The 68,632-nt window shown below is 42.3% G+C and overlaps 1 protein-coding gene across 2 annotated transcripts; it reads left to right on the forward strand.

The window, feature by feature from the left end:
• Positions 1-24,052: 24,052 nt before the first annotated feature.
• On the forward strand, positions 24,053-48,651 carry LOC147620796 (DNA-directed RNA polymerase III subunit). Of its 2 annotated transcripts, XM_086825066.1 has the most exons (9): positions 24,053-24,340; positions 24,794-24,923; positions 25,107-25,238; positions 25,354-25,431; positions 47,479-47,537; positions 47,642-47,752; positions 47,909-47,966; positions 48,078-48,142; positions 48,223-48,281. In XM_086825066.1, the coding sequence occupies exons 1-8, from the start codon at positions 24,197-24,199 to the stop codon at positions 48,092-48,094; spliced, it is 729 nt and encodes a 242-aa protein (XP_086681192.1). In that variant the 5' UTR covers positions 24,053-24,196; the 3' UTR covers positions 48,095-48,142; positions 48,223-48,281. The 2 variants fall into 2 exon arrangements, with proteins under 2 accessions (XP_086681192.1, XP_086681191.1); XM_086825065.1 differs by having other exon boundaries at positions 48,078-48,651.
• The last annotated feature ends 19,981 nt before the right edge of the window (positions 48,652-68,632 follow it).

Raw genomic sequence — 68,632 nt, forward strand, 5'->3', positions numbered from 1 at the left:
TGACATATGATGCCTCTATGACACCTCCCCCAAACAACCAAGAGCTCATTTCTTGCCAATTATGCACGCCGCATCCATGGGCGTGCTACCACCAACACCGACACCTCGGATCTAGGAGCACCACCCATGAACACCCCGGACAATGCCTGCCATCCTCCTCCCAGGGCATGCCTCCCTACACATACCCCCTACCACCTTCCCCCCCTCTAGAACCTTCCTCTTGGGGATAGGTGGTGCACATACCCCCCCTTGCCACCTCTCCCCCCCCACACGTACACCCCTTCGAGACCCCTTTTGGATAGGTGATGCTCCCTCCACTGTCGACACACCTACCATCCAACTTGCCTAGATGGCACCCCCCAACCGGATGCACTTGCCCCCTTGCTAGCACTCTCTCCAAATGGTGCCCCCACCTAGACGTACTTTCCCCCTTGCTACTAGCATTGTCTCCATGCACAGGTATCACCTCCCTGCACCTATATAAAACCCCCTCCGTCCCCCTCTGGGAGGTACCCCCTCACTCAGAGACTAGGCTCTCCCTGCACCTATATAAAACCCCCTACCTCCCCCTCTGGGAGGTACCCCCTCACTCAGAGACTAGGCTCTGGTTTGGGACATGTCCTACAACTCTTCTCCCCCCATGTGAACAGACTTTAAGTCACCCTCTTAGCCTCTTCCCACCAAGGCTAGCCATACCCAAGTCTCACTCTCTCTTCTCTACAACTCTTCTCCCCCCATGTGAATAGACTTTTAAGTCACCCTCTTAGCCTCTCCCCACCAAGGCTAGCCATGCCCAAGTCTCGCTCTCTCTTCTCTGAAAGCCCTTTAGCTAAGGACACCCTCTCCAAAATCCCAACCCCATGTGAAGAGACTTAAAGGTGACCTTAGGCTTTGTTCTCAGTAAAGCTTTAGGATTTCAGGCAAGCTTTTGGAAGCAACGATATCTATTTCTAAATCTATTTGATCCACTAGCATCCTCTCTCTCCCCCTCCTAGTGATCCCTAGCATTTCACACCCACCCCACTCTCTTTCTATTTTCTACAAATAAAGGCACTACTATGGTGCCAAAATGCCACCGAATTGAAGAACCGTGCGACATTCAAAGTAGAAATGAGGAAACACGCATTCATGCAAATGACTTCGCTCCTTCCAAAACAAATCGTCATGCTAACAATAACCAAGTTAGCCATATTTTTTATTCTTTTAAAGCAACTTCTTCCTTTTGACTCATAAAGTTAAGATTCTTAGGCTTAGCTAGATTATGTTCCTATTAGATAAACCTGTAACGATTATGACTAGCATTGTAGAAGCATCGCACCTCTCTTTTAAGTTAAGTAGCCTAAAAGATTAAGGCTGTAACGATTATGACTAGCATTGTAGAAGCATCGCACCTCTCTTTTAAGTAGCCTAAAAGATTAAGGCTCTAATATGCCAAATTGCTACTTTTGTCCTAGCATATGCCCTTAAGTATCATGAAGTAAGGCTAGTAAGCAAAATTGTGAGCGAGTAATCTTACTCCGGAGGAATACTTTATGGTTCTTTTACTTGTTGACAATGATTGTAGCTAAGAATATCATCGTTGTCCCCGATGTTGTTTTCTTATTACCCACCAATGAATTATTGAAAAAGAAGAGAATGTTTTCTCGGTGTTAATATATATGTTTGCTGGCTTCATTGCTAATTTGTAGTACATCTTCTACCCCCCTTAGCTAACTCGACTCTTGCTTGTGTAGTCGGGCGGAGGTAGTAGAAAGGCCGAGGTAGCCCCCCCTATGCCATTGGAAACTGGATTTCCACCCCACAAGGGTGGGACATGTAATTATTATGATGCTACCTAGTTCTATGAGCCCAAGCTAGTGTGGTGAGTTAACCCACCTCATGATGAGTAGACGTCCTCTCTAGGGAGCGAGAGGGTTTGGTAAAAGTGACAATGTCAAAGGGGGTGACAAGCCAGCCTAGTCCTCTCCGACTAGCCCAATGATGAGGGAGTATGGTCCGTGGGGTATGCTAAAAGACCAAATTCTAGATCATCAATGGCTTAGTTTGCTTTGATTTTGGTTTGGATAAATCTATAGGCATGGATATGGAAGCCTAGATCTAGTTGCTAACCTGGTTTCAACGTCTCTTGTAAATATTTTTTTTGTATGTACTATTTTAATGTAAATATTGTTGCTTTCAATTTTGTGCACTAAGGGTTGCTTAAAGAACATTGTGGAACTCCTTTAATCAAAGAACCTACTTTTTATGTGTTTCACACACTGTGGTAGGGCCAAATTAGATAACAAAAATAAATTGGATGTGAGTGTGGATGGATGCTCCGATGGCTTATGGATAACAAAAAAATGAATTGGGTATGAGTGGGTGGAAGTGGGTGGATGGATGCCTCGATGGCCTATGGATGGGTGGACTCGATGATTCCGATAACTTTCCAACAAACTTATTTATTAGAATCCATAGTAAGAATAGCGCCCCAAACAAGTTTCATTTTAGGGGAACGAGCTAGTGATGGCCGTGCCTTGTAAAGAAAAGAGGAAAAAAGCGTCGGCTTCTATGAACCAACTGCAGACTTGTTTCATCCTCGATCATGCACATTAAGTGCCGTTCGATTGGAGGAATAGATTTCTGTTAGAATGACTACGTTTTTTCCTACGAGATAGAGTTAGTTTCCTCCATTTGCTCATATCCTCGTATTTTTGAGAGATTGAGGTGTCGTTAATTAGAGACTAGGGGACTTAGCCACCTATCAAAAGGATCCCTGGGCCTAGCTAGGACAGGGACCTTACACATGATGTCAGAGCGCGGTTTAGGTTTAGGAAATTATATGTTGTATTCTTTTGATTGCTTGGCTTTCTTTGTTAGACTAATCTAGTTATGGTTGGATCTAGGAAAGGATAGATCCCTATTCCCAATTCTAGGTGTTCTAGTACATGTTCATGTGGCCGCTTGTCACTCCCCAAACTTTGAGTTCCATGATGCCATGATGCACACCATAAACAAGCTAACCCTTCGTCTCACTACACTTGCATCAAAAGGGGATGGAACAGAGATAAGCATTAGCACTAGTGTTACATTCCCGTAACGCCGCTACGGGCATTACCACAAGAGGGGACGGCCTCTGGCTCACCACCCAGCCACCATAGAGGAAGAATGAGGATTGCCCCTCATCCCCCAGGCTATATAGTGTGTGGCCTGCCATCCACACTAGCCTGGCCGCCCATGACTCCGCATGGGCGTCCTCTCCCACTGAACCCCGGATATGGCCATCCGGTCTGCCGTCGGACACAGGCATTACAGCCTACGTGACATTACCCCCCCCTTAAGAAGAGTTTTCGTCCTCGAAAACAAACTGGGGAAACCTTTTGGAAATTGCACTACGGCGTTCCCAGGTAGCTACCTCCTCATCCCTATCTGTCCATTTAACAAGTACCTCCTGGTACACTCTATGTCGGGTCTGTCTATCACGATATTGTAGAATCTTTTCAGGTTCATGTGGTATCTTTGGTGGTTCTATCAAGTCCACCAAAATCTCTGGAGAAACTACGTTCTCTAACCCGTGAACTGATTTCTTCAGTTTACTGACATGGAAGACAGGATGGACTTGAGAACTCTCTGGTAACTCAAGTTTATATGCTACATCCCCAATCTTCTTAAGGATTTTAAAAGGACCACAATATCTCGGAGAAAGTTTATCATACTTTCCCGTTTCATGGTTTTTGACTGCGCAGGAACCTTGAGGAATACAAAGTCACTTTCTGCAAAGGTCACCTTTCTTTGTCCTTTATCCGCATAAGTTTTAGCGCGATCCTGAGCGCTACGAATGCTCTCACGTGCGGCTCTGAGCATATCATTCATGTCTTCAAGGAAATCCTTGACAGATTGAATCTTCTCCTTTTCTAAGCCTACAGCCATTGGAGATCTCGGCTGGAATCCATACATTAACATGAATGGTGTAAATCCAGTTGCTGAGTGTTTGGAGTTGTTATAAGCAAACTCCAATATGGGCAAATATTCTTCCCAATTTGATTGCTTCTTACTTACATAAGAATGCAACATATCCTCGAGTATTTGGTTAACTTTTTCAGTTTGACCATCAGACTCCGGATGATCTACCATACTCATACTCAGAGTAGTATCCAATTTTTTGAAGACTTCCCTCCAAAAATGACTGTTGAACTTTCTATCTCTATCCGACACTATATCTGCGGGCAGGCCATATAGCTTGTAAAGATGTTCAATAAAGAGTTTTGCCAACTCTGGCGTTTTAACAGTTTTCTTCGTGGCAATAAACTTTGCCATTTTAGTTAACCTGTCCACTACCACCCACACCGAGTCATTCCCTCGACTCGTCTTGGGTAAACCAGTAATGAAATCCATGGAAATGCTTTCCCATTTCCCTTGAGGAATCTCCAGCGGATGGAGTAGTCCTCCAACTTTAAGACGTTCTGTTTATTGACTTGGCACTTATTGCATTTCAGCACATAAGTTTGGACGTTCTTAAACAAACTAGGCCAATAAAACTCAATTTTTACTAGTGCATAGGTCTTCTGAATCCCAGGATGACCCGCATTAGGACTATCAAAACTATAACCCGAAGGCTCGGCTAGCCTCTCCGGACTAACTCTCGCCTCGTTACCCGTCGCACCTACGGCCAGTCTCTCCGGACTAGCATTACGTGCCGGCGAGGAAGGTGGGCACGGCTATGACAAAGTGCGTACGCGTACAGCGCACCAGACCTCTGTAAAGATAGAATCATGCTCACACAAGCCGTGATATGGTATTTCAACCAAAACCCCAAGGCAAATTTCATGCCTTGATTTTGCATCATGTCATTAGCACAGAAGCTAATGTACTGGAGAGCACTCTAGTAGCGCAAGTTGTTAGACTATGCTACTAGATATTTGTAGACTACGCTACCATGTTGCATTACCAACTTGTTAAAATTTCTCGTTGGAAAGCTCTACGGCCAATCTAATCATGCATCACAAGGATTAGTTCCAAAGCTGAGAGATACTTTTCTCTTAAAGTAACATCTTTGCACAAGCATATGCTCTAGAATCTTGTTGAGTTTCTAACTACCATCAATCTACGGATGGTTAAACTCCACTCCAACTCAGAGTAAATGTAAGTTTTGAAAATTTCCATTCAAATATAACAATCAAACTTCCTATCTCTTATGCCATACTATATATGCGAGCAGATCATATAGTATGTGGAGATGTTTGATAAAGATTGTTGCACCACTACGGGTGTCTGGAGTTACATCCAATCACTTACAACTCTTTGTTGCTATTACCAGACACATCTTTTCAAGTATTGTCTGGACTCACACAACTATTCCAGTTTATGTGATATTTGAGGATATCCCTCCTTTCCCTCAGAAAGGTTTTTGTCCTCAAAAACTGTACTCTCAAACGGACTACGCGCTAGTGTCATAGGTCCAAGAACAAATCTAGACCGTGTTTAATATCATATGTTATATTCTTGAGTCCTTCCAAGAAACTTTTAAACATCTTGCAACGAAGATGTGGTATAGTGTCTACGCACATATGGTGGTACTCTTGATAAAATGCTTTGCAACAGATCAGTGGTTTCACACTTGTAACAAAGTGCTTCATTGTTGCATATTATTACTTTTCATAAGTGGTTACACACTTATGAATTATTTGGGTGGGTTATACCATCTATCAAGAAAATTCAAACTACTAATAACCACATTATCAATCCACAGATAATGACTGAGCTTGCTGCTGCGAAGCCATAGGTTGCTAATTGATGGTAATTACACAAGCCCAATGTCTCATTACATCATACATTCAATATAAATGCAAACGTCACAGTACTTCGTGATGATGAACTTAGGAATTTCATCCTATCCCTGCTCGGTGTTGGTATGAAGTATAACTACGAGAACATTATTTGCTGCCTCCTCATTATAGCGGCAAAGCTACCTACCCATCACAGGTGGCAATCTCTACCAAGCTATAACCAATGACTAGCAAATAAACGAGTACTCTTGTAAGAACTTCATAACCATATCTCACACCAAACTCATAATCACTACGGATTAAATGCCAGTGCTTGCAAAATTGAATGTTATTTGATAGGTAGAGGGAATCATCAAACTACGGATGACCTCGACAACTAACTAGGACTAGTGATGTGTAACTTTTAAGTTACTCCACTCTCCTTGCTTATTCCATACCATCGAACAAATCGGTCCCTCGATTTGAGCAACGTCAACATATTTATGAGTACCTCGATACTCATGGATTGTGGTTCGGTAATTTAAAATAATGATCTAGAGTATCTTTCACTCGAGGATCTTAATTTTATTAGCAGCTATGTATTAGTAGTGAGTAACTACGTACCCACTATCATCATACTAGTGAGTAACTACGTACCCACTATCATCACACTAGTAGCTCCATACTAGTCTGTGAGTAACCTGGCTCTGATACCAGTGTTACATTCCCGTAACGCCGCTACGGGCATTACCACAAGAGGGGACGGCCTCTGGCTCACCACCCAGCCATAGAGGAAGAATGAGGATTGCCCCTCATCCCCCAGGCTATATAGTGTGTGGCCTGCCGTCCACACTAGCCTGGCCGCCCATGACTCCGCATGGGCGTCCTCTCCCACTGAACCCCGGATATGGCCATCCGGTCTGCCGTCGGACACAGGCATTACAGCCTACGTGACAACTAGCTATCATTGTATTTTATCATCTGAATCAAACATTTCGAAAACCTTTCCGTCAACCTGAGGTGAATCCATTATGTTGAGATGTTGCGGATGGTTCACCTATTCTGGTTCATTGGCACTCCTTTATGATACCTATGTGACCATCAATGGTACTCACATGCTACAAAATCAATGGTTTACCTATTCTGGTTCATTGGCACTCCTTATGATACCTATGTGACCATCAATGGTACTTGCATACTGTAGAATCAATGGATTTATGATCGCATGATTCAAGTTTTACCCCTTGATAGGGTAGTTGTTGCCTGTAGTGCTAGACGTAGCTTACCTCCCTTGCCAGAGACTTATCAAGTTTTAGAAACCTTAACAAAATCCCTGCGTCCCCATTGTTAAATAGGCAACTGGCCATTGTAAAAAGAGAGCGCATGTATATAAGTGAGTTATGAAATATGAAAAGAGACAATCCCATTATCACATTTGAGTTTTTCTGCTCTCTCTCTCTCTCTCTCTCTCTCTCTCTCTCTCTCTCTAGGCTATGGTGGTAAGTGTGTGTAGGTTTATGCTTACTTGCTTGATTGTTGGTGTGTGCATGCAGGTGATGGTTTCTTGGCTTGCTTCTTCTTCTCCCTCTTCTTGTCTCCTCCCTCATCTTCACTCTTGCACACACGAGGGCATGGAGTAGGGGATGAGCTCTCCATAGCCCCCTTTCTCCTTACTCATTACCTAGCTTGTGGAAGCTCCACTTGAGTGACACGTGGTGGTGGAGTGAGTCCCTAGCGGCCTCACATAGGGGAGTTAACCCTCATTAGGGTTGGCTAATTGCTAGTTTTCAAACCAACCCTTGCATGGTCTTCTTTCTCTTCTCCCCACCCTCTCTTTTGTGCAAGGAAGCATGTTCAATTTGGTGAACATCTTTGGCACCACTACTAGGGAATGCATTTAGCTTAGGGGCCTCCACATCCCATCACTTTTTGCTAGAGTCTTGATTTGCCCAGTTGGAATACAAATCCACTGGTAGGAGTATGTTTTGATATGCATTTTTTTTTATTTGATCTTGTTTCCTTAAACTAATGGAGTTAAATGGAGCACGAGGAGCTTGGGAGTCTTCATCAAAAGTGGGAGCTATATGTAAGTGTTTAATCTTGCTCTTGAATTTCATTAATTTTTTGTTTCCTCTAGAATTAGCTTAAAAACTACATAATTAGCTTAATCTTGTAATTAATCTTAGGGTATTACGTTTAATCAAGCATTATGGGCATCATTGGATAGCTTGGGGCTAGCCAAAGCCATCCACAAAAAGAAGGCCATTAAAAAACATCAAGAGAGTACCAAAATCATAGAGATTTCAGAAGGAAAACTGGGTGCATTCCGTTTCGGCCAGTCTCTCTGAGAAGTGAATGACCATTTACTTCTCAAACGTATGGTCGTATGCTTCTTAGCCACGGCTATTCACTTCTCCTAGCTAGATCTTCCCAAATCTGCATTATCATTAAGAGAGCGGTGAGCATTAAAAAGGAATAAAGTGCATTAAAAGGAGCATGAAGAGCATTGAAGGAGGGTATAGGTGTACTATTAGGGGAATATCAGAGGGTAGTTGTTAGGAGACACGCCATTCTAGCGCATTTAGAAGACTACCAGTAGTGAACGTCCATACCTCTATAGACATACAGTCATTCCTCCATAAGCCACGTCCGTTCCAACTCAAGCGTACACTCGTTCTTTACCTTAGTGAATCGTTGTTCCCTTATCAGTGCACATCTATTTATTTTGAAGCATACACCCGTTCCTTGCCAAATCCATGCCCGTACCAACTCTAGCGTACACCCGTACCTCCTTATACGTATGGCCGTGCCCTCAAAAAAAAAAGGGGAGACCAACTAGAGGATTCTTTGTTTAGAGGGTGAGCGAGAACTAGTATTCGTCGTCACATTCATGCACCTATGTTTAGGGAAATTGGTGCAAAACAACCCTCTATTTTGTGACGAGGTTGAACCTTCCGGTGTGCAATCGCTTGTGAGATCAAACCCTTTGGTCAACACCGCATGGAGTCAAATGGTGTTAGCCCTTGATAGCAGATAAAGTGCTTGAGTCTTGCGACAAGACTTCTTTGTAAATGTGCAGGGGATTCAGGATCTTGCTCGAGGATCGGTGGTCTGTCCTCCATACACTACGCATCCAACCCTCCTGCCTCTAGGTTAGGGGTAGTGTGTCCCATGCTAGGATGTTCTTCGCTCTCACTAGTGGGACACATGCAATCAGACGATCCTCATCCCAGGGATAGAGGCATGGAATGCTAACTACTAGAGAGAGCTTCCATGCCACCGCTAGACCAAAGACCAGAGATAGGGCAAAGTGAGAGTAACCCAATCCAACAGTCTAGGGAGCCATGCCAACTACTAGGATGGCTGGCTTGTACCAAGATTGTAGGCCCACACCAAACCTAGGTCAAGAGCCCACTCACCAAGGTCGAAAGAGCTCCTATCAAAGAGAGAGAGCCCACCCAAAACAAATCTATTAACACCTAGCACCTTTGTAACAACAATACTTGCCTCGGGGAATGTATCTCGGATACCGAATGTGTTCTTATTACAAAGTAGAAGCTGGTCTGTCTGGTCCAACTCCCCCGCCTATCATGCCCCAACCTGCACCAGCCCCCAGCTATGGCAGGACGAACTTCAACAATGTTGAGGATAGCCATGGAAATAGGGAGGGAGGTAGTTGTAGGAATAACACCACCGGCGTAGGTTCAGTTGGTGCAAGGGCCAAGAAAAGAGAGAAATAAACCAACCCACATTTCTAAACTGATTACCAAAAATGATTGGATTAGAGACCCCATACCCCGTCTAGAAATGCTTAACTAGATCTTTGAGACATTCGACCATGTAGATGATCAAGTTAAGGTGAGTGCCTTTTGTTAAAACCCTAAGATCTCTCTAGATAATTGCTATACATAAACATGCGTAAATCAGGCATAAACTCATCCACCCGACCACCCCCGAGCCCAAGGGATGCACACATGAATAATAATAAAATACATCATACCTTTACCTTGATGTCCCATACCATTAAGAGGTATACCTCCAATCCAATAGCATGTAGCTATAATGTGAAATGGTAGGTAAGTAGATATGGTCCTCTACACACAAGAGACCATAGCCTAAGCCTCCAAGCCTCTAAGCCTCCCTTGAGTGTGCCCCATGCCCCTATTATATAAGAGGGCCCTCAAGTGACTCTTGACTCTCCATTTCCCATATGTGACCCTTGGATGCCTGACCCTAACCTTAACCCTTAAGGTTAGTCCTAACCCATGCTCCACTAGAGCTTGTTCCCATGCTCACAAGCTCACAAGTCTAATGTGGGTTAGCCTCCTAGTATATGCACACATAATGTGCATATAACATACTTTCCCTCTCTCAAAACATTGCACTCTTGCAATGAAAAGAAGGAGAACTGTGCTGAACAATCTCAACTGACTCCCAAGTTGAAACCTCTATTTCTCTATCTTTCCACCTAATTTTAACCTCAGGGATTAGTCAACTAGAAAGTTTCCTTTCCCTAAATTCAAGTACCTTATCGGTTCATGTGGAACATAGGATAATTCTTTGACTTCAACGAGTTCTTGGAGTAACTATGTTATCCTCACCTCCCAGTTTCCCTTTGAATCTATTGATATGAAAAGACTGGATGAACTCTAACAATTGGAGATAGTTTTAGTTCATACGCAACTATGCCAATCCGATGTATAAATCAAAATAGACCACAATATCTAGGAGATAAATTCGAGCATTTTCCTTTTGACAAAGTGTAAAATCTTTAAGAACTTTTAAATAAACCAACACTCCTAGTTCAAAAGACCAAATTGAGCGTCCTCTATTAGCATAGAACCGTGCCCTATCCTGAGCACTCCTGATAGAATCCCGAGCTTCAGTAGCATTTCCTGCATATCACGCAAGAAATCCCTTGATGCATCAAGCTCTATGTCCTTAAGACCGACATCAATAGGTGCCCTAGGTTGATACTACCCATACATAAGCATGAACGGACTAAAACCAATAGCCGTATGTTTAAAACTGTTATAGGCAAATTCCATCATTGGAATATATTTTCCCAATTTGATGCTTTTTCAGAGACATGCATGAAGCATACCCTCTGCAATCTGATTCATACGCTTTGTTTGCCCACCATCAGAGTGCAGATGATTCATACGCTTTGTCTGCAATCAGATTGCATATCCTCTGCAATCTAATTCATACGCTTTGTTTGCCCATCAGAGTGCAGATGATCATAGGAATTCATACTCAAAGTAGTTTCCTCATTTGTAAACCATTCGGAATAAAGTAAGAAAACATGGCATTATAACAGCAGGAACCAGGTATTCATCGACAGCGGATGTACCCCACATCTCATGGAATTATCAATGTCCCAAGTTACCCATATCAACATAGAGAGTCATCAACGTCTCGATGAGTCACATATGTCCATCCGTAAACCATCGGGTTGATTGTATAAATCAACTAAAGTACGAAAGTAAAGAAAGAAATGCCAACAAAGGAAGAATCCAAATTTCCTTATCCGAACACAAGATAAACTCGTTGAACTCTAAAGAAAGAGATTTCAACACATGAAAATATCGACGAGATTACACTCATCAAAACATGCAAGCTCTAGATAAAAGAAGTTTATCTAGAGAATGCCCACACTATAACTTCTAGTGAATTTAGAAAATGAGATTGTCTTTGAATGTTGAGGTCAACATGCTAAGTGATATAAGCAAAGCAACAATCTTGAGCCTAAATTATCCCATACGATAATATATGTGAGGGATCGCTAGCGTCCCATACCACCATGATACCACCCATACATACCTTATGTTAGATACCCGTAACGCCGCTACGGGCGTTACCACAGGAGGGGACGGCCTCTGGCTCACCACCCAATGAGGATTACCCCTCATCCCCCAGGCTATATAGTGTGTGGCCTGTCGTCCACACTAGCCTGGCCGCCCATGACTCCGCATGGGCGTCCTCTCCCTCCCACTGAACCCCGGACATGGCCATCCGGTCTGCCAGGCGTTACAGCCTACATGACATTAGCCCCCCTTAAGAAGAGTTTTCGTCCTCGAAAACAAACTGGGGAAACCTTTTGGGGATTGCACTACGGCGTTCCCAGGTAGCTACCTCCTCATCCCTATCTGTCCATTTAACAAGTACCTCCTGGTACACTTTATGTCGAGTTAGTTAGGGATTTGTTTTCCATCGAGCACTTGTCCCATAACTCCCAGCTTCTCTCTGCCTCATTAACAGGCAAAAATTCTTTTCGAAACATCGTTTCAAACTCCGTCCAAGTGGCAGGACGAGTTGTCAAACTCATCCACCACTTGTACGCTTTGCCGGTTAATGTGAGAGGCTAGCCTCTACGGGCTATATACGGCTAGGCTGCTGTCGTAGCGCATGCAAATTTGACCACTTTGCTAGAAACATATTGACCGAGTCCTTGTTTCTCTCCTTCTCGTCACCACCAAAACTAGGCGATTTTAAGTCTTTTAATAACGACGAAGCTGTCGCTACTACGGACGGCCCCGCAGGCGCGGCCTGTACTCCTACAACCACTAGCGAGGCTACGCTTACCCGTGCCACAGGAGCTCGGATACCTTGAGGAGTCGGAGTACTAGCCGAGGCGGCTGTCAGCGCATCTAACCGTGTGGAGATGCTCTGTAGCATCGTGACTAGATCAGCCTGGACTCTACCCATATTGTTCAGTTTGGCATTAAGATATTTAAATAGTCCACTAGAGAGCTCCGTCTCTGTCAGGATGTCGACAGGGTCCAATAGGTCATAATCATCGTCGTCGTACTCCAAGAGGTCCTCCTCGGTCCCCTCGGCGACGTCAGTGTTCATGTCCTCTGGCTCGTCGGCCAGAAAGGGGTCATTTGCTAATGCGGTCGCTGCGGGCTCGCTGGGTCCTAAGGCGGGGTCAATAGATGAGGAGGGCGCTGGTGGCGGATCACGTGTGATCGACGAGCGCACTGCGGACCGAACAACGATCGGGCATGTACGGCTTGACAATTCAATCGGGGTCAAACCCGCGAGACCGAGGACAAGAGACCTGAAAAACCTAGAGAAGTAGAAGGCGGTGGGGACACACTACGTCTAGCATACATCTTTAATTCTTGCAAAAAACAATGCGAGAACTCGGAAATTACCCAAAAAACGCTAATAAAATGAGCAGTGGTGGAGAGAGAATAGTCACCCCCCTTTACGGTCGCCTGTCGATTTGTGTTGCGCTGCGAGTCTCCAGACAGCGCCGCTTCTCCGGGATGCTTCGATTCGAGAGAAAAAAATGCCTGCAACTCATAACAAAAATAAAAATGATCGAGAGGCTGTGCCTTGCCGAGATTATCCCTCCTCCCCAGCCAAGAGAGAGGATCCGTTTGAATTTAGTTTCATTTTTAATTTTATTAAAAATGAATAATTAAAATGTATAAAAAAATAAATGATTTTTTTCTTCTTCTTCTCCTCTGGTGGCCGCCTGCTGCTGCGCTGGTTGGCTGCCTGTGGTGGCTGGCCGCGCCGGCTGCTCTGGTGGCCGCCGCCTGGCCTAGCTGACCGCCGCCGCCCCTGGCTGGCCTGGCTGCCCGCTGGGCTAGCCGCCTTAGACTCTTCGCCCCCCCCTTTTACACGACGTTGGCCGCCTTAGACTCTTCGCCCCCCCCTTTACACGACGTTGCATTGCCACAGCAAGTCGTGGGACTGGCTGGTCTTCGCCCCCCCACGCAGAGTCAGTACAGCGTTTCAGCAACGGTCCTGGGCTGGTCTTCGCCCCCCCACCCCCACACACAGTAGAGAGATAGGCGACTTCTCTCTCTCTAACAAACGAAATTTGATTCGCAAACAAGCTTCAACGCAGAGGAGAAAAAAAACGAGATCTTACCTGCAATTCGCTTGTTGTGTGTGACGAGGAGAGAGAGAGAGAGAGAGAGTTCTTCCCTTCAAAAAGGTCTTGGCCGCCTCCCTCCACACACTCCATTGTGGAGATAAGGATGAGGAGATGAATGGTTGAAAACCATTGAGTGGGCTCCGGTCCAGTCACGCGCACAGACCTTGACGACCCAATCAAAATGATACTCTGATACCAGTGTTAGATACTCGTAACGCCGCTATGGGCGCTACCACAGGAGGGGACGGCCTCTGGCTCACCACCCAGCCATAGAGGAAGAATGAGGATTGCCCCTCATCCCCCAGGATATATAGTGTGTGGCCTGCCGTCCACACTAGCCTTGGCCGCCCATGACTCCGCATGGGTGTCCTCTCCCACTGAACCCCGGACATGGCCATCCGGTCTGCCGTCAGGCGTTACAGCCTACGTGACACCTTACCAATTTGAAACTCCCTAGTATGCCATATAGGAATTATGAATATATCCTGTATAAAAGGAATAAAATGGCCTTATCCCAAACTCTCACATACTAAAACCTGTCTCTATATACCTGAGACTACATCAAGGAATAACTCTTTCCGAGTACATCATTAGAAAAGAAATTGAATTATTGGCGTCTTTCTAATGATAACTACACAATAAACACAATAAAGTTGGGATAGAAAAATAACTCACCTAGAGACATAAGCATCTAGGTATCCGAGTTAGAATATGTACAAAAAAAAGGAACATAGTCCAAAATTACGTGCAAAAAACGAAGGCAAATGCTACCTTCAAAGCACATGATATTATCCAAAAGATCAAAAGATCCTTATAAAACCATGGATAAAAGCATAGAAGCTCCTCGAATCCATGAAAACCATAGTTGATCATAACAATCAATGCATGCCATCTAATGGACATTAATCATGCCAAAAGAAGCATTAAAATTGGTGGCCAACTCATCAATCCGGGAGTATATGAACATGTTGTTGTTCCAGCAAAACTCCAAAGTAAGCAAGTGAAACACATGTGTGTAGCACTCAATAAAAAACCCCTAGATATAAGTGATCTAGGCAGAACCTGATGAGTCCACATAAAAGTTGGAAAACATCCAATAAAATCCACCAAAACAATCCTATCAACTAACCCATGATAGAATTTGTCTTAGGCTTAAGAAATTAAGCACAAACCACACTCAAACAAGTGCAAAATAAATTATCATGGAAAAGTGTCAAAGGTGAAACACACTTTGAACGCAAATTATAGCCATCAAAAGAAATTAAGGAACATGTCCAAAAAGAATGGCTAAACAATGGCAAAAAATCATGAAAATATCGTTTAGAATTAATCCAAACAAAAATAACTACTAATACAAGGTACAATCGTATTAATAATATGCAAATAACCCGCATCTATCTAATGCCAGCACCTGAAAACGTACTTCAACATTAAATAACCCTTGAAAATATTAAATTCTCAAGAGAAAAAAAATATCATGATTTTTTTCCAAATTTTTCCTAATTTTATAGGGCCTCAAAATATGATAATTTTGAATTCCACTAAACCTATCTTATGGCATTCCAAACCTATATTTTTCCAGAAAATTTTTAGCAATTAGATTTGCCAAAATACCATTGATATTTTAAAAACACTAAAAATAATTTCTAAGAAATTCCTAATTTTTCCTGAGAATCCCATTGTTCACAAAATTTCAATTTCCACCTGACAATTCTCAAATCCAATGAAAATTTACATTTTTAATGGATTTTCTAAATTTTTAGGTCAAAAAATATATATTTAAAGGAATTTGAATGGTCATGGGTGCCCGAATGGACACAGCACATGCCAAACACCAACCCCACATTTTCCAGAAATTTAAAATAACCTTTGTCTAATTTTTCACTAATTTTCAAGATTTTTTTAAAATTTTTAATTTACCTCGAACGCATTAGAATATGAACGGTCAAAAAATTTCGAAATTCCAATGGTTTTCCCAGAATACGGAAAGCCAATAGTTTCGGGAAAATGAAAAGACCCAAAAAAAATCGAAATATGAAAGATCAAAAGTTTCCGGAATCCGAAAGGTCAAAAGATTTTTCGGAATTCGGAAAGCCAAAAGGTTTCCCGGGAGATGAAAAGCCAAAAGGTTTTAAGAGAAAAAAAATCAGAAATTTCAGAGATTTTTTTTTTCAAATCTCATATTTTCTCAAGCTTTTTTGAAAGGATTTCAAAAGCACTTTTTTTAAAATTAAAAAAAAACTCCTTAAAAAAAACCCAAACTTTAATAAGCTTTTTATAAAGCTTATCAATTAGGGGGGGTGGCATTTTTTTTCCACCCGCTTGCAACGAAGTCCCCCCCCCCCCTCCTGCGCATTTGCGATTGAAGTTGAGAGGGGTGAGGAGAGTCCTCTCTCCTCACCCCTCTCTCCTCTCCTTTTCCATTCCTTCTCTCATTCTTCACCCCCTCCTTCTCTGTTAACAGAGAGGAGGATTAAGCTTTAATTAAAATTTTACTTAATCATAATTAAATATTAATTATGCTTAATGTATAATTTTAAAAAATCCCTTTTAAGAGGAGTTCACACGGCGGAAGAGGAAAAAAGAAGGAAAAATCAGAATTGGGAGGCAAAGAGGGTCCCACGCACACGGGAGAGCATTCCATGCATCAACATGCTGCCCCCTATTGCATTTTAGCAGAAAATCGGCAAAAATTTTATCGCATACCCGTGGGAAAAACCCGCAAAAATGTATAAAAATACATTTTAAACCATAAAAATGCTCAAAAAAAATCTAAAAATTTGAAAAAAAATCTAAAAATTTAGGGAATCCATTTTACCAGAAATATCCACAATAAAATATGTGGTATTTTTGTAATAATTTCTATTAATGCTTATTTTAAACCCAAAAAAAAAGAAAAAATAGCATTAAACTCATGGAATTCCCCCACAACATCGATTCGTCCATTGAATAGTAGTAACACGTGTTCGCCATATCGATGATCCACATGTAAATCATCAATACAAATCAACAAAATAACATATCGATGATCCACATGCAAATCATCAATACAAATCAACAAAATAATATTTTTATTAGTAAATATTAAAATTTACTTAAAAAAACCAAAAATTACAATAAAAAAGAAAAATCAACAACAATTAAGTAGAGATTGCTCTGATACCACTGTTAAAACCCTAAAATCTCTCTAGATAATTGTTATGCATAATCAGGCATAAACTCATCCACCCAAGGGATGCACACATGAATAATCAGGCATAAATCAGGCATAAACTCATCCACCCAACCACCCCCACCCAAGGGATGCACACATGAATAATAATGAAATACATCATACCTTTACCTTGATGTCCTATACCATCAAGAGGTATAACTCCAATCCAATAGCATGTAGCTATAGTGTGAAATGGTAGGTGAGTAGATATGATCCTCTACATAAGAGATCATAGCCTAAGCCTCCAAGCCTCCAAGCCTCCAAGCCTCCCTTGAGTGTGCCCCATGCCCCTATTATATAGGAGGGCCCTCAAGTGACTCTTGACTCTCCATTTCCCATGTGTGACCCTTGGATGCCTGACCCTAACCTTAACCCTTAAGGTTAGTCCTAACCCATGCTCCGCTAGAGCTTGTTTCCATGCTCCCATGCTCACAAGTCTAATGTGGGTTAGCCTCCTAGTATATGCACACATAATGTGCATATAACACCTTTGGCCTCACCTTAGATGGAAAAGCAGGATAGTGGTTTTGATCACTAAAGGTAGAAGACAAGGCCACCTTTGACGATTTGAAAGAGGCTTTCAAAGTGGGATATTCTCATGACAAGGAAATTGATGGAGCCTGATCGAGTAGTTGCACAATGTAAGACAAAAGGACGGAGAATTTATCCGAGATTATATCAACCGAGTGAGATATCTCCACTCGCTGTACTGATAGAGACAAGTTCTTGGGCAAAATACTAATCGGGAGGTTCCTAGAGGGCCTTGAAGATGTACCCTTGCACAACTCCTTGTACACCCTAGTGCCATGGATTTTAAGGACAATTTCAAGGGAACTCGTTCTTGAGAATTTCATGAGGGCACGTCTGAGGCATCCTTCAAAACCACTAGCATGAAATCCGAAGGGAAAGGAATAGGTGGATTCCTCTTCAAGATAATAGGTGGAGTCCTCTTCACGACAATAGGTGGAACACTGGCAGCTACCTAGACCAAGCCCGGGATCAAGTTGGGCAACCCCATCTTTACCCAAAGAGAGAACTAGTATGGTGCCTGATTTTTCAAGCTAACCAAACCAGCACAAAGTGTCCACACTAGAGACCTCGATCCACTCTCTATTGTGCTTACTGTCAAAGGTGGGGTAATCATGAAACCACCAATTGTTACCACCAGAGAGCTACCCAAGCACGAGCTCTGCCCCAAGCCTTGCCTCCAAACGCTAGACAGCCCGTTGGCCTTGCCACAACACCGGCATAATGTACCTCAACCGGGCCATGAAGTGCTCCGAGAGGAATTCTCAGGGTGCCTGAAGTACCCTTACCATCCCTGTTCTACCACTACAACCGTCATTACCTCTCGAATCACCCCTGTTTACCAATTGACCCTGATCGAGGTCTTCGAAGAAGGTGAGGAGGGAGAATCTACTAACAATATCACCTTCAAGTCCATTGAGTCAAGCAGTCCACCCTCTCAGATCCTAAGTCACTATGTGATGAAGGGAGAACATATGTACTCGGTGTATCTAGCAACCCCAACCCCGTGGGGATCAGACTTGAATAACATACACCTATGCAATGCTATCATTGTGCAGGACCTCATTGAGTAGTTGAGAGTCCAGTCAAGAAAGGGATGGCTAGTACTCTTGTGAGTACTTCCACCTTAACTCCCTTATGCACAAGGTGTGGAATAGACCATATATTACAAGGACTGTCCATTAAGAAGAACAAGCACAATGGGAAAGGCACATGAGGCGAAACCTAGCACTGGCATTAACTTGCTGAGTGCATGAGATGGCTTCATCCACATAGTGCCTCTAAATGCAGTTACCAAAATACAAAGTAGAAGAAGAGTGGCAGCTCATGCTGCCATTGCGTTTAAGCATCGACCTCGCAAAATCACGGGAACCAAAGACGTGCAAGGATTCTATCCCCTAAGGAAGTGCACTCATGAAAGAAAAAGGCCACAAAGATAGGCAAAGGGGATAGCCGTGTGGTCATAAAGAGTGGGTCAGATAATGGGACAACCATCGTGTGTGTGTGTGTGTGTGTGTGTGTGTGTGTGTGTGTGTGTGTGTGTGTGTGTGAGAGAGAGAGAGAGAGAGAGAGAGAGTAATTCTTGGTGCATGTTCCTCTTGCTTATTATATGTGAGAGTGAGGAAGAGTAGAGAGGTGAGTCCTTGCAAAGAAGTGAAGCTAACTTCAGGTGACAAGAAGAAGGAGATTTGGGTATTGGAGCTAGCAACCACATTGGTGGTGCTTGCAGATCAAAGAGATCCTAAACTGGAAGTAAGGTATTGGAGCTAGCGATGCTTGGAGGAGGTTAAAGAGATCCTGACCCAAAAGGAGATTTGGGGTATTGGAGATAGCAACCACATTGGTGGTGCTTGGAGGTCCACTTAGCTTAGAGTATCCTATCATTGAGTATCCACATTGGTGGTGCTTGGAGGTCCACTTAGCTTAGAGTATTCTGTCATTGACAAGCTTTAGCCTTGTATTGCAAAAGGAAGAAAATGTTTCTTCAAAGGCTTCTGGAATTCTTTCCATGTACTAGGTTGATGCTTGCCTTGCTTAATCACATTCCACCATCAAGTAGCACCTTTCAATCAAATGATTGCAATCATATTTAATATTATCTTTTTTTGAGATTTGTTCGCATGAAAAGTAATCATCTAGCTAACTGAGCCATGCAATAAGTACACGAGATCATTCTTCCTATCATAATTTTAGAAAGTGAATGCCTTTTGGGGCTAATCCATGAGCTTTCTGAGAACTCCAAGCATGCAATGTAGCCTTAATAGTGTGTTTACAAACATGATCACTTTCCTCTTCATTAGAATAAAAAAATCACATTTATGCTTAAAATACTTAATACAACGCTTTATCAAATTCCCCCATCAAGTAGCACCTTTCAATCAAATGATTGTAATCATATTTAATATTATCTTTTTTTGAGATTTTTTGTATGAAAAGTAATCATCTACTTGACCGAGCTATGCAATAAGCACACGAGCATCATTCTCCCTATCATAATTCTAGAAAGTGAATGCCTTTTGGCTAATCCATGAGTCTGTCCAAGAACTCCAGGCATGCAATGTAGCCTCAATAGTGTGTTTACTAACATGATCACTTTCCTCTTCACATTAGAATCGAAAAAAATCACATTTATGCTTAATACAATGCTTTAACTCGTGCCTATGTGATCACACTCATTTGCTATTTGCTCTTGAATTGAAGCAATTTGTTTTTCTATTGATTTACTTGGGATTTTTTGCTACTTTATGGCTATTTGAGGCCTTTCAAAGCTCAAAATAGTCTAAAAAAAGAGTTTTGGGGTCCCAAAACTGCAAAAAATCACCAAAAAATCAAAAAATTGTGGCTGAATCTATGAGTACCCTCCAAAAATTTACAGCAACCCATTTGACTATCAAAAAATTAAGATGCTTTTTAAATCCTTTTTTGGGCTTTTTAGATCATGTAGGCTTAATTGTAATTAAGTGCTACATGTAAGTAAGCGCTTAATTATTGTAATTAAGCGCTAATAGTAGATGCTTGTTAAAAATGTGATGTAGAAAGAAGCAAAAGTTGGCTAGAGCCTTTTAATCGATGGAGAAGATGAAATAGTATGATTTGATGAGATTAAAGAGGTTTTGAAGCCTCCTTTGTTTGCTAATCACATCTGTGGTATGCGATTAAGAAGAAAGTTAAGGGATTGAAAAATGGTTTTAGGTTTTTGAGTTTGCAGAGATGGATTTCCACACCTTCCTTTGCCCTTTGGTTATTGCCCAATGGTCACAAATACCTCTAACCTTCCACCTTTGCCTTTAGCCTCCTTCAATTTTTTCAATCCTTTTTAATCTCTTCCACAAATAGACCTAGCCTATTCTATGATACCATTGACACAAGGATCCCCATCTAGGAATTTGTTGTGGAAACAATTTCTGAAGAAATTTAATTATTCAACCATTCAACTTAAGCTATTACAACAAATTCAACAAAACCAAGCTTTAAAATTTTAACACATGAAAATACTTCTCTCTTGTATGACACAAACATGGGGTGCAATCTTCTCCCCTCACGTGTGTGGCCTATTCCCTACACAAACATTGGGTGCAATCTTCTCCCCTCACGTGTGTGGCCTATTCCCTACACATAAGTATTTTGAGCATTCAATTGCTAAAAATAGGCTATAGCCTCCAATAATAGGCCAAAGTCTATTCCCCACACATGAGTATTTTGAGCATTCAATTGCCATAGCCTCCAAAAGTATAAAAGTTATACTTTTTCTTTCACGGTGCTCTCTCTTTACCCAAAATAGAGAGCTCTTAAATTAGTTGGGGCTAGGGGAAAGCTTTTAAGCTTTACAAAATAAATATTTGCAAGTTTATGCTTAAAGTCTAAGCTTGTAGAAATAAATAAATGGATGTACACAAGCTAGCACGTATATACAAAGCTTGTCCAAAATTATGAATGCCCTTCCAAAAATAATAATTTGCATACTTCCACCTCAATCTTTGGAGTTCTCTTCACCTATAAAATATCCAACAATAAATTGGTAAACAATTATTCCATAGGCATACAAACCATCGCCACACACATGTTCATTAGGCATAAGTATCACCTTGCTATACAAACCAACTGCAACAAACATAGCAAGCCACAAGCATACGTCTTAGTGTGCACCAAATGTATTAATATTTGTAATGGAATTACCCATGATGTAAACATAATTTAGCATGACACCAAGACAATCCAGGTGTCCTCTCGAAGTATCTAAGATGGTAGAATAATCTTTTTATGAGGGCTTAAAATACATTTTCATAATAAATCCACTAGACCACAAGAAATCAAGATCAGAGAAGAGGAAGAGATCACAAGTATTCTATTGCAAGAGAGAATGAATGTGCATTACTTACTGTCAAAATTAACTTATATACAACTGACTAACTTTTATTTTAGGCCACCGACATAACTTTAAAATAGTCCATTGGCACTGGTTCTAGTTTTAAGCGACTCTTTCACAAAACAAAAGTAATATTTTTGTAAACCTTAGCATAGAAGATTTTTTAATTAAAAAGCTCTTCTCACAAGTCATCCATAAGAGATTCTCCCTATGCAAACATGGGTGTTTGAAGGAAAGAGCTTTTTAAATAATATTTTCAAGCTATATTTCACACCTTAACTTTCCCAATAGATTTATAAATGATGTACATTTATTCATGTTGTGTTTGTATGGAGCTTTCCTAGACGAGGATTTGGTGTTAGTGTTCAAATCTTGATATGACACTTTTTGATTTTAAAGTGACCTTCAAGGATGGAGGTAATGTGGTTCAATTTGTGCAATTGTACAAGTCTCAGCAAACATGTCGATGATATTAAAGAGTGATTGAGAGGTTACATACTGGCTAGAAGGTTTCCCAAATTTCTTGGAAGGTTTGGCATTAGCATGGTACCAACATTAACAAGTGGTTGAACCCAAATTTCTTGGAAGTTTTAGCATTAGCATGGTACCAACATCAATAACCAATCTCAAACAAAGAAGGATTGGGATTTCACATGTATCTTTCAAATCTCACTTATCGCTTTCGTACTTTTTGGCTACTCGGACATGTTCAATAACTAAAAAAATTAAAAAGCGAGTGCAAATCACCATATAAGAGCATTCCCACATGCTATAGAGCTTTATATACCACTAAGTGCTTATCCTCCACTTTCAACATTGAAAGTGCTCATGTAAATGAGAGAATGACACATTTTTCCATGAGAGCACTTTTAACAATTAAAGTGCTCATCTAAATGAGAGAACGACACATTTCTCTATGATCATAATTTTAAGGAGAGACTTGTGCCACTTCCCTTTCATACCTTGTGTATGGTCTTCTTGTTTTTTTTTTCCACTCACACATGCATAGAAAAAGCATTTTGGCCATAGTTAGAACGATTAACTTCATAATTGATTGATAGTGGTTACTATGTTGATGTGCATGGAGAGGCGCTTCTTCTATATTCAATGATAGGAGAAAAAATCGACATTAGTGGATAAAGGTTAAAGATCTTCTTCTCGGTGGGTGGTAGACACTGCCCAGTCTCTTCTATTTCGTATTGGATTGTGCATCTTGCAATATATGTTACCATTCATACTATGTTTACTACCATCTACATATTATATATTGTGTGTATGTCCACCATGTATATTTACTTTCATTATTTCATCTCACTACTATACTTGGTTTGATCTCTTTGTAATAATGTACCATGTATGTATCTTACTTGGATTCTCCAATTAGATGTTTTACTCTATCCGACCCTTTAGTTTCTTGCTCTACTATGCATCTATTTGTATAATGCCATCTACATGTATGAATTATGCATGTTTACTTCCATTATTTATACTTCCTATATGTATTATGTATATATCTTACTTGGCTGCTCATTCTAATCTTAGTTTGTATATCATGTGTATCTTGTGTGGTTTGATCCATCTTCTATTCTTCTATGTATGCATACTATTGTGTGTATCTTGTCTGGTTTCATCTTTGTATGCATTCTATGTATCTACATGTTGGCACATCATTGTCCTATAGTTTTTTCATGTTCCTTTACACATTAACTCCATTTAAATGCATCATGTTGTCAAAGTTTGTATGTTGATCTTGTTGTTTGAAGGTATACATCTGTTTGGTTTTTTTGATGCAAGACGTATGAAGTTGTACACTATCAATGGAAGCTATACGCTATCTGTTTTCCATGAGCCGAGGTCGAGAACACACACTTTATACATGGCATTTTTTTGACAATTTTAAGAGTCCACCATTAGAGTTAAGAGTTTGGATTGTTCTTACAAGTTTTTTTGTGTGATTTGGATCCTTATCCTATGGGTGAGCACATACGCTGGATCTAGCTATGCAATATAATAAATATTTTCTCTTGTAGGGGGTGTGTGTGAATTTGGTTTTTTATATTTAATTCAATTTAATTTATTTTTTTGCAGGAGCAACATACTCCGTGAGGACCCCTCGTATCCTCTACAAAGTGAGGGCAAGATAATAATCCGGTGTCTAGCTGAGGATTGGACCTAATACCTCCAAGTTACAAGCCAACTCCTTTAACTCCTTCAACCACTAGAACAAGAGCCCGATATTAATGGTTTTTTAGTTTTGATATTTGGTATCAAAAAGAAGTTTTAAGCGTTTCTTGAGTATATGTATATGTATATGTGCGCTACACTTCTGTTTTGTTAAGCTAGCTTCAATTTTTCTCGTACAAAACACTCTAGTTTTGATTCTTGATTTGTGCAAATGTGACCATGCTCCAGTGCGCCACCATTACAACTCAGAAAGCTAGTAGAAGCCGATGTCTTTCCGGGGCCGAGGAGGATTTGGAGGCCGCGGCAGAGGGCGCTTCGGAGGCGGGGGCGGCTACATCCCTCAAGCCCGGGGCGATGACGGGCAGCTCGTATTCGTCAAGAAACCAGACGGCCCTCCTCCCCTTTTTCCTGTAAGCTTTATATTTTAGGGTTTTATGATTCCAACTAGCGTTTTTTTGATCCCTAGGGTTTTATCCTCTGGGTCTTCGATGATTGGTTAGATAGAGTTTAGGGTTATCCGCACATTCTAGGGTTTTTCCGATCCCTAGGGTTTTATCATCTGCTATGATTGTGTCTTCTAGTAGGATCATCATCATACTGTTAGATGAAAACCGAGGGTACTCTGATCTTGGGTGTTCTAGATTTTAGAGCTTTCTGATCTTCCATCAGGGGCGTCATACTATCAGATGGAAATTAGGGTCAGGATTTGTTTTTCTTAAGCTTTTGATGGTTTCCTGCATCTCTGACATCTGGTGTAGATGGATTATGGCTTTTGGTACATCAAGAAGCAATGATAAGTGTGTTTGGAGTCTTGGAACTAATGCTAACATTGTCATTAAACTTCCCTTGTCTCTTTGGGGTAGACAATCACGACTCTTCCTGAGCTCCCAGATGTTGGGAAAACAGAAGAGGAGCTCATCTCCCGAAGGAGGCGACTTGAAACATTCTGGAATGCATCCCCTTACTACATCGAGAAGCCTAAAGAGAAGACAAGTGAGTGTATTTGTAGTCAGATAGCTCAAGATTTTGTGTGCTTCCATTTTTTGAAGAGCTGGAGTATAGAAGGCCTTCTGTGCAATGCTGGCTTGCCTGTGCTATATGGTGCCATAATGTTGTGTTGTAGGTGTATGTTTTATGGGTATAGATGTGGTTTCTGATATATCTTTAACTTGGCAGCTGGAGTGGCAGCAGAGATAGAAAGGTATTCAGACAAGTACAAGCCAAACTTCAAAGCCAAACGCCCTCCTCTGGCGTCTGTTCTTAAGCTCACATCAGCATACTTTCCAGCTGATCTTTTAGGTCAACAAGGTAAGCATTTGTATGCCATCTCTCTCTCTCTCTCTCTCTCATTCTTATGTTTGTTCATTATTCTATCACTATTATAGACTGTTATATTGGTTTTTTTTGCTGGATTCAACGGCAGGGGACAGAAAACGAGGACATGATGGTCAGTACAAAGGAACTTCTCAATGGACATTAGATACCAGTTCACGCAAAAGTGGTATGGCTTCATTTCAGCTACGTATGTAATGCTGGAGATTTGAATTGGCCTAAGTGGTCTTTCATTGTTAGTCTGCCTTACAGTATATTGCATAGAATCAAGCTGCCTATGCAAAGGAGGTTTGTTTTGGCTGTGTACTATGGCTTGGGAGAGTTTGCCATGAATGTATTATGGGAATTGTCACACATACATTACAGGTTGATGGGTAAACAAGCAAAGTTCTTGCTATATATAATAAAAGTGTGGCCACATATTCAAACTACACCTGTATAGTATGTACTCTTATCTCTTTAGTTTATGGTTGTAGAGAAGAGAAGAAGATTCAACCATCCATCTCTCTTTTGTGTCTTGCTCTCTCTTGTGTGTGTTTTTGCTTGCAAGGAACTCAAGCTTTCCCTCTTCCTCGCATTCTCTTTACTTGGCTCTCCTAGATCTAACCTTGTGAGTGTCCAAACTCCACCACTAGACTCTCCTTGATGCGCTTTCTGTCACCCCTATCTGGCTGCATTTTAAGCACCAATAGGTCGCCTTGCTTGTTGTGTCCGCTCTCTACATGTTGTGTTTGGCCTTCTTTCTTGCTCTTTGGCTGAGCGTCCCTTGCACACACTAGAGCTATTTGGTACATAATTTGTAAGACGTAGCCTTGATTTAAAAAATGCAAACCTGAGTGAAAACGTTGACGATGATGGGGTTCTTTGCTATAGATCTCCATGTCCTTATGACAAGGAAAAAATTGCAGCCTTTCTTTTGTCAAAACCTGATGGTCTGATACCAATGTAACATGGGTGCTTGTGGAAGCACGCTTATGAATTGATTGATTGTGATTAGCACCTAATCAGAGACTTAAACTCATGCACAACAAACTGCTTCTTCCACATGCTCAATACATAGTAGAGAGAGAACCTAATCTACCATGTATTACTAATATGAAATATATACCATACTGAATAGATATACTCAATGGTAACATTGCTCTCGAGTTCTCAAAGACTCAATGATGATTGATTGATTAATGAATGAATATGAATAAGGCCTAGACTTCTATTTATAGTGTCTAATGTCCGTGAGTTTGCTATCAACTCTACCAGCCCTAATAATAATGTCTATCTAAGTTTGTTCACACAGTAACCTAATAACTATGTCTACACTTGGTTCCTCATCGGGCACCTAGATAATATTGCAATGATTTGGCACGATAGCTCTTACAAACACAAGAATCTGTCCACGCACTCATATTGGAAGGTCATGGCTGAGCTATATCCCACATGCTGATTGTGTCCTTGGAAAAATATGATATATATTCAATAATCAATCTTATTTCTCATGCCTCCAACATCCTTTGGGTGAGTGGATGATGGGATGAGGTGATGGGGGGGACTCTCCTACCATGTCTGAGGCGGATCTATGGTTGGGCCAACAGTGGTATTAGAGCTCAGGGTTTGGTCGGCATTTGGTGTTGAGTATGATGCACTTCCGTTGACCCGAGGAGTTGGCGTTGCCATCTAGTGTGACCACCTTAGCTACAAAATGACCACGTCAAAAACCAGTTGGTCGGGTGTAAATGTTGGTTGAGGCGGGGTTGTGTGCTGGCTGGTGAACATCATGACGCCGGATCTAGTAAACCTATGAGTCGTCATGGAAGGGGGGTGTGCATGTGCAACATTCTGCGCCGGGGGGGGTATTGGAAGATCGTCACCTCATGTTGACACATGGTTGAGCTATATCCCATATGCTGATTGTGTCCTTGGAAAAATATGATATGTATTCAATAATCAATCTTAGTCTCCTCTCATCCCTCCAACACCCTTTTGGTGAGTGGGTGACGGGATGAGGTGATGGAGGGGGGGACTCTCTCGCCGTGTGCACATGACATTGGAGTGATGGAGGTGATGCATGACAAACTTCATTAGTCAGAGTGATATGGACTCTAAACTACAGTCTACACTCATGTGATATAAAAGAACACAATGATGTCAACACTCAAAACTCTCATGTTGAGCTATGATATAAGAGCTTGTCCATTAGATGACAACCTTTCATTATAAGCAGGGGTAAAAAAGGGAATGATGAGTATTACTGTGATTTGATATCTTCATTTTCAGCCACATCTTGTACTTGAATTTCAGTTGTATAACTTCTTTCTTGTACATAATACAGATCAGTAGTTTAGGACTCTTGTGTGTGCTGGATGTGTGATTCCGCTGCACTCTTCTTTCTATCTTTGGAAAACCCTAGCATAGAGGCACAAGTGTTCTAGAGTTGATATCAAAGCCTAGGAAACCTACAAATTTCCTTCCTTTTCTGGCACCCGTGTGCGTTTACTACTTAAATAGGTAGAGCACCTAGATTCCAAGAGTGCACAAGTTCGGGTTTTGGGAAAGTAAATATTTAGGTCTTCTTCATTGTACATGGGTTAATTGGGGTATAGTGTGCTTCCTTGTCCCACCAAACCCTCACCTCATCATGTAGGGCTGAAATCCCCCACTCGGTCCTTGATCATTCGATAACCGTCGGAAGTGATTAATCTTGTTTATGGAGACAAATGCGGCCTTAAACACCTGCTGAAAATCAGCCCATGTTGTAGGCTTTACATAGAGGTCGCTTATGTTGAAGCATGATCTGGATCTGATTGATTGGTTGAGCATCAGTGTATCTATACAGATCAAAAAAGGCCGTCACTTCCCGAGACAGCTTTCTAAGTAAAGCTCCTCGCACTCCTCCTCACCCGAGAAAGGCTCAGGGTGAAAGGAGAGTTTCAATGGAGGAGGGTTAGTATTTGTAGCTTGGGGAGCCTGGGAGCATAACTCCTGTAGCTATCTCTGTAAATCAAGAATGGTGGAATACATGATTACCTAATAAGGAGCTACAGGCCGTTGAAGAGTAGGTGAAGGTGCAGTAGAAGGCAGAGGAGGTCGTTGATAACCCGTATACTGATTGTATGGTTGTTGAAGAGCATTGAGAGCAGACAAGACATCACGTAAACCAAGAAACTAAGATGGTACCTGAGATGTAGCTGTGCCAAGCTGTACCTCTTCGTTCAGAAGTCCATGAGCTCCAGGTTGAGCTACAGGCTGTACTCCCTATATTTTTATTGCCATAGGTGCAGCTGTAGTTGAAGGATTTTCTGCCATGGAGTTGAGAGGTTAGATCCAGCAGAGGGAATATGCAAGGATGAAAGAGGGAAGACGCAATGGCTCGCCAATAAAAGTATGGTTTACAGTTAAAACTGGTTGACCATGAGCAGCCTTACACACGTGTGAGGCTCAAAATAGCATGCAGATCCAATAAGCAAGCTCCCAAATTCCCTCAATAGCAAGGCACCTTAATAATTCAGCCCTTTTTTCCCCTTTTTTTTACCCCAAAAAAGCAATGCCCAAAAATAACTGTGTTGCTTATATAGCAAGGCATAAGTGCACGAATTGCCATTACAAGCAAGTTAAAAGTGTAGGAGTTACCATTTCAAGCACTTCTACCATTCTCCAAGCACATGATTAGTTATTCTGAGGGGCTTCCATGCTTTAATTGGACACAAAAAGGGTCACACATGCTAAACTCACCCATCGCATGCTATATCTGGCTGTTGTATGCACGTAGGCACACGCACATGCATGGACCCCAGCCAGCAGTTTTCCCTTTTTCAGCTTGTAGATCATACCTTTGGAGCCAGGAACTTGAAGTCCCAGGGGCTGTTCAACATAAACTTCCGCCTGTAGCTCCCCATTGAGGAATCCCGGCTTGACATCTATCCGAAAGATAGGCCAATGAGAGTGTGCAGCAAGAGCAAGAACAGTTCGTATGGTCACCATCCGAGCAGTCGGTGCAAAAGGTATCATCAAAATCCACGCCAGCTTTTTGAGAATAGCCTTTGGCCACAAGCCTGGCCTTGTGATCCAGAGTCCTAACCGATTTGTACTTAGTCTTATAGATCCACTTGACACCAATCACCTTCCGCTTTGCCGGTCTAGGAACCAGTTGCCAAGTTTGATATTGCTCAATAGAGTCAAGCTCCATGGCCCGCTTCCAAGTCAGTTTGGAAAGCGCTTGCCCAATATTAGTAGGTTCCGTTGTTGGGTATGGGGGAAGAAGCCTGCACACAGATGCGCACACAGGTGCAAGAGAGAGAAGAACTAGTGAAGCTGAAGAGTGCTGGAAAAGATGTACTCGATAATATAAAATGAAAGTACAATGTGAGTACATAAAGTAGCCTAGGGCAAAATGCCCAACACACATAAGTGTGTTCACACGAGGAAAAAACCTGTGTCTAGTCACAGGGAAAAAGTGCTCGTGAGAGTACCCTCTCAAGTGAATGGTGTGAATGGGGTAGGGTGTAGTAGGCTACCCTGGTAGAGGCTGTAAGCTCCTGAAGTTCACGCAAGGCCTTCTCATACCTGTAAAACACCCCCTTTGAATCCGGAACCACAAAGCTTGGAGAATGTGCAATAACTACCTCCTTTTGCAAGTAATCAACTGCCACCTGCGTGGCTTTCCAAGAGGTCCTCGTGGAAAGAACATCCTCATCTACAGGAGTTTCTCTGTCTCGAATGCTACGAGACAACAAAGCATAGGTTACCTTTAAAGTTTCCTTTGACTGACGAACACAAGAACTACCAACATCAGTACTGGAAAGATCCTGCCAATTGCTGCCATCAACTGGCAAGCTATCCTCCATCTGCTCTGGGAGAGCTTGCACTTGCAGCGTATCCACACTTAAGTGGCCATTACCAGACTGCCACTCATCACAAACCTGAAGACCTAGGAGAGAGAGTGCTGAAAGCTTGTAAACTCCATTCTCCACTCCGCCTTCCCAAACCACGTGGCCTGTTGCCTTGTCCCGGAGAGCAACAAAATGCTCATCAAATTGCACGCGTACGCGAGTCTTGCAAACTCGATGCACTGACAACAGATGAAAACCAAGTGACGGAACATACAACACCATCGGGAACTATCGCTAACCTACCCTCATTGTGAATTGGGATAGTGGATGTATCCCCAGTAAGAATGTGACCAGAATACCTGCAGAGATCCTGTAAAGCCGAACGGGAAGGAGTCATGTGCCTGGAAGCACCACTGTCTAGAATCCACTCCCGAGTATCCGTTGCGGAGAGTCCTCCAACCTCCTCCTTGCTTGAAGAAAATGAAACATCGGTGTCCATCACCTCCAAGTGCACAAAAGTCGGAGTCTTCATGATTGTTGCTGAGGAATCTTCACCTTTCTTGGTCTTTCGCTTGGGACACTGCCTCCAATAGTGGCCTTTCTCGCCACAATCATTATAGGTCCTCTTTGCCTTTAGTTTCTCGCAATCAGCGTCGGACTTCTTCTCAGAAGACTTCTCCGATGAAGCCGTCCCTTTGCTCGTGTTACGGCCTTTCGATCGTTGGCCAGTTAAGGTTTCCGAACCTCCGCCCTGTGGAGGGTTCGTGAATCGTTCCTCTTAGTCCAAGACCATGGGCACAAGCTCCTCCCACGTGATGGTTCTCTTCATAGGCGATACCCTGTTGTAAAGAGAAGCCAAATGCTGCCATATACCTTTGGCCAACGTCATATGCTTTACACGATTGATTACTTGCGGTGTGCAGTTGAGGAAGATAAATGAACAGACCCTGGCGCTGACACGATCCCACAACTGTGCTTGTGCCTGTGCCTCCCGGTCCTTTCGGGTTGACGGTAACTCCCCTTCCTCTACTACCGGCCGTGGAACCCCAAAAACGATGAAATCAGCAAGGTCTTAAGACTCCAGAACAGATTCCATCATAACCTTCCATATGCCATAGTTGTTCCCGTCCAACTGACGGTTCATCGGGAACGTGGGGAGTGTAGGGATCTTCACATGCCTCTCAGCCATCTCTAACAAATCTGCCATTGCGGGGATGTAATCTGAAAAAGGGTGGGTGTGTGGGAACAAAGAAGAACTTACACTTGCAAGTGGCTGTCCAGCAAATCAGCCCGTCGTCCTCTTGCTTCTCCTCTTCCCGAACTGTCCCGAACAGTCCACCAATCAGCAACACAACAGCCCCCCTCTTGCTCACACAAATCCCAAGAACTATCAAGAGCTTAGGGCTCTGATACCATGTTAGAATATGCAGCGGAGATGATGACTAAATCTGGAAACACAAGAGCATAGTCACAAGGGACGGGGGACGGGACGGGGGACGGCCATATGTAGGGAATGGGGACGGGGGTAGGAACGGCACTTAAAAATTACATTGTCAGTACCACCCACTCGCCTATACAGGCAAAGCTTGCATGTCCATGGTTGTGCACCACCTCCATGAGGGGATGGGGTGTGATTGACCTCATCCCACCATGTCCATCCCGTCGTCCTTCCTTCTACGGGTAGTTGGAACTTGAAGAGCCACTGCCACGAGGAGGATGCCATGGATGTCCTTGTCACTTGATAGCTTGAGAGAGAGAGAGAGAGAGAGAGAGAGTGAGTGAGGCTTGAGCCTTGAAAGTTGAGGGAGAACTTGAGAAGTTGAGTGTGAGGATGGGTGTGTGTGTGTGTGTGTGTGTTGTGTGTGTGTGTGTGAAGCTTGAGAGAGTGTGTGTGAGGGAGAGAGTGTCTTACATAGTACAGCTTGCTTGTGTGAGAGCTTGAAACTTGAGACCTTGGCCCTTGAGGCTTGCCGCTTGAGGGAGAGTGTGTGTGTGTGTGTGAAGATAAAGCTTGAAGTGTGAGAGGGAGTGTGTGTGTGTGTCTTCTTATAGGGAGGGCTTAGGGAGGCAAGAGAGAGGCCAAGGCCCAAAGCCTCAAAGGCTCAAGGCCTATGGGCCAAGGCTAAAGGCCCATGACTAGAATGGCTCCCTGCCGTCCCCGTTCCTACTGCCGTCCCCCACAGCCGTCCCCGTTCCTATCGCCGTCCCCTTCACCGTCCCTTGTGAGGGACGCCTCCAGGGGGACGCCTGACCGTCCCCTGCCGTCCCCGTTCCTGAACCGTCTCGACTCGGCGTCCCTCCGTTCCAACAGTCCGTCCCTTCCGTCCCCTGTGACACTGCACAAGAGCAAGTGCAGAAAAAACAGCAATGGAGAGAGAGGCGTATAACTCTACTATATATACACAAGAAGAATCCCAAATAGAATGATACAATGGCAAGGGAGTGGGGGGTGCATTATATATGGACCCTAGGCAGTAGTCGGCCTGCTCCAGGGGAGTGAGGAAAAATGAGAACAACACCTATAAGGGCTCGATGACTTCTGCTTCGTCTACCACGTCTGGCTGCTGTTCATCTGAAACATCAAACACTTCTGGACCAACTTATGGTTTTAGCCAAGAAACATGGAAAACATTTTGCATTGTCCAACTGGTAGGCAACTTTAATTTCATAGAGACATCAGTTAACTTCTTAACTATTGGAAAAGGGCCAAAACTACGGAATGAAAGCTTGAGACAATGTTTGTCTACTTATTTCAAATTTTTTTAATGATGCACTGATAGACCCAATCCCCTTCCTGGAAGTGGATATCTCGTCTAAGCTTACTTGCCTGTTTGTGAACTGAGTAATGGCCAAGTTCAAAACTGAGGGCCAAACTGAGTTGAGTACCAAACTCTACGGAATCGATATACTGAGGTTCTATGCTATTTAAGTCTTTTCCAGAGATGTTGAGAATGGTAGATTCCTGAATGGTCTCGATGCTGGTCTTTCTACTAAGAACATCTGCTATTGGGTTATGTTGACTAGGGATGTACTTGATCATTCCTCCAACCTGGTGGAAGAGTTGACCTTGTCTAGTGTGCTGATCACTCCACTAGGCACTTGGCATCGTCGGGAGCCACTTAAGTGCTTGGTGGTCTGTGATGACTGTGAAAATGCGTCCATAAGGAACAGGTTTCAAATGTTTGCGAACTGACTGCTGTTCTAGCTTGTCCTTGAAAGTCTTGGAAAGACAAGAGGGAAACTTGCTAGGAGGTTCTGCTAACTGTGGGATATTGGGTAGGAGATCATTCTTAAAAATGTCTGAATGAGAAAGGAGATCTGCCAACTGAGGGACTGAAGATGATGAGACAGCAGTTATCGATGAGATAGAAGCTGTCTGAGCATAAATCAATGCTTCTTCTGCTCCCTTGCACATAGCTCGTCGCCCCGGAGATGAGAAATCATAGGAATGCCAAGAATGCTCCTATTCCCCCGAATCATGACAGGCTCAGGAAAACCTTTAGAGATAATAAAGGTGCTCTGTCCCCAATTGGGAATAGGTTCATACTGACGAAACCACTGGATTCCTAAGATCATGTCACATCCCAAAAGAGGAGAGACAATGAAATCTCTCTGGAATGAGGCCTTTTGAACTTGAAAAGAAAACCGCTGTGCCTGTTGAGATATGTGGGTGCGGAGACCAGGTGTAAACCCGTCTACCTCCAAATGATAGGGCACTAAGGTACAGCTTATGTTGGTAGCCAACCGGGGAGAGATGGCATCCTCAGAATTCCCCATGTCAAAAAGGATTATGAAGTGTCGGTCCTTGGCAGAGCCATAAGCTCGGATCAAGCTTTTTTGTGTGGTTGTTGCCTCACCCTCCTGCTTAGCATCAAGTACCACGGATGGCATGGGATGCATAGAAGGTAAGATCTGAACCACATTGGTGGTAGCAGGCGGGTCTGGAGGAGCGGGGGATACTGCGGCAACTGTGGCAGAAGGCTCTTTGGAAGCTTGCTCTGCTTGCCTTTTTGGACAATGCCTCTTACCATGCCCAATGGTATGAGAGAAAAAACATTGATTTTCTGACTGATACTGTCTTTGCTCCTCTGGAGAAAGATAGTCTCCAGTGATGCTTGCTTGAGCCTTTTCCTCAGGGGTCTTCTTAGGCTTGGATTCCTTGCCTCCTGAACTAGAGCTAGGACTGTTGTCTGTCTTAGTGTCTTTATAAGACGAGTTACCCTTCCTGTTACGACCTTGTGTTTTTCTCTGGACAGCATGCAGGTGTGCACGGGGACATGGTGGACAGTGTGAATGGCATCAGGTTGGAGTCAAAAAGCAAGCCCCTGCGTGGACAACCCCAAGTGTGAAGGGGGCCAAGTGATTAAAGTCTTCTCTCATAACCCATGGTGACAAAGGGTTTTGGGGACAAAGGTTTAAAAGCCTTTAAAAATAAAAGAATCCCTTTTTAGGGGATAATCGTGGCCTTATGTTTTTCTTCGAGGGAGTCCAGCTGCAGTTTTCCAGTCGCATGTGCTTTTTGGGAGAAAATAGGGCTGCTGGTCGCTTGAAGATACATGGGCTGGCTTTTTCGTTGGAAAGCAGGCTGCTTGGCTGGGCGCACAGAACTGCACGCTGAACTCTCTCTCATGCTCGTGTGAAGGGCGGGGCAGGAGATACAGAGGCTACAGGTGACTGGCTGGTTCTCTTCTTGGATACACAGTTAGGCTGCAGCATCTGTGAGCAGGTACAGCTGCAGGAGAAGGAGGCGGACTGGTCAGCAGGGACTTTCCCTTGCAGGCGGCTGCAGGACAGCAGGCGCACAGAGCTGGGCGTGCTCTCTCTCTCTTTCCCTTGCCAACTGTTAGGCTGGACTGCAGGCTTTTCCCATGCTTCTCTCTCTGTTTTTCTCTTTCTTGTGGAAGACAGTGGACTGCAGGAGGAGCAAGTGGAAGGCGGTGGACTGTTACTGTGTTGAGACAGCCGGCTACTGTTTATTTTCTCTTCTCTTTCTCTCTCTTTTCACTGGCTTGTGACTGTCTCGGAGTTGTTTCTCTGGCCCTTTGTGAGAGGAAGGGTTTGGCAGTTTGGAGGGTGGAAACAAGGCAAGGTTTTGGACTGTTTTGGGACAGTTTATGGGCTGTTTTTGTTTGGCTGCAAATTCAGCAATGTACTTGGGTTTCTGGCTACAAGTACAGATCTTTTGGTTATGTTTCTTGGCATGGGAGAGATGCAAGCTCGCATGGCTGCGTGCTTATGGAGCAGGTTGTTTTCTTCCTGCTAGAAAGGAACAGTGGGACCTACAGTTATGGGCATCTCTATGTTGCCAGATGTTTCATGAGGGAACAGGTAACTAGATGTATGGAAACAGGACAGAAGTTTCAAAGGGGAAACAGGCCTAAGGGTTTCATGTGGAAACAGGTCGTAGGTTGCTCGAGGAAACATGTTTTTGGGTTTCTCCAGGAGATAGGTCACATGCAGGCAGAAGGTACAGGAGTGGACACATGTTTGGTACAGCCTTGCTACTAATTGGACAGGGGACAGGGAATCCATGACAGAGATGGATAGTACCCTTGGAAGGTAGAGAGGGTTTGTACAGGTGTGTCGACTGTATGGTATGCTGTGCTGTGATACTCTTTTGAGAGACAGTTTGGGAGTTTGTGTTGTGATGCAGAAGCACTGGTTGGATGTGTCAGGGTGTGATGCTGTTCATAGTGTGAGAGGCTATGGATGGTTGTGGCAGCCTTGATCTTGGGAGAAAGCTTCTGTATGCAGACTCAATGTGAGAAGAGTCTTTCGATGCGAACAATGGCTGGACTTGTTTGTGGATGCCGAGTGGACAAGAAGCCAGATGCAGGTTCTTTGCAGGCTTCAAGGGTTCTACTGCGACGGCTGAGTTCCCAGCCTTGTATTGTAATCAAAGCTCTTTTAATCAATTAAAGAAATACCGCAAGGGACGCCACTGCGATTTGGGGCCAATCGGTGTCTGTGTACTTTTTGCAGGAGCACTCTAGCTCCCCCTGTTTGTTTTCCTTTTCTAGGTCCTCAATGGTGTTGAAGTGTTTTATGTGCGAGTGTTTGTTTCACTGCCCTTTGGGTTTCTGAAGGCCGGTTTACAAGGTTCCGTTGCCGGGACATCGTCGACTTTCTCAAGGAGGCGAGCCCGTGGTTGTCACATTAAAAGCTTCAACATGAGGAAAGTGAAAAGGAAGTGCAGGACACAGTGCAGGATTGTGTGTCTTTGCCTATATGAGGTGAAGAGCAAGAGCTGAAGATGAAGCTCAGGAGAAAAGACACCAAGGACAAGAAGTAGTCGGCCAGGAACTAGAAGCAGTTGAAGTGTTATGGTGCAGGAGATGCGTTGAAGGCTATGGCTTTCGACAGTTTGTCACCGGTGGTATCTTCACGGAGGCTTCATGGGTTCGGAAGACAGTTTCTTTCTATGTTTAGCAGTGGTGATCTACTATGCTTCATCGAGGACTTGTGCTTTTCACTTGGGTGGAGTGCAAGCAGGTTTTGGGTGCCTGAGGATGTATCAGATGAGGCTCAGATGGAAGTGGAGGAACTTGACGAGGTTCTTATTCCTGAGCATATACTGGCACATAAGGAAAGAAAGGTATAGGGTAAGGTTTCCCGTTGCTATCCTGTGAAGTTCAAGAGCTGTTCACTGATGGATATGAAGTGGATGGAGGAGGTTCACTGATGGATGCGAAGTGGATGGAGGAGGGTGACTTAGCAGATTCACCTCAGGAGTTGCAGCTTTATCTTGATGCCTATGAGTTGGAGTCGACTCTTGTTACGGCTCATTCAGGTTCAACAGAGCATAGGTCTGGAGCATTGCCTGATGCCCAAGAGGGGGGTAGCACCTCCGCTCCCTTGTTACAGACAGGCTCAGTTGTCATCTAGGAGTCGCTTGGTGACATCTTTGTATTCACCCGAAGGTACTGAGGCTGACAGTACATCTGCTTATGGGACTTCTATGATCTTGTGTTCTAGACACATGAGATGATGGTTGAGTATGGTTCACAGTCGCGCGCACCTTGAACTATAACTGCAACTATGGATAACTCTATGGAGGGCATAAGTCTTGCGAGCAGTCCTAGAGTTGGTTTGGTTCATGGAAATATGGATCGAACTCTATTTGTGCATGTATGCCTACACTTTTTGAGGTAGAGGTATTTTTGTATTCTGGTGCCATTGGATCCTGGTACCACTGTGAATACATTGGGAAATACTCTGCATTGTGTCATGTGCTGCATGTATGTTGGTATGATACATCAAGTGCTTTATTATGTTCATGGATGCACCATTGGGTGTAACTCCTGTGGGATGACCATGAAACATATGTAGGAAAGTACTTACTGGATGTAGTGTTTGGATGCATTGAGTGCTTGCATATGCTCATGTTGTACCATCAGTTGTGGGTCCTGCGGGATGCCCATGGGCGTAAGGCTTGCGAGCAGCCCTTAGACTGTTACTTTGGAGTAGGTAGAGCATCTTGGGAAGCATATTGTTTGCGAATGCATATATGTGTCATGCATATGTGTGCCATATGTAGAATGATGCATGGTTTTGTTTTTGGCTAACACAGTTCACGTGTTTCCATTTGGTTTTAGACTTTTGCTGTAGGTTCTGAAGGAACAAGCAAGAGGTGTTTGTCACTTTGGTGTGACAGTATGGCCTATTGTGCAGGATGATTGTTTTATCACCCAGATGCATTGGAGGGCCATTGCTTTTGTCATATGGGGAGTCTTTGCTCAAAAGATGCCTTACTGTGCCATTGAGTGCAGTCGAGGACGCTTGCCATTTTTCAAGAGGGGGGTATGTTACGACCTTGTGTTTTTCTCTGGACAGCATGCAGGTGTGCACGGGGACATGGTGGACAGTGTGAATGGCATCAGGTTGGAGTCAAAAAGCAAGCCCCTGCGTGGACAACCCCAAGCGTGAAGGGGGCCAAGTGATTAAAGTCTTCTCTCATAACCCATGGTGACAAAGGGTTTTGGAGGGGACAAAGGTTTAAAAGCCTTTAAAAATAAAAGAATCCCTTTTTAGGGGATAATCGTGGCCTTATGTTTTTCTTCGAGGGAGTCGAGCTGCAGTTTTCCAGTCGCATGTGCTTTTTGGGAGAAAATAGGGCTGGTCGCCTGAAGATACATGGGCTGGCTTTTTCGTTGGAAAGCAGGCTACTTGGCTGGGCGCACAGAACTGCACGCTGAACTCTCTCTCATGCTCGTGTGAAGGGCGGGGCAGGAGATACAGAGGCTACAGGTGACTGGCTGGTTCTCTTCTTGGATACACAGTTAGGCTGCAGCATCTGTGAGCAGGTACAGCTGCAGGAGAAGGAGGCGGACTGGTCAGCAGGGACTTTACCTTGCAGGCGGCTGCAGGACAGCAGGCGCACAGAGCTGGGCGTGCTCTCTCTCTCTCTTTCCCTTGCCAACTGTTGGGCTGGACTGCAGGCTTTTCCCATGCTTCTCTCTCTGTTTTTCTCTTTCTTGTGGAAGACAGTGGACTGCAGGAGGAGCAAGTGGAAGGCGGTGGACTGTTACTGTGTTGAGACAGCCGGCTACTATTTATTTTCTCCTCTTTGTCTCTCTTTTCACTGGCTTGTGACTGTCTCGGAGTTGTTTCTCTGGCCCTTTGTGAGAGGAAGGGTTTGGCAGTTTGGAGGGTGGAAACAAGGCAAGGTTTTGGACTGTTTTGGGACAGTTTATGGGCTGTTTTTGTTTGGCTGCAAATTCAGCAATGTACTTGGGTTTCTGGCTACAAGTACAGATCTTTTGGTTATGTTTCTTGGCATGGGAGAGATGCAAGCTCGCATGGCTGCGTGCTCATGAAGCAGGTTGTTTTCTTCCTGCTAGAAAGGAACAGTGGGACCTACAGTTATGGGCATCTCTATGTTGCCAGATGTTTCATGAGGGAACAGGTAACTAGATGTATGGAAACAGGACAGAAGTTTCAAAGGGGAAACAGGCCTAAGGGTTTCATGTGGAAACAGGTCGTAGGTTTCTCGAGGAAACATGTTTTTGGGTTTCTCCAGGAGATAGGTCACATGCAGGCAGAAGGTACAGGAGTGGACACATGTTTGGTACAGCCTTGCTACTAATTGGACAGGGGACAGGGAATCCATGACAGAGATGGATAGTACCCTTGGAAGGTAGAGAGGGTTTGTACAGGTGTGTCGACTGTATGGTATGCTGTGCTGTGATACTCTTTTGAGAGACAGTTTGGGAGTTTGTGTTGTGATGCAGAAGCACTGGATGTGTCAGGGTGTGATGCTGTTCATAGTGTGAGAGGCTATGGATGGTTGTGGCAGCCTTGATCTTGGGAGAAAGCTTCTGTATGCGGACTCAATGTGAGAAGAGTCTTTCGATGCGAACAATGGCTGGACTTGTTTGTGGATGCCGAGTGGACAAGAAGCCAGATGCAGGTTCTTTGCAGGCTTCAAGGGTTCTACTGCGACGGCTGAGTTCCCAGCCTTGTATTGTAATCAAAGCTCTTTTAATCAATTAAAGAAATACCGCAAGGGGCGCCACTGCGATTTGGGGCCAATCAGTGTCCGTGTACTTTATACCAGATTGGGTCCCAAATTACCCACTGAAGGGTCCCCTATCCCGTAACTGAGATAGTATTTGCTTTATTACTTTAGAGAGAATGATTGTGGACTGTAGATAAGCCAAACGCAAGATCTCGGAGGATCGGAAGCCTGGCTGAATTGTACACAGTTGTAGAGACACCACAATGAACTGATCTTGAGCCTATGCACTCTTCCCAAGGGTATGAGGAAGGGCTGCATACTTGAGGCTGAGAAGGGACTGTAGTGGACTGTGTGAGAAAGAAGCGATGCCGCACAACAAGCGTGGGCGTCGGGCAGCAGCGAAGCAAGCGCAAGGCGGGCAGCAAAAGTGTTGGCGGCTGGCTGCCACGTAAGTGGACAGGCGCACAAGCAAAAGAGAGAAGCAGACGCAAGTGAGAGGAGGCGGGTTGCAAGAAAAAGCGCAAGGGGAAAAAAAAAAGCAGCGAAAAGTTAAAGCGGTAGTAGATACTTTCAACAGGAAAATCTCTCTCACTCATAAGAATAAGGAACACACTCTTGATGTAAAGCTTAAAGGAGAATCTATTCCTGTTGTATCGGCCTCGGCCATTTCTTGTTTAATAAAGAAACATCTTTCTGTTTACTTAGTGTTTGTTAAAGAGAATCAGGATACCACAGATTCTAACTTGGATAAGGAAAGATTGGACTTTCTCAAAAGTTTTCAAGATTATTTTTCAAAGGCTTTGCCAGGGGAGTTGCCGCCTGCTAGGCCTGAGGATCATGGGATTGATTTGATTCCTGGAAGTTCACCACCGAATAAGCCACCCTATAGTGTGAGTGCAGTCCAACAAGAAGAGATTATGAGCCAAGTGCGTGATCTGTTGGACAAAGGGTTGATTCAGCGGAGCTCTTCGTCTTATTGTTCACCAGTACTTTTGGTACAAAAGAAAGATGGTTCTTGGTGGATGTGCATTGATTACAGGTCACTGAATAAGATTACCATCAAGAACAGGTTCCCTATACCTCGAATCGATGATATTTTGGATTGGTTACAAGGAGCAGCTTACTTCAGCCGCATTGATCTGAAGAGTGGATATCATCAAATTCGCATCAGGCCAGAAGATGTGCACAAGACAGCTTTCAGGATAACTTTTGGACTTTGAGTTTTTGGTCATGTCTTTCGGTCTTACGAATGCTCCAACGACTTTCAACAGGATGATGGATCGGATTTTTCGACCCCACCGTGCTTTTGTGGCACCTTCTTTGATGATATGATTGTGTTTTCTCATTTAGAGAAGGAGCATCGGGAGCATTTGACCAAAGTCTTTGAGGAACTCAGAAAGCATAGGTTGGTTGTCAATGGAAAGAAGAGTGAATTTTTTATGCAAGAGATTCACTTTCTTGGACACATAGTGTCTAAGGATGGCGTTAGGATGGATCCAGCAAAAATTGAAGCAACAAAGAATTGGCCGGATTTGCAAACTAATCATGATGTGAGAAGTTTCTTAGGACTTTGTTCATATTATAGGAGGTTTATCCGATTCTTTGCAGAAATTGCTTCACCTTAACATCACCTGACCAAGAAGGATGTAAAATTCCGAAGTGGAAGTTTTCAATAAGCTTAAGGAAAAGCTAACCACTGGTCCAGTTTTGGTTTTACCGGATCTTCATAAACCTTCTGTGGTACAGTGTGATGCATGCGGGAATAGCATTGGAGCTATTCTTATGCAAGAAGGACATGTTATTGCTTATGAGAGTAGAACTCTGTCACCAGCAGAAAGGAATCTACAAGTATATGAGAAGGAGCTTCTTCCGATTATTCATGCTCTTTCTACTTGGAAGCATTACCTTCTTGGGACTGATTTCATTGTTCAGAGTGATCATCAGACTCTTCGCTATTTCCTTACCCAAACGAAGCTTTCAGAGAAGCATATGAGATGGGCAAACTTTTTGTCCATGTTTCACTTTCAGATTGTTCATGTGGATGGCCAAAAGAATGTGGTAGCGGATGCCTTGTCTAGGAGACCACATGTGGTCGTTGTCTCCATTATCTTTCATCATGAACTTGATGATATGCGAGAACAGTATACTCATGACTCAGATTTTGAGCGGATTTTTGGTCGTTTGATCGAAGGAGAGCGAGTTGATCATTATTCTCTCAAGGAAGGATTTTTGATGATGCATGACAAATTGTGTCACATCTCAGTTGAGGCAGATTGAGGCAGAAGGTTTTGACAGAATGCCATGCTCTGCCTTATGCAAGCCATCGTGGTATTGAGGCTAGAGTGAAGGCTTTGGAGGCATTCTTTTATTAGCCTACTATGCGCAGGGATGTTGATGCTTTTGTTTGTGATTGTATCATTTGTCAGAAGGTGAAGTATGACCGTCAAAAGACTCTTGGGTACTTCATCCTTTGCCTATTCCAAATAGATCGTGGGAGAGTATTGCTATGGATTTTATCTTTGATTTTCCTAGGACACAGAGTGGGAATGATGGCACCTGGACTATTGTAGATCGTTTCAGCAAGCAGGCTCATTTCATTCCAGTCAGGAAGAAGATTAATGCAGAGCAAATGGTGAGGATATTTTTGACGAATATCTTCAAATACCATGGGATGCCCACATCTATTGTCAGTGATTGAGATCCTTGAATGACGAGCTTATTTTGGAGAGCATTGTCCCAGAACATGAAGACTTCGTTGAAGTTCTCATCGTCTTTTCATCCACAAACAGATGGGCAATCGGAAATTGCCAACTCAGTTGTATTGGATCTTCTAAAGTGTATTGGATCTTCTAAAGTGTTATGTTTCGGATCATAAATTGCCAACTCAGTTGTATTGGATCTTCTAAAGTGTTATGTTTCGGATCATAAGGAACAGTGGGAAAAGTATTTCCTATGGTGGAGTTTGCTTACAACAACACCATTCACACTTTGACAGGTAAGGCACTTTTCGAGATTGTGGAAGGCGGGAAGAAAGTACCTCCGATCCTACATACAAAAGATAAGATCTTTGAGGCAGATCGTTTTGTGGAGAATATGGATGAGGCTTACAAGAAGGTCAAAGTGGCTCTTCAAAGGACTCAAGAGAAACAGAGGAAAGCAGCAAACCTACACCGTCGATCATTGGTTTTTGATTTGGGTTATTGGGTGCTTTTGAGATTTGAGAAGGCTAGACTCAAGAAAATGAAGGGTAACTATGGGCCTTTTCAGGTGATTGAGACGATGAGTGATGTTTCCTATCGTCTTCAGTTACTGGATCATTGGAAGATTCATAATGGATTCCATGTGAGTCTTCTTAGACCTTTCAGAGGTGTGGTGCCTGTGGATTAGGTTGACGAGCCACAGCCAGAGGTGGAAGAACTTGATGAGATTCTTCAACCGGAACAGATTTTGACACATACAGACAGAAAAGTCAGAGGAAAAGTTTCACGTCGATATCTGGTGAAGTTTGTGAACTATTCACCTATGGATTCGAAGGGGATGGAGGAGGGCTTGGCAGATTCACCGAAAATACTACAACTTTACCTCGAGGCTTTTGGTTTGAAGCCTACCGTAGAAAGTGCTTCAACAGGTTCAGCTATGGATTCTGGAGTACTACCTGTTACTCAAGAGGGGGGGTGACTCTGTTCCTTTGTCAAAGAGTTCACTTGGATGAGATCTGGAAGTCGCTTGGTGTTCTTATCAGTGCACCCGAGATACTAAACTGACAGTATATCTGCCTATGGGATTTCTATGATATATGTGTACTAGTCACATGGTTTGATTCATGGATATACGAATCTTTTGAGAGAATGGGGACGCCTATTCTAGACTTTCGTTGATATGCATCAGTGTTTACTCATGTTCATGATGTACTGCTGATCGTGGGTCCTGTGGGATGGCCATGAGAGGAGCAGGCAAAGCATCCAGGGGGATATGACTATTCACGAGGTGGATGCTCTTGATTTATGTTTTTCAGGTGTTCTGTTTCAGTTGGCAGGACGTAGCTTTCTCGTTGCTCCCTTAGGTTCTGTTTAAGTTGGCAGATCCTTTGAATGAACAATCCAAGACGATTGCTTTGTTTTAAGAGGGGGGTATGTTACAGGACCGAGTATTTTACCTCTTTTTCTTAAGCATTGTAATTATGTTTTAAACTTGTTTAGCATTCACTAATCATGTTTACTTGTATATGCATGTGTAAGTTTGTACACGTGTGTGGACGTAGATACATGTTTGGTGTGTGTGTGTGTGTGTGTGTGTGTACAGCATCTTGTGGGTCAGCCCAGTCAACAGCTGATGTGGCACTGCCACGTGGCACAGGTGCAGCTGACACGTGTGCAGGTACGGTTGGCTGCACAGGCTGGATTGCACGTGTGGCTGACTGTTGGCGCTGACGCGTGGCGGCTGGCTGCTGCTCAGGAGCTGAGGCGGCTGCAGGTGCTGCCACGTAGGCAGGTAGGCGCACAAGCTAGAGTGAGAAGTGATGACATGCGGCAAGCGTGGGCGTCGGGCAGCAGCGAAGCAAGCGCAAGGCGGGTAGCAAAAGCATTGGCGGCTGGCTGAAGCGATGGTGGCTGGCTGCCACGTAAGTGGACAGGTGCACAAGCAAAAGAGAAAAGCAAACGCAAGTGAGGTGTGGCGGGCTGCAAGAAAAAGCACAGGGGGAAAAAAAAAAGCGAAGCGCCAGACAGTCCCAAAATCGCGCAAATCAAAGCAACGTTTGATTTTTCGAAAAGCTATTCGCCATGTATTTTTTTTAAATAAAAATAAAAGAAGGGAGAAAGGCTATTCAGTTTTTGGAAAAAAAAGGCCTTTGTAATAGTATTTTTTTTCCTAAGGGGGAAAAGCTATCTCCCAAACTTGTATAAATAAGGGGCCAAGGCTCTTGTATCACACAACACATCTTGGGTGAAAGCCACTATGCTTTTCTCCCAAACTTGTATAAATAAGGGGCCAGGGCTCTTGTATCACACAACACATCTTGGGTGAAAGCTAGAAGAAGATCTCCTCCTCGTGGATCAAGGAGGCATCTTCTCGGGAATTGTACAAGGGTTACGTCGACCTTGAGTTATAAATAAATACCTGCGGGGGCGCCACGCTTCGGAGCCAATTGGTCTTTTGTGCATGAGCATTCTAGCTCCACTTATTTATTTTCTTCTTCTTCCAAATTTATTATTCCAGTTCGTAAAGCGATTAAAAGTGTGATTAAGTGTGTTCACCGCCCGTCAAGTTTCTGAAGGCCGGTTTCATACGTAGCTCGTGCCTGACTTATCCTGGATTGAGGATATACAATGGGGTCACGGCGTACGACAAATATCATCCTATTGGGTTCTAATAATGTACAAATGTTGCACTGTTGATGATGAGCCATCTTGTCACCATGCACTGAGTGCAGAGTGCATGTGACACAAGTGGGTTACATTTGACGTGTGTGGAGTTGCACCTAGGACTTGACACTTGACCCTAAACCTAGTTGGTGCCTGGCGACATGTTCTTGGTTCACAAAATGCACAATGCCCATTTTAAAAGGTGTCCCCGGTGTACTGATTAGCCAGAATGTCCATGTGGCACCTCTTGGCAAGATGTATACCTCAAAATCCCAAATGATTCAAAGGTTATGAAAATTGAAAGAGTTTTTAAACTCTCCTTAGTTTAGTGGATCTTATAAAATTACTAAGGTAATCAATGAGGTAGCCTATAAACTGGATTTGCCACCGAGGGTGAGGAGTATTGAAAGAGGTTAAGTGTCCCCACCTCAAGGACATCAAAATTTGTCACGAGTCACAAGGCCAGCCACATGTCCTAGACTGAGGGAGATACAACTATGCTATGTAATTTTTGCTGGATGATCATCGGTAGCCTAACAATGTTGCAGATCTGGAGGGCCCCTTACCTCAAGACAATTAGAGAGTTAAAAACTCCTCCCACCAAGTCTGTCCATTCCGTTTGGAATCCAGGGGTGGGGCTGGTCCATGTAACCCAGGCAACTTCTCATCAGGTGATGAAGTGGTGTAAGTATCATGTTTTTTTATAAAACATTTGACAACGTTATTTGCTAGAAGTCTTGTTCCTCATGAGTGGGCAAATGATATTCTCTCTTTGTCATTTAGAACAATCCACATGCCCTTGGCTACTTGCATCATCCTTGTTACAACCTTTTAGCAAAAAATAAGACATTCCCTTTATGAGGCATTTGGTTGAAAACTTCAGATATATATTGCTGAAGAAGTTCTCTAGCAGAGTTGAATTCTTTAACTGGAGGAGACCAATTTCTACATGCTAGATATACAAGGAATTACTTTGTTACTGATCAATAGAGCAGGTAGTATCAAATAAATTATAAATAAGTGGTTACTCTATTGTACAATGATTATGTATACAAGTGGAGCCACCTGAGTACATGCATGGGCTGAGGTATATGGCTGTATAAAAAAAGCACTACCAAATTAGAGTGATACTAACGTTAGATTCAACCTGTGGTATAGATCAAATCCATTTTCTCACTTTCCGCTGTGATTACACAATGTAAGCTGTCTACCAATGTATCCGGTGACACTCTGTGTCACCATTTTGGGCATTTACCAGCATTATCAGTATTTTATAGATTTATGGACTTTGGACAAGCTTTAGGAAATGAGAGGTTATCCAAAAATGGGTTTTGGGAACCTTGGACGTCATTCTGGGCAGTGAGGAATAGACTCAGGCTCAGCAGAAGACATTGGGGCTCATGGATGCACGTAGCCCTTGGGATGACAGGATGGAAAGATGTGTGATAAAACCAAAGGCTGGACCTTTTTTTGTTTGGGTCCTTCATGACTAAAGGATTCACACGTTAACATGTGGGTGCCTGGTGTTCTTGGACAAAAGTAACCTTAAAAGAATGTAAAATAAAACGTGGAAGGAAAAAGGTGTAACTTGTAAGGAGAAAAGCGCGCGCACGCACACAGATAATATATATATACATACGTGTAGAAATTCATCATCAACAAGCCTCCACCTTCGCCTCGTTTTCTTACAATTGCAGGGCATCATCTCCCTGCTGTACCATACTGTCTGTACACACACACACACACACACAAGCCTCCAGAGTCCACCTTCACCTTGTTTCCGTACAGGTGCAGCGCACCATCTCCCTGCTGTACCATACTGTCCGTAATGCAGCGACTGTACCTGTTCCGTACCCTGCTGATGTTGTGGACTGCAATAGAACTTGCTGCTGGCAGTCCCATACAGCTGACACAGCCTCTTTCCTCTTGATCGCTGCCATACAGCATCCCTGATGTACCTTACTGCATGTACTGTACCTGGCCGCACAGTACTGCTGCTGTTCATACACCTGCTGTACCTTGTGTGTAGCTACTGTACCTAATGTACTTGCTGCTGTACCATGTGTACCTACCTGCTGGCTGTCTGTACCTGATGTACTTGTCCGGGGGGGTCATTTTGGTCCCAGTGTGCCTGTGGTTTAAGTGGATGAATTAAGTGCCTTTAATTTAAGTGCTTAATCGCATCAATGGTCGTGTGTGAAAACCCCACCTGGTTACACTCTGATGTACCTTCAACAATTTGTTTTTTGAGATTTTGCCAGGCAAAGGGATGGCAGGAGAACATTGTGAAGGGACCCTTAGCCTTGCATGAGAATGATGTTTTTTTTTGGGGGGGGGGGGGGGGGGGGGGGGGGGGGGAGCGGGGAGCGGGGAGATGCTTTGAAATCTCATGCCAAAACATTGTAGATGGCATTTCCTGTTGTGTTCTGGGATGTAGATAGAACTCCCATTGTGCTTTTGTAAGTTTGTGGTGTTGTAAGTCTGGAGGGTGAAGATAATTCTACTAGAATGAACGGCCTGGATTTGTGCCTTGGATGAACTCTTAGTTTGTCTGCCTGTTACATAATTTCCAGACTTACAGAGGCTTGATAGATTGGCAACCATGGAGCAAAGAAGTGAGAAGATTGCAGAAGTAAGAGATCTATGTTGGTGCTTTTCGTGTGATCAATCCAAGAGTGTAGTCCAAAAGGCTGGCGTTGTCTTGAAAGCATAGCTATTGTGATGTGGTGTTAATAGGAAAAGGAAGGAAAAGAGGAAGAGAAGAAGACTGATGGAGGTGACGATGAAGATGATGAAGAGCTGGAACAAGAAGAGGAAGAAGAGATAGGCGAGGATGACTACGCACAGGTTTGTGAGCTTGTCACTCGCAGAGTCATGCACATGCATGCATGCAAATGCACTCACGCATGCAAGTAGTTAGGCACATGTATGTATGTATGCATTTTTCTTAAAGAAGCATCGGCAAAACGAATCTATGCCATATCTGACATTACATTTTTTCAGAACTTTGGGTTTGATGACGACGATGATTATCTGGATGATGATGATGGAGGCGATGATGGTAGGTTTTCTTCCTGTGTCTGCATGGATGTGCCCAATTTTTTTTTGGATTTCTAATGGCTCTTACTGTAAGAATATGGAGCAAAACTAACCATGGAGCCCTTTTGAACAGAGGGGCCTACATTTTGAGGATATACAGTCTTGCTCAAAGTGATGGTCTGCCTACATCCTTGTTGTAGTTGGGCTGTTTGAGCCATCAAGGGAAATTTCATATCACCAGTTCGCTCAAAGTGATGGCCTGCCTACATCCTCGTTAAAGTTGGGCTGTTTGAGCCATCAAGGGAATTTCATATCACCAGTTTGATTTATGGGACTGGTTCTGTTCAGGGAGTTCAACCAATATTTTTCTTTTGCTTTGTTGGAGCTTCCTATATGTCATGTTGAGGATGTGGCTCAATGCCAATTCCAAGCAACAACAAGTAAACCTTCTCACAGAAATGCTTGCTGTGGTAATTTAGAGGCCTTGCACTGGATGCAGGATACGTACAAGCCAGATAGCCCTTATGTGAGGGTTGTACATGATAGAAACTACTATCGAAGGACAGAAAATGGTGTCATATGTTGTATACTAGTCCACAAGGTGTTGTCTATTGGTGACTTGGGAGCATTTTTTGAGGTGTCCACCATAAAATTGTCCCCACCCTCCCCATCTTTTTAATGCAGGCTGCCTTCAAATTTAGCTTTCAGTAACACCGTTTTTCTGACGGTATGTGGATCCCAAGATGTTCCAGGAGTGCACGATTTTCAAAAGCTAGGTCCGCATGTTAAGTGTCATATCTTACATGTCTGCATGTATCCTTTGTTTTATGGTAAATGTATCATATGGTATATGTTATTTGCTATGACAATATATACACACACACACACACACACACACATACGTATGTATATATACACACATATACATATGTATATATGTATATATATATATATATATATATGTATGTATGTATATATATACACATACACACACATACATATATATATGTATATATGTATATATATATATATATGTATATATGTATATATATATATATACATATATGTATATATACATATATGTATATATATATATGTATGTATACATATACACATATATATATATCTGTGTGTATATATGTTATATATAGATATGTATATATAGTTACAGTCAATCTGGAACTTCTCAAAATGTCCTCTGACAGCTATAGACCCTCTGATGTCACTCAACTTAACAAGATATCACCTCCCAAGCTCTCTGTTGACTACTACAAGCCCACAGTTGCCTTCGAAAGGATTATTTCCACCCAACTAGCTTAACTGACTTTGTTGACACAGAAACTCTCCTTTGCAAGGACCTCAAAACACTTAAACATAACCAGAACCAATCCTAAGAAACAATCAGTTGACCACCAATGTTGTCAGATTGTTGCCACAGAAATCCTGTAAGATAACCAAGCCTTCTGACAATTGTCCTTGGACAGATCCAAAATTGTCAGTTGTACCTCAGAATCACTTCCTTTTAACTCAAATAGATCAGAATAAGGTCCCAACACATCTTGCTGACTATTCTAATGTTTGGTTGACTTAGAATCAATCCTTACTCAGGCTAATTGTCCCAACCCAAACTCAACCAAAGTTAACTCTCCACCTATAGCCTTTTCACCAAGAGAACTCCATCCATGCAACACAGAGTTGAACCAAAATATAGAAGAAGTCTTTAGTACCACACAACTTGAATCTCTGTGTACTCAAAGAAGACTATGCAACATGTAACAAACTCTCAATCTTGAGCAGATGAATGAAACAAGCAACATATTAAAAGAAACTCTTACGCAAATGACCACAAAGAAACCCAAACATGTATTCTCAAACTTCCACGAGATCATCGACAACCATATAATATGCAGCAACTGTCTGCAGGCTTCAATTAGCTAATATAACGGGGAGATGTTTGAGCAATCCTCAAGTCTGGTCCAAGTTCTAACAATCTTGCACTATGAGAGGTTTTGGGGGACAATCTCCCACACAAAACCCTCTCCCACTCTCGCAATACCTTGCTTTGGAGAGGTCTTAGTCCTCTCTCACAAACTCCGTCGCCTTTAACACAGAACAAATCCTATGATAACCAGTCTCATAGCAATCTCACAAAAAAAGAACTAGCTCTCTAAGCAACTACAACCCATCAAAAATAACAATAGAAGACACCAAAACACCCAGCCACTATCGTTTGGTCGTCATGTGTCCCAATGGGATACTTCAATACCCTACCATTCTTCCTAATCAATCTAGCAGCTCACTTAGGTTGTCTTCTAAGGTCAATTCCTACTTCCAATGACTCTGATCTGCCACCTAACAGCCTCTCTTGACCATAGTTGACATCCAGCTGACTAAACTTATCTCCAACTGACGAAGAAGTCCTCACATTCTACCTTCAAAATTCCCTCCTTGTATCTTGTCAAAAATTTGCTCTCCAGAGTCGCAAAGCTTTCTCCATTGTCGAATAGCTCTAAATCCTAGTCTTTAAACCACTCAGAACCAGGTAGTTGCCTTCAGTTGACCATTGGTTGACAGTTAACTCACTCAAACTGCCACATACAAGTCTAATTCTCACTGTTACTTGTCTCTGAATTTTGATGGCTTTTCCAGTCCAGAATTGATTCTCTAGCATCCTATATGATCCTTCGGTGTTTGCGGACCTTGTGGCTACACTTCCTCAACCTTAATGCTGGTCCTGTGGACCCCCCTCAGACCGTCTCTTGATCTTCCACCTGTAAAGTTTTGCTTTCGAATTCTACAAGAGAGCTGTTTGCCTTCAAAATCTACAATTAATCTGAAACTTTCCAAAATGTCCTCTAATAGCCACAAACCCTCAGATGTCACTCAACTCAAAAACTCTCTCCTTTGAGTCAGTTAACACCACAAGGATTCCAAAACACTTAAACACAACCAGAACCAATCCTTAGAAACAATCAGCTGACCACTAGTGTCAGACTATTGCCACATAAACCTTGTAAGATAACCAAGCCTTCTGATAGTTGTCCTCAAACATATTCAAAACTGTTAGTGGTACCTTAGAATCACTTCCTTTCAACTCAAATAGATCAGAATAAGGTTCAGTTAACACAAGGATTCCAAACACTTAAACACAACCAGAACCAATCCTTAGAAACAATCAGTTGACCACTAGTGTCAAACTATTGTCACATAAACCTTGTAAGATAACCAAGCCTTCTGATAGTTGTCCTCAAACATATTCAAAACTGTTAGTGGTACCTCAGAATCACTTCCTTTCAACTCAAATAGAAGAGAATAAGGTTCAAGCACAACTTGCTAACTATTCTGATGTTTGGTTGACTCAGAATCAACCCTTACTTAGGCTAACTGAGAGCACTTGCCAAAATTGATCTTTATGGGTTTGGTGGGTTCATGACAACTAAAAGATCAGATCGATGGTTCCACTACTAATGATAGATGAAAAATTTGATGATAGCCAGGGGTGAATTATCACGGGGCAAGAGCCTTGTTGTGCAATACCAACTTGTGGCACCTCCTCGGTAGCTCCTCGGTAGCACCGAGGGTGACTCAAACTGTGGCATAAGTGGTGTCAAGCATTTCGCAACCACTACTTGATAGTGGGATGCCCGTGTGCTCAAGAAATGGCCATGCTTGCTCTTTGAGTCAAGAGATCCACTATTCCTCACATGCTATAGCTCTACTAAGGACTACCTGGGGTGGTCCTCAAGACCATGTTCATTCCCGTAATGAAGCATGAGTCATGTACTTGTTGGACAACTTGACCATGAATGAGGGTGATTTCATCATAGATTACCAACGTAACAGACCTAAAAGAACAATTGCTAAATAAAGATGAGGTAGTTGATAATAGGAAATTGGTCACCACCATTCTTAATTCCTTATGCGAGTCCTATAAGAGTTTTCAAACTTCTCTGAATCTCTCTATGAAATGAAGAGGCAATCCTGTATTCTTTGAGGAGGAGCTGGCTAGATTACTTCTCCATGAGGAGCAAACAAGGAAGAACAAATCTAGGGGTGACGCAAGTAGAGGAGACCAAGCCTTCTTCTCTAGGGACAAAGGCAAAGTGGACTCATCATAGGGTGACACCAAAAATAAGTAAGGGAAGTGTCATTATTGCCACAAGTGGAGAGGGCACTACATTGAAGAGTGCCAAAGGAGACTTACAAATTTTAAAGTTGATAAAGACTTTACAAACTCTACCACTTCTACCTTAGACAACAAAAAGCAGTAGCCATAAGAAAAAGCAAATGTAGTCAATGATGTGACTGGGATTTCTAGCCATATTATCTCATGAGGGGAATGTTAATATTAATAGTGAATTAATGTGGGAATAAACTAAGTGCTAGGTAGCACTCTAATGTATGTAAGATTAAGTTTAAATAAAGTTGTTCTAGTGTGTGTAAACAACCAGTAGTGTGTTGGTTCGTTTTGAGGGTGGGAACAACAACCTCTTAGAAGGATCTTTTGTAGGCAATGATGTGGGTTCCTTTGTCTATGGGAACAACCTCTTAGAAGGGTCTTATATAAGTAATGATGTGTAAAGGTGACACCTCTTAGGGACACTTGGCATCATGCCTTGCCATGTGGCATGTATGGTAATAGCATATGTATACACCTTGTAAAGGGGGTCATAAAAGGACCATTATTATAATAATGTCATGATCATGCCCAATTCTTCAAGTTAATCTCATGTCCTTTTGATTAATCACTCATTAAACCTAAGTGATTAACTCTTAATCCCAATTCCTAGGAGGAGTAAACATAAAGATGGATGAGACAATGAAAGATATGGGTTTAGAAGGATTGTAACCAACCAATTGGCTTATTTGAATGGCTAACCAAGGTAGATCCCCCATGTATCCTACCCAAACAACCATGGCAGAAAAGGATTATTTGCCAGCAAACTTGGTGGTGCGACCAATATCATATGGTACTTCTCCTACCCTCTCTTTTTGGCGGTTCCAAGCTAGAGCAAGGACATACTAGTATAAAAGCACTCTTACCCTTGGGAAAGGAGTAGAAGAGTGGTCTTAAAACTCTATAGAGGATACATAAGAAAAGGTTCCACAAAGGTCTTAAAACTCTATAAAGGATACACAGGAAAAGGTTTCATAACCTTTTAAGATTCAACAGATGACGTTGAGACCAAGATGTCACCCCAAGTGACCACTTCTAATAAAGATCAAAGAGTGGAGTGGATGCTGTGCCCAAAGTCCAGTCACAAGAAAGAGGTTGACTATTATTAGATTCAGAGAAGATTCAAATTGACTCCACCTTCCTAGGGGAGACCTTGGCCGCCCCATAGGAAGCACTAAAGACTTTGAAGTGGCATCAGACCATGACATTGAAGCTTCTTATGTCAGATTCCTAGAAGAAAGGTCCACAAAAGGTGATTCCTCCTCTCTGACCATAAGTGAAGAAGACATAATAGAGGAAGAACATGTTCCTAAGTTAAAGTCTAAAGAACTAGCCAACAAAGGGCAGGAGATGGAAGAAGAAGAATAGTAGGAAGATCAAGAAAAATAACATGACTTAATGGAAGAAGTAGGCCCTCCTCCAAGGGGAGTACCATCAACAATTAAAGGTACCTTCATCAAGGAAGTGGAAGGACATCAAGAGTTTACTTTGAAGACCAAAGACGGGTAAGAAAAAATTCTCAAGGTGGGTAAACTCTAACTAAATCTCTAACTCAAGAAGAAACACAAGGATTCAAGAATCTCTTACATAGAAACGTGGATGTGTCTACTTGGTCTTACGCATAGACTTGAAAGGAATATCCCCAGACAACATTAGCCAACACCAAATTGACTTAGAGTTGGAGGGGATACCACACCAATAAGGCAGAGACAATGGAGGATGAACTATAATTACTCAACCTTAGTCAAAGATGAACTCCTTGAGCTCTTAGAGGTAGGTTTCATATATAAAATGCCCAATATTGAGTGGGTCTCACCTACTATGGTAATACCAAAGAAGAATGGGAAGTTGAGAATATGTGTAGATTTCAGGAAGCTCAATGCTAAGAATACCCTTCACAAATGAACTCTTAGACACTATGGTCGTCCATGAAATGTTTACCTTTCTAGATGGCTTTTGCAAGTATAACCAAGTCCCCATAGCTGAAGAAGACCAATAACACATTTACCACTAAACGGGGGACTTATGCTTACAAGGTAACACCTTTTGGATTATGTAATGCTCCAGTAACCTTCCAAAGAGTGATGATAGTTGCCTTTCTCCATCATTTCATTGAAGTTTACTTGAATGATTTTTGCATCTTTGGTAACAAAGAAAAACACTTGAAGCTTACTTGAATGAATTTTGCATCTTTGTGTGGTAAGAAAGGAAAATACTTGCAAAAATGCTTTAACAAACTGTAGGGAGAACAAAATATCTCTTAACCCAAAGAAGTGTGTTTTTCAAGCATCCTCAGGAATCCTCTCAGTTCATGTGTTTTCTAATCAAGGCATAGTAACCAGCCTAGCCAAAGTGGAAAAGATAGTAGCCCTCACAGTTCCAACCTCCCTAAAGCGGTTGAGGGGTTTCTTGGGTCATGTGGGATGTTATTAAAGGTTCATAGTAACCAGCCTAGCCAAAGTGGAAAAGATAGTAGCCCTCACAGTTCCAACCTCCCTAAAGCGGTTGAGGGGTTTCTTGGGTCATGTGGGATGTTATTAAAGGTTCATATAACAATTTGCAAAGAAGGCCACTTCTCTTCATAAGTTGTTAAGGAAGAAAGGTATTGGTGGTGGACACCTGAATGCCAAGAAGCTTTCTTGGAGCTTAAAGAATGCACCTAAATTCCAAGGGGCTTTCTTAGAGCTTAAAGAATGTATAGCCAAAGCACCTATCCTTGTACCCCCAAAGAAGAATGCACCTAAATGCCGAGAAACTTTCTTAAAGGTTACAAATTGCACCTGAATGCCATGAAGCTTTCTTGGAGCTTAAAGAATATATAGCCATTCTTCTACCCTCATATTGGACTAAGGAATTCCATGTACATGTAGATGCATTCATTGAAGGACTAGGAATAGTGGCACTTTCCAAGATAGAACCTATCTATTAAGCTAGCACAAGAGTTTCTGATCATGAAAGGAATTAAACCATTATTAAGTTGGGGTGCCTAGTTATGGCATTTTCCCTAGAGAAATTCCACCATTAGCTTTTCACCACCGACTTCAAGTTCCTTGTGGATCATGATTCCTTAACCTTTCTTCTCAATAAACTAGATGTCAAGGGTTGTAAGAGATGGATAATCTTATTTCAAGTGTTTGAATTTGCATTGGTCAGAAAGCTAGGGAAAGATCATGTTCTTGTTGACCACGTATCTAGGATGAAGACAAGAAGATTATGGATCTTGACCTCCTAGATACAGCTCTCTTCTTGATGGAAACCACCATTCCATGGTATGCTGATATTATTAATGTACTTGCTACCCAATAATTCCCCCCATGATTTTCAAAGAGGAAAAATAAGAAGCTATTGTTGGAAGAATCTCCCTATAATCTCCTTGTGGTGCACTCTACAAGCAAGGAAAAGATGGAGTCCTAAGAAGGTGCATCGTCAAAAGAGAAACCTCTATCATCTTGAGGGCTTACCATGATGAGCCTTGTGGTGGTGAACACTTTACAAGAGAAGCAACTACAATGAAGGTCCTTCTTGTAACTCTTCACAAAGATGGCTTTGAATATTACAAGAGATGTGATGCTTTTTAAAGAATAGGTAAGTCAACCAAGATAGGAGGTATCCTGCTTAACCCCATTCTTACCTTGAAACCATTTAAAAAGTGGGGTAACAACTTTGTGGGTCCCTTTGAGCCTGCAAGGAGAAGGCAAAACCAAAACATCTTGGTGTGCACAGATTATGTGACAAAGTGGTATAAAGCAAAGGGTGATGAAGATTGTCGATGGAAAGAATGTGGCCATGTTCTTATATGAGGACATCATTACAAGATTTAGCAACCCCTTAGAGGTGGTAAGTGATCAAGGATCCTACTTCATTGATGAAATTTATGGAACCCTAATCAATGGCTATGGAAGCTAACCCTAATCACACTAATTAAGTTAATATAATCCTATGAAGGATGACGCCTAATTACAAACATAATGATGAGCTAATTGAACTAATCAAGCTTGACTCAAGTTCAGTTAGGGTACACAATGGAAACTTGTACTCATAGAAAGAATTAAGAGTAGCTTATTTTCATTGCTTGAAAATGATCCTTTTTATATGAGGGTACACCTCTTACAAATGTGCTCATGTGGGATAATGTCCAAGTGTGATGTGGCTGCAGTCTCTTGATCTTTGTGCTTTACTCATACCTTGTCGTCAATGGCACCACAAATTTCAACACCCTCCCTTGGTGCCATGATGTTGTATAGGCTAATGCAAGGTGGTTGGATGTGATTTACAAAAGATCTATCACTTCCCCTTACTGCAACATGGTACTCAAGGTGGTCAAGTGTGGTATTACAAGATGTCATCACCTTCCTGTGTGCATAAGTTGCTACCCTCAGGTGGTCAGGTGTGTGATAAAAACAAACAACTAGGTCTACTCATTTGGTGACTTAATAGGATTTTATGCTCCATCCTTACCCAAACAGTGGTATCCCATATGTGAGACTACTATCCTTTTTTTCCTTTTCCACGTAGCCTGGTTCCATATGTGCGCTTTGTCCTCTTCGTGCCCTTTTGAGCATCGTCTCTCTCTGAGTGCTGCTACTCCCTTCTTCTTGTGCCCACTTTCAAGAGCTACATGTCTTACACCAAGGAGCCATAACCTTGTTGTGCCACCACCTGAGGATCCCACATAGCTACCACCTTCGCCTCCTTTTCCTTGCACTATAGAGTTGCCACCACCTCCTACATTGACATTACTGAAGCCACTTGGAACCATATTATAATTGAATTAAAATTACAAAAAACATTGTAAAACTTAGCCCCTTACTTCCCTTTACACCCACTCCTCCTGCCCCATTTCACACCTAACACAACCCACACATCCACATACACACGTCTAAATGAACCTACATGCCCAACAATAATACACCCGCACCTGCATGAACACATACATACACAAACTCACTTAAACATACACACATATCCCATGCACACATAAATATTCACATTTACACTCCCTTGTATATTGCCTCTTGTATACAAGTAGAGGATTTCCCCTTTTCTTATCCTGTTTCTAAACCCCCACCCCTTATGCAATTTGGCCTCCCTCATACATGACTATCTGCAATTTGGCCTCCCTTATATACTTGACCATCTTTGTATGAGTGTGACTGCCTTCCCCTCTCAACCTGTATGAGTGTGACCCAATATAGGCACAACTTGTATTCTTTACCCCCATATATGTGGATCTTCCCTTTTCTCATGAAGTTGTTTGCTTCATGTTTAACATCTTTTTACCCATCACACCATTCTATGGAATACTTAGAGAAGAGCATAGATTAACCCTATTGGCCCCTCCAGCAACAACTCTAGTTGTAGTTGATATGACAAAATTGGCTGAGAAAATAAGAAAGGGGATGGCAAGAGAGGTGGGAAGAGATATCTAAATAACCCAAACAAAGCCATCCCAAGTGGCTAAGTTGATGCCTAAATTTCATAAGATACAAATCTTGGATATCATTTTGATATCTTTTTCCAAGTGTGTAAGCCTATAGTAATATGGATGACTTGACCGAGGCCTTTTGACCAAGGCCATATCATTTAGTCTCACAATGTAATGTAGGGCTGATGAATGGTTTAGAGATCTATAAGCTGAGGACAAGTAGAAAAGGAGAGAGAAGTTTGTTAAGCCTTATAGTAATATGGATTACCTGACCAAGATCATATCATTTAATCTCACAATGTAAGGTAGAGATGGTGAATGGTTTAAAGATCTAAAAGGTGAGGAAAAGGAGAAGGGGGGAGAATTTTTTCCCCAAAAAAATTTTGAGAAGAGGAGACAAGAAGCTTTTCTTTAGTAGTGGCATTATTAAAACCCCTCTTTTAGTGTATAATCAACAGCATAGAGTGTGAGAAGGCTCTTTGCATAGGCTACACTTATCATAAACATTACACTTGTAAACATTGTAGAGAATATATAACTACATTTGGTTATATCTCTTCCACCAAGCAAGCTTAACTCATGAAGAGATTTACTACAATTATGTCATGTGCAGAGTTATGAGTTAGAAGATCTAAAAATGATGGTATCCCTTAGCTTTTACAACACACACACACACACACACACACACACACACACACACACACACATAATTAAATAGGAGCCACAATGCACGTTCTCTCCATTAAGCACACTTTAACCAAGTGTATTAGCCCTCACTTATAGCTATTAGGAAAAATGTGGACTCTCTAAGCAATGAGTAAATGGGCCTCTTAGCCACAAAACATTAAATCTTAGTGGTACCTACATAGGCAACCAATGATCAAAATAACAAGAGTCTAGCCAAAGATGATTGACTTCATTCTCAATAGAAAATGATGTAAACAACTTCACATCGTAATTTATACTCTAATGTGTTTTTTATGGCTTAGAAAGAACTCTATAACAATTCTCAAATATTTTAGTGTAAGATTATTATGAAAAGTGTTTTACATAAGAGTGGATCACATGGCCAAAATAAAATGGTATTGTGAAAGGGAAATTTGGATTTTTATGTTCACATGGAGAATATAAATATTTCCATTAGTTTTAAAGGGTTCATTATCATGAATAATTTGGGCTTCATTAACAAGTGGCCACATTGACTCGCTTATTATCAATGGAATCTTCATTAACAAGTGGCCACATTGACTCGCTTATTATCAATGGAATCTTCATTAACAAGTGGCCACATTGACTCGCTTATTATCAATGGAATCTTCATTAACAAGTGGCCACATTGACTTACTTATTATTAATGGAATCTTCATCAAACAAGTGGCCACATTGACTCGCTTTCTACCAATGGGACCTTCATCAACAAGTGGCCATGCTTCATTTGCTTATTATTAATTGGATCATCATTAACAAGTGGCCCCATTTGGGCTTTATCAACAAGTGGCCACATTGACTTACTTATTATCAATTGGATCTTCATCAACAAGTGGCCACATTAACTTGCTTATGGGATCTTCATCAGATCTAAAAGCATTAAGTTGTACATTGACTATTACACTTTTCAAATACTTTGTAATCTACATTTAAAAATTAATTCAAGCCACATGGATTAAACCATTGTGTAAATAACATGTGTTGAGAGCAAGATTGGGATCTTGAGCTTGCAAAACAAGTGAGTCGCTAAGTAAGGATACTATCATAGTCAATCACATCCCATCTAGGTAGGTGTCTCTATCCAGTGAAGGTGGCCAAGGTCATGGACTTGAGGCATTGGAGTAATACAATTGGGTTTTGAACTTAAGAAATAGCCCCTAGGAACACAATGTAAGGGAAGCCCATCACCATATACCCTACAGTACACAATGTAAGGGACGCCCATCACCAAGGGAAGTGTGAAGTTTATTTATGTATGGATAACTTATAAAAGAGAAAAAGCCCCTAGGACACACAATGTAAGGGAAGCCCATCACCATATACCCTACAGTACACAATGTAAGGGAAGCCCATCACCATATACCCTACAGTACACAATGTAAGGGACGCCCATCACCAAGGGAAGTGTGAAGTCTATTTATGTATGGATAACTCATAAAAGAGAAAAGCGTAGAATAAGTGTGCAGGGGAATCTAAGTCCTTTGGTGATATGGTCACATTTGGAGCCACTTGGTTGGCATGATTTGGACCACTTATTTGTGGGGTATTTTAGTCCCCATTAGAGCTATAAAAGGTGCACTTACTTTACGATAATAGAGCTTGATTATTGGAATCATGATTTAGTTGCTTAAAATTTCCTTATCTTTTATATTTTTAGCCTAGTTTTAATGTCTAGTTTTTAGCCTAGTTTCATTAGTGTCTCTAATCATATTTATCATCCTTACTTTTGGCCTAGTTTTAATGTCTCAACATGAAAGAGAGTAGAGAGTGAAGAGAAACAAAGAGTCATTAAAAAAAGAGAGACACAAAGAAAGAGAGAGAAGAAGGGAAAGACAAAGAAGGGAGAGAGAGAGAGAGAGAGAGAGAGAGAGAGAGAGAGAGAGAGAGAGAGAGAGAGAGAGAGAGAACATTTAGTACTACTGCCCAAGCATAAGAAGAAGGCTGCATGCACAGAAAGAAGGTCAGCACAGAGAGAGAAAAAGAGAGCAAAGAAGACTGCAAAAAGCAAAAAAAAAAACACTAAGAAGCTGGAAGAAAATGTGAGAAAGAAGGGATCACACAAAAAGCCAACCACAAGCAATAAATTGGGCCACAAACAACAATTTGAAAGAAGAAAAAGAAAGGAAGATGGCCTTAGCACAAAAGCACTTGAAAACAAACAATAAAGATTGGCACATAGAAAAAGCCGACTCAAAGCGATGTCAAGAAAAGCCGAATTCGAGCAAGCAACAACTTCCAAAGCTCTTCAATCCATGAGTTCACCCAATAATCAAGTTTGACTAGCAATCTCTCCATCACCACTCTATAAATAAAAAAACTTGTCATGCGCACAAACTAAGGGTAAATTTTCTTTTCCATCAACATACACAATTGAGCCCCAAGTAGCTAACACCCACAATGCCAACTCTTCATCTTGTTTCTCTTATCCATTCATAGAGACATTGTTTATGATTGAGCCAGCCAACTTCTCTGTTGAGCACTTCACATAAGACATATGTGTAGTAAGACATATGAGCAATAATCTCACTATAAGACTGGCTCATGGTATGACCCATTTCCTAGAATCTCACAAGTGATTGTCCTACCATTGTTTAAAACAACCCATTCTTCCCCTCAAAAGCACAAAAACACTTCGGACTTTGCCTTCAATGAATATACCCATGCATGCCTTGAGTAATCATCAATGAAAGTCACGAAGTACAAGTGTTTACCAAATGACGGAGTTTGCATAGGCCCACATACATCACTATGTACAAGTTGCAATTTGCGAGTGGCCCACACAGAACTATCCTTTGGAAACGCAGAATTTGCCCAAAATACAGCCTTCACAAACATGTTTCAATGGTGCCTCAAGAGGGGGCAATGAAGCAACCATATCAAATTTCTGCAAACGTAGCAAACTAGCAAAGTTTAGATGACCAAAACAAGCATGCCATAGTTTTGCATCTGAAACTACCTTTTCATCAGAAACTGCATTTGCTGAATCTTCCACACACTTGTCATAAGAATTGAGCCTATAAAGCCCACGAAACAAGGTGCCAGATACAATAATCGTATCACCAAAAGTCAAATCAAGAACAGTACATCTGTCATCCACAAATTTGACTACAAGTCCAAGTCTAGCAAGCGCAGAGATAGACAATAGATTCTTCTTTATCCCTGGCACATACAAAGCATCTGAAAGTGTGAAAGCGCTGCCATTTGCAGCAGTAAGCATAATTTTACCAATGCCCTTCACTGGGTAAGAAGCATTATCGGCACATGTGACAGTATTCCCATTAGGGACAGCCTCAAGACAAGTGAATATATCACGATGCGAGGTAATGTGCTTTGTAGCACCACTGTCAAAATACCATACATGAGAGTCAACAGAAACTGCCAAACATGCATCATGTACAGATGGGTCATACTGGCAATACACGCTAAACGCCCATTCTGTATCCTGCACAACATTTGCAGAATCTGCATTTGTAGAAGCATCCGCTATTGTGGCTGCATTTGACTCTTTCTTCTTTGCCTCTTTAGCCTTTAGCTTAGGGCAATTCTTAATGACATGATCATTTGCCTTACAATAGTTGCACCTGATCTTTTTCTTGCCTTTATCAAGAGCCTTCTCAGACTTATTGTTGCTACCTGTGGAAGGAGAAGAAGTTGCAGACCTATTAATGGGAGAAGAAACAGTGGAAGGGGCTGCCTTACCACTTCTTCTCTGCTGGGTAGCAATAAATGCCTGATCAACTGCACGCTGCCTAGCCCTGTTTTGCCTGGACTGCGCTTCTTGCAAGAGCTTGTTGACTAAATTATCATACTTGACAACATCAGGTCTGTCCTCAGTAACAAGTCTCCACGTGGAAGCAAAAGTCTGATATGACTCAGGTAAAGCATCAAGAACAGTCTGCACAAGAGAATGATCAGGAATAATCTCACCTGCAGAAATCAACTGTTCCTTGAGATCTTTAATCTCAGCAAGAAAAACATTCATGTCATCATCTTCCTGCATAATCTTCGATTCTAGCTCTTTACGCAGGTAAGAGATTTTTGCCTCGTTACGACCTGCATACAAACCAGCTAGAATATCCCAAGCTTGTTTTGCTGTTTTAGCTGAACGAATATGTGGGGTGATGTTAGGTTTGACAGAAAGTGCAATAAAGGCATGAGCCTGCGCATCTTTACCATCCCAACGAGCTTGTTCAGCAGTGGGTAAAACAGCAGCAACAGTAGAGCTGCTAGAACCTGCAACATCCTCAACAAATCCTACATCCACAGAACCTGGACGTACATCCATACCCTGCACAATGTTCCACACTCCTTTTGCAACCAAAACATGCTGCATCATGTATGCCCAAAGTGGGTAGTTGCTGTCTCCATCCAGTTTGTCATCAGCAGACAACATGCGAAATACATCATTGCTGTTATCAGCCATGGCCATTGACTGAAACTGATGCAAAAGCTACCTGTAATGAAACAAAGACTGAACAGAAAACAACTCGTGCTATGTAGCACGGTCCACAATAGAATACGTATGCCTGTTTTGCAGAAAACTGCACTGTCAAAATTTCTGCACAAAATGACGAAAACACCTGTGCAGAACTTGAAATGCAAAAACGGAGCCCGAAACGACCTCAGATGCAATTTTTGAGAACGCAAAGCCCTATGGGCCTATTTGCAGAGTATAGGGACCTGCAAGCGCTCGTGAAAGCTCACCGCAATCGGAGAACGTGAGTCGGAGGGTGCCAGTGGCGTAGCCCTGGGAGCCGATGCCTGCTCTGATACCAATTGTTGGAATTAAGGTTGCAGAAAAGCACACAAAGCTTGGAGAAGAAGAAGCAAGAATGCACACAACACACAATGTATTAGATTGTGTCAATGTACAAAAGATAAGTTAGCCCTAGAATGATGGGCGTATATACAAGCCGGGGGAAAAAACCTCCTAAAGAGGGAAAAAGTGCCCCGGCGGTCCTAAGTGTGTTCACACATATGCATAATGAGATTGTGCTTGAGAGTCTAGATGACATAAATTTGCCCTCGCATAGACCAAACTGTAAGTTAATCTATCGCTTGTCAATCTTTCATTTTCTCATAATGGTCTCATGAAATGTGTAAACTGTCCACGTCTATGGTTGCAGATGTGTACCCCTCATCATATGAGGAGTGGGAGCCAGTTCAGTGCATCATTGAAATTATGAATGTGGTTCATGCACACATTGGTCGGCTACAGTATGAGGGAAGGAGCAACAAAAGCCTTGTAGATGCAGGAATCTTTTTCTATGATCATTTCTACCGTCTAAAGAAACACAATCGTGGCTGCTTGGAAGAGCTACCTTTGCAAGCTGAGTGGAATTGCATGGATTGGCCTGGCCTATCCCAGACCCCTTAGTAATGGAGTCAGCAAAGAGCAAGCTCTTCAAGGATGTGCAATGCTCTCTACGAGAGAGCATTCCAACTCGTGTAGTAAAAATTATGGTTTACCTACCAATTACTATGTTCGTGGAGCTTTTTAGCTTATTTAGATAGCGAGAACCATGCTCGTCTCTGCAAAGATTTGGATACATTCCTCTTAGCAAAGATTTGGATACATTCCTCTTAGCAAGACTTCTTGATTGAGGGATGGCCAAGTAAAGTTTTTGAGGATATCCATTGTAACATTGCACTGGAGACAGTAGTTGCAAAGTAAATGATTGCAACTCAAACTTTTATATTGTCCTTCTGGTATAGCAGGTCCCGTTACATCAATGGAGAGTTGGTACCAATGGATCAGGAAGCTGCAAGTGCAATGGATGAAAAAGTCATTGACATTGAAGTGATTGATGAAGCTTCAACACTGGTGACAATTGTTTCTATACGAGAGAATGCAATCTACAACAGCTAAGGAAGGATATTGTCGAAGAATCCTTGCAAGACATGTCGGCACACTTTACTTTCATTCACAATGGAAGAAATGTCCTCCATAGAAGGGAGTGACTAATACAATGTAAAGAATTGGATAACACAGTCAAGATCATTCCTACTTGACAATACCCACTTCAATGTACTCTTTTGACATAATTAATCAAGTCTATCTTGTTAATGACACTCCTACTTGACATTACAAATTTGAATGTACTCTTTTAACATAATTAATTAAGAGCCTTTTGTTTGAAGCAGTACTTTCAAAAAACAAGACAATGTATATTGTTTTCTAGGACACATTACTTGAGTGAGAATAGAAAAGTTGAAGACATTACATTACAAAAATGGATTTCTCATTACATAATCTTATACAGATTCTTTTGATTTGTACAATCCATCTAAATATGGAATCAATTATTCTTCCAAATAAACATCATCTGCATTACCTTCGAAAGGAAGGGGTCATATCCATGTTCCAATGGGATTATGCATAGCCTTCTCAAGGGTATCATCAATTAATAATGTATTTGTGGGATTATACGGATGTTGGATATCCACATAGCGCTTCATAAGTAAGGGCACCCCAGGTTTGTTGTGGGATGACAAACACCTTGGTCAATGTAACAGTGCCTTTGGTCATATACAAAATACAATTCTGTTTCCTCAATCTTAGATCCTCTCAAAACTAGCGTGATAAGAGGCCTCAAATTATGCGTCATCATTGAGGACCAGATGGCCAATCTAAAGTGCTTAGTTACAAAGTTGATATAGTTTGGGCCTTAGCATGAGATGCATTCCCTCGACTTTGTAATTCCTTGTAACACTTGGTCCAAAGCTCTTGGGCTGTCTTTTGAGCAGCAATCCATTAACATTCCAAGATGATAAGCATCCTCAGCGTCTGGAACCATTATTAACATGATTCATACTTCTAATCAGTCTGAATATGATTGAAACTTATAATCATTGTTAAGGGACTGGAGTTGGTTACATTACATCAGGTAAATTAGGCTTGGGATCTTCATCAAGCTTGGGATCCTCATCAGACTTAGGTTCTTCATTGTTTGCCTCCCCTACCAGGTCCTGGCTCAGTCTTTGTAGTCTGCTTCACGTCTGTCTTCTCTTCAAGCTTCGGCTCTGCTTCTTCAACTTGCTCTACCTCATCAGCCTTGGGTTGTTCAATGTTAACCTCGTCATTGGACCTTGGCTCTGCCTCTATGTGCTTAGAGGGCTTTGGCTCGCCCCCTTCAGCCTGAAGAAGCACCTCAGCATCTGTAGCATTGAGGTATTCCGGCTGGTTCTCCTGAGACATCTTTGTGCTATTCTTTAGTATTAATCATATCATGGTCACTCTGTATACCGCTCCACATAGTTGCTATCATAGTTCTGTAATGCGGTCTGGAAAAACAAAATTCATAATGTCAAACCACAAATCTAGCTAAATCAATGTCCACCCGATGATTCTTCCACTTACCTCTTGGATATGAAGGGATTCATGGAGAAGAGACTCTGGAGAATATATTCTGCATGTATCATCGATCTCCATCCACAGGAATGTGAGTCTCCTTGCTTGGGCACTTGAACAGGCTTGATCTCTAATTTGTACAATTCATAGTCTCCATATAGGGAACCAAGAACATGAAGAAGCCTTTTTATACACCTGCATAATAAATAAGATTTCACAATAAGATACATTGCCAACTTCAAGGAGCCATAGATACTAGAGAAAGGTGCTTTGAATGTTTACTTGTTTACTTATAGGCCTAACTCAGGATGTGATCTTGGTACTGAACTAAGGGTCACATGATTCTCTTATCCAATTCTATAACGGCAAGGCTCTAATGGTTCCTGCAAAAGCAGAAATATCTAAAACTAAGGCATCCCATATCTATTAGATGCATATGACTAACAAGATAGAGAAGTAACATACCCTGATTCATATGGAAGAATTACTACTACAGTAACCTCCAACATGTTCAAATAGGTGAACCACTTTTGAAGGCATCCCCTATCTATTAGATGCATATGACTAACAAGATAGAGAAGTAACATACCCTAATTCATATGGAAGAATTACTACTACAGTAACCTCCAACATGTTCAAATAGGTGAACCATTGCTAAGAAGTACTCCTTCTTAGCAATGGTGCCAGCTGAGAGTTCAGAATAAACATCTCAGAATGGCTCTCGCGCGGAAGCTGGCACTTTATTAAACTGCAAAAACAAGGGTAACTCGTTGAGGAAAAAGGGAAGAACTAAAGACAGAAGGACCATATCATTAGAAAATGCAATTCGCATACTTACTTTAAACACACGTATAGGATAGTATCTGAGATATGTGATGTCCTATCCATCAAAGTTCTGACATCCACGAGGTCAAGAGAGAGCTGTCTCTCACCATCTTCCATATCCACAAAGACAAAAATGCCCCTTTGCAAGTTCCTTAGCATCTCCAAGTTGGCTGAGTCCAACTCTTATGTTTCTTTGTTGTACTATTCTTGGAGATTCGTTGGGGTCCTTTTTACTTGTTAATCCTTGTCTTTTCTGGCCTTGTGCTCTTCCTCCCGTTTGGCCTCCTGTTCTACCCTGGCTCTTGTGTTCATATCATGTGTAATCTCTATAATTTTTATTTTATCTTCTTGAGGAGCTCTTGCTGGTGCAATCATGAGGATGTCTCTCATCTTTGGATCTATAAGCTCTGCAGGGTGTAGAAGCTTCTCATACCTCCACCTAAGCCTCGTCAGTGTCTTAGTGTCCTTGGGCATTATAGTCATCCTATGTGCGTGGGCACACACAACACACATGTCATTGAAGTACTCTATGAGAAAGTCTTCAGCAGCCTCCTGTAGACAAAGCAAGGTTGTCCTCTTCCACCTTACAAATAGCCTCCAAATCTGACATATAGACCTACACACCCTCTGGAAAGGGAGCTTGGGAACACATTGTTGAAATTTGAGCATTGTGATGAGCTATGGTGGATCAAACACTAGAATCAACATCATCAACAAAGTGATTAGCAAATAATTAAGACATAATTAGTGGGTAATTAACAAATAGATTAATGTAGGCATGGATACTCAAAAACCAGCAAATTCTCATTAGGGCTATGCCTCAATTTATAGAGTTTACATCAAGCATCAAATCCCACTGATTTCTCCATGATTCACTCCACCTCTTTTCCCTGATTCTCTCCACCTCTTCACTTTTTCAGAATATCTCCACACTTCCTAAATCTTCTCATGCTACCCTTTATTCTCTCCCAGTAGATTCTTCTCACCTTTTCACAGGTTCTTTCACATTTACACATTCTCTTTTACAGCCTCCAACCAAGGGCTTGTTCCCGCACACACCCTATTCACTTGTATTTTCAACACCTCCCCTCAAGTGAATACTCCTAGTACACCTAGACCCTATACCAAGTTTGCCTCCCCTTACTTGACTAGTGTCTACACCTCCCCTCAAGTTATCTTAGCACACCTGGACCCGGTATCAAGTTTCTTTCTTACTTGACAGTCCGTGACCAGTGCCTCAAGTCCCTAAACTCCATAGTCCTTGTTGACACTCTCTCTCTCTCTCTCTATGTGTCCAAGGCTACTATAAGTGCCCGCGACCTTGACTAAAGTGCTCACACATACATCTACCACGTGGCCTACATCATCGGTGGCTCAGAGGTGGTTTTACTTTGTTGGGGCAGGTTACATTGGGTTGTGGGGTCTCTCTCTCTCTCTCTCTCTCTCTCTCTCTCTCTCTCTCTCTCTCTCTCTCTCTCTCTGAGATTTTCACATGGCTCCTCACTCTTTGGAGCCTCACATCTTCTCTTGTCTTCAGTCTTCTTGTCGTGGCAGCTTCTCTTCTCATGTCCATGTCTTCCTTTAGATCTTCTTGGTGTGGATCTTCCTCTTGGAAAGAGATATTCTTCTTCTTTCATGGCTGGGGCCATGAGCTCATCCGTCAGGTCTTCTTGCTCCATGTGAGCAACATGTTTCAATGTTTTGCTGACAGTTCCTTTGGGTTTTTTATGTTTATCTTGTGTCATTATGCAATGCAAACCCAAATTTATGCGGGAGGTCTTACCTCTTGCCTTATTCTGGACAAGGGCAGTGTCTGTTCCCATTTTTACACTGATGTAATGTGCCCAATACATAATGCGAATAGCATTCATTCTCATGCACATTCCCAAATACAACTCTGGCTGTGAATAATCTTGATTTTGAGTGAAATTTATAGGCATTAACCAAGGGTTAAATGCAAAATGATGATTATCACAATTTTATCAGCACAATTTTACTAGAAATTAAGGGTAACCAATTTGTACGGGATGGTTGGAGTATCAAACCAACTCCGAATTGCAATCTGAAGTTATAGGGATCTGTATCAGATACCTAATGGTTAATTTGAACCCTCAATTACACCAAAATATAGTGATTAGACTTCAAATGAGCTCAAATGCTTTCAAAGGCATCAATAGCAATGAGTCTAGTAGAGGATTAAGC

This window comes from Cibotium barometz, chromosome 31, assembly GCF_041138505.1.
Source record: "Cibotium barometz isolate CiBa-2024 chromosome 31, ASM4113850v1, whole genome shotgun sequence".
NCBI lineage: Eukaryota > Viridiplantae > Streptophyta > Polypodiopsida > Cyatheales > Cibotiaceae > Cibotium > Cibotium barometz.

Bases quoted from the DNA above. Each gene is read 5' to 3' on its own strand.
- LOC147620796 (XM_086825065.1), top strand. From the start codon at position 24,197: ATGTCTTTCCGGGGCCGAGGAGGATTTGGAGGCCGCGGCAGAGGGCGC. The intron at 25,239-25,353 runs GTAAGCATTTGT...ATTCAACGGCAG, and splicing joins TGATCTTTTAGGTCAACAAG to GGGACAGAAAACGAGGACAT. The intron at 47,538-47,641 runs GTAAGAGATCTA...TGGTGTTAATAG, and splicing joins GAAGTGAGAAGATTGCAGAA to GAAAAGGAAGGAAAAGAGGA.